The 72,089-nt window shown below is 34.1% G+C and overlaps 3 protein-coding genes across 4 annotated transcripts in view; 2 read left to right on the top strand and 1 right to left on the bottom strand.

Moving 5' to 3' along the window:
• The first annotated feature begins 14,237 nt into the window (after positions 1-14,237).
• Positions 14,238-27,518, top strand: LOC145285022 (uncharacterized). The gene is made up of 2 exons (XM_080134103.1): positions 14,238-14,403; positions 25,585-27,518. The coding sequence occupies exons 1-2, from the start codon at positions 14,373-14,375 to the stop codon at positions 26,526-26,528; spliced, it is 975 nt and encodes a 324-aa protein (XP_079990229.1). The 5' UTR covers positions 14,238-14,372; the 3' UTR covers positions 26,529-27,518.
• Positions 27,519-35,592: 8,074 nt separating this feature from the next.
• Positions 35,593-64,768, top strand: LOC145284902 (uncharacterized). Of its 2 annotated transcripts, none has more exons than XM_080133978.1 (5): positions 35,593-36,927; positions 46,740-46,911; positions 50,938-51,061; positions 52,884-52,970; positions 55,024-64,768. In XM_080133978.1, exons 1-5 carry the CDS (start codon positions 36,742-36,744, stop codon positions 55,346-55,348), a joined length of 894 nt encoding a protein of 297 aa, XP_079990104.1. In that variant the 5' UTR covers positions 35,593-36,741; the 3' UTR covers positions 55,349-64,768. The 2 variants fall into 2 exon arrangements, with proteins under 2 accessions (XP_079990104.1, XP_079990105.1); XM_080133979.1 differs by having other exon boundaries at positions 35,595-36,927; positions 57,306-64,768.
• Positions 64,769-71,454: 6,686 nt separating this feature from the next.
• LOC145284901 (alanine aminotransferase 2-like) overlaps positions 71,455-72,089 on the bottom strand; it is a 155,473-nt gene continuing 154,838 nt past the window's right edge. The window contains exon 12 of the mRNA XM_080133977.1: positions 71,455-72,089. This exon is cut by the window's right edge and continues 851 nt beyond it. The gene's annotated coding sequence lies outside the window, so the exon portion shown is untranslated.

The raw sequence follows: 72,089 nt of genomic DNA, 5'->3' as shown, positions 1-72,089 counted from the left end.
TCTCTTGCCTTGCCACCCTGGCCTAATAGCACAGTGTGGAGTGTTGAGTAGATATTCTTGGGTTCCTTTTGCTTGGCCGACTGTTAAAGGATCTCCAAAACTGATTTTCTTGACCAGATCTCATAGGAATTTCTATGTTCACTTACTACATCCACATATAGGTGTTACTTTTTGAGGATTCCATTGGTTGAAAATTGTTTGAGTTAACACCTTCATGTTAAAACTTTCTAGCTTTAGAAAGTGAAGAAATATACATATTGAAACGAACTGGAAAAAGGTAAACAATTAGCATCATTTGTGTTTTAGCATTCGATCAAATCACATCTCGATGTCTAATTTACCATATCCCTTTTGTGAATTTAGCTTGACAGGTACACTTTTGTACTCGGTACTGCTAATTTTGTTAAATGTTATATATGAGGTGCCTTCAATAAGTTTCCAGACATTTTTTGTAAAGGCATTTAAAATTGTCATAGACTTGATAATTCAGTATGTTATTGCTATACATCTTATGAGATGACTGACCCATTTTGGTGATTTCAGGTTCAAATGAACAGCTACAACAGGAATTGGAATACACCCTACAAAAGCCTGATTGTCCCAGCTGGTGAATTTCAAAAATGCAATCTGGACGTGAAGAGACTTTAGAAGAATGATATGCAATAAAATTTTGTTTTAACTTTGGACAAAATGCCGCAGAAACGTATGGAATGCTTTAGACTGCTTTTGGACCATCTTGCATGAATCAAGCATCAGTTTTGGAGTAGTATGAGAGATTCAAGGATGGAAGGAGTCTGTGAGGGATGATGATAAGTGTGGAAGAAGATAGGAAGTCACCAGAGTTGATTTGCCAAGTACAGAATTTCATGGATAAATGCACAGTTTGATATCAGTGTGGGAACTATACACACAATTATTCATGACGAATTGAAGATGCAGAAGATTTGCAGGAATCTATCAGTACACAACTCCATCTTTGTTACAAACTATTTCACCAAGGTGAGCATCAAGACAGTTCCTCACTCTCCCTATAATCCAAACCTTGCTTTCTGTGAATTTTGGTTATTTCCTAAGCTCAAGGAAAACCTTGGAAGCTGTTGTTATGAGACAATTGGGAAGATGAAAGAAGCTGTGACGAGGACCATTGATACACTCACACAAGAAGATTTCCATGGAGTCTTCCAGAAGTTGTTGGAATGGTACAAGTACATTGTAGCCGGAGGAGATTACTTCAAAGGGAACTAGAGTTTCATGTGTATACTATCAATAAAAATGTCCAAACGAAAAAAGTCTGGAAACTTATTGAAACCACCTTGTATTTAAGCCAATCAAACATACAGTTATTATTTTAATTGTATCAATTTTTTGTTTTTATTATTTTTGTTTCAGAAATGGAACCCCAAGATAATTCCAGCTCACCACACAGCCATCAATCCCCTGCTGTTTTCACAGAAGACACTCCTTTACTTATTGTGGAGTTTTGTCTTTGCGGTGTGATAATATTAGTAAATTGCCTGCTCCTCATTCCTATAATTGTATGCAGAAATCGCTTCTGGCCGAGCTATTTCTACTGTCTCCTCAGTACCATTGTATCTTCCATTTTATTTTCTTTAGTTGCCATGTCAGTTTCGCTTTTATTCGAAGGTTCGCAGAGCGTAATCTTACATCCAGTGATGTCTTGTGAAGCATGGAGTGTCGTTTCTCATCTCCTGTGGGACGCTTTCATGTTCAGCATCATCTATCTGAACGCAGATTTGATCCTGTCTTTGATGAGACCACATCTCTACCTTAAGAAACCTTATCATTTGTTCATAAAAGTTTCATTGATTTCATTCTGGATCTGGAGTTTAATAATAAATGCATGCTTGGTGTACACGACTACGTTGACGACAGACCATGTTAATTCTATCCAGCCATGTCTGCACGTTGCAAGCTATGAACATTTTTTTGTGTCATTAATATACGATCTGATTCTTTTAATATTGGCCTTTATCTTGTTTTTTGTGGTTGCCAGCAACATTGTCCCACCCTCACTGCCAATCGACCACAAGCTGACTTGCAGTATTTTCCCGCTTCTTCTGTTGGATGTGTTGATTATCTATTTTCATGTTGTCTCGGAATTTTATAATTTCAGTTGGACTGTTTCACAGAACCTCTACGACAAAAATATGTCTAATCAAATGGAAGTCATGACTTGGATAATTTTTACTTTCTTGCCGGTGTTATGGTTGACAGATTTCAATTTGAAAAACAGTTTAAAAATGACAATAACTTGCCGGAAAAGATCACCTGAGCTTGAAGATACCCATTCATTTATACCAGCAAAAGAAAATCCCTAGGAAAGGAGATTACGTCTATATATATCAACCATAGGTTATGTCTGTAGTCAACACTAAAAATAAATTACATTTTTTGTTTTACATTTTGTATAAATATGGGAAATTTTTAAAGAAAATATGGAAAGCAAAGATTAATATTCGTTTTTTGTAAAACCCTTATTTATTCCAAACAAGGTATATTGCCACTTGGCCGGACCCGACTATTATTTGCGTCCAAGTGAAGGGGTAGGATTTTGCTGCTTATTGGGTTAATCGAAGGGATTTACATGAAGGGGAAGAAATGCTACAAGTCCATCATAGCACATAGGAGAGATTAGTGGTAGATGTGTGACACCACCATGTATCCCCCACTTGATAGCATCATCGACCCAATGTTGTGTGCCGTGGATTTTTCTTTCGTCCTCTTTTGTTCTAGTTCTGATTGCATCGCCATCTTTGATGCATTGGCAACTGCCGAGTGAGGCATGCACAGGTTCACAAGTATAAAAATAAACACAACTTCAAAGGAAAACACAGACTCTGGTGCTTTCTGTACCTATTCGTTGGACTCTGGGTGCGTGTGTGACACCATCAACCCTCTTAATGCTAAAGTTTACAACTACATCTACTGCTGAGGCTGCATCTGTCAGTTGGTTGAAAATTCATCTCATCCTCTGCTCTGAACCATGATCTGCTTTTCCCTATGTCCAGCTCACAACTGTCCATTCAACTCGGACTTTCAAAATATGTCCAGCTTCCTCCTAACTGTTGTCAACCAGACAGTTGTCAACTGGACTGTCATAAAAAATGTCACCAAACACAAGAGTCTGCAAACTCCACCATCATAAAAAATCATTGACTGTTGCAAATCTATAGCCACTCCCCAACATGTCCGCAAACCAACTCTAAATATATCTACATCCATTGTTCAATCCTTTTGTTATAGTCATTGCTACACTTTGATTAAAACCTTACCTTAGCTCTCTTTTGTCTGCCTTAAGGAACAAATTCTGATCAATTGTCTATTGATAAACCTTATTTTTTTGTTACTTGATAAGCCTACTTCTTTTTCTTTTTTTGCATTTCTTTCCTCTTTTTTTTCTTTTACTTCCCAAAACTTGGGGATGAGAAGGGGGGATTACGTCGATAGTATCATAGACATACCAGCCCAGATATGGCAACAATATTCAATGCATGGGCGAATGGTGGCTTTGTAGAGGTACAGGATACTCTCAGGTGTGAGTTATTTTCTTCCTTGCTGCAACCTTGTAGTAAAACCATATAAAAAATAAAGTAGACTTAATTTTTAAGGTTTATACATGTAATCTCTACCCTCACCTTCTCTCACGCGTTTCTGTTCTTAAGTATATGTCATTTTAAAGATTATACTGATCTCTGTTGATCAAGTTTAATTGTTTCTACATTCATTAAAATTTATATGAATCTTGGATTTTCTTAATACCTTCGAACCAATAGACAATTAAAATATCGATTACACTATGATTATACTTGACACTATTGAAAAATACCATGTATTATACATATTTATATTCATTAGTGTTGTGTCTGCACAAATAATTAACAAGAACACGGAAAGTAAAGGTATAACAATAATATATTAGGCAGAAAAGTTATATACATATTTACATGTCTTCAGATATACTTCAGTTGGAGATATTCCGGCAGGTGGCGTGTTGCATGTCTTACTGGAGGCAACATAGGCATCTTGCCTATTTGGCAGTCGTTGCAGAACTCCCCCGGTATTGGTGATTGATACCTTTATATATCTCACTCACTCACCTATGTTAATTAGTGGCCGTCTCCACAACAATTAGGTACCTCCAACGCGTGCCACAAATTTAACCCTCCTATATGTAACACGTAATCTAATTTACTATTACCATCCTAACATTTTTATCATTTAAAAGAAGCTTCAAATAAATTGCTAATATTAAAAAAATTTTTTTTTTACAGCATACGAAAATAATGAAAATGCGAGATTAAAGTCGTGTTTACATTATCGACACCTTAAAACAACGTTCCTATGTAGTGATGATTTTGAAGCTGTAAACATACCAATGTTTAAAAAATATAGTAAAAATCAACTAATGGTCAGATTTTCATGAAATTTTTGATATCTATTCATTTTTAAAATAACTTACATATTAAAAGTAGATTTCGTTAAATGTATAATGGAGGAAATATATTTTTTTTTAGGTGTTTACTCCCCTATTTAATGTTACGAAAACTAAACAAAATAAATTTAGGTCCATAAAAATTCCAACATTTTTAAAGCTGAAGAGTTCAAAAATAGTTTATATATATATATATATATATATATATATATATATATATATATATATATATATATATATATATATATATATATATATATATAAACCCATTATTTATTTCATGAATTTAGGAAAACTCATACCCGGAAAACTTGTACCTGGAAAACTCGCCCCTTTTTGCTAGGTAGGAAAACTGGTCCCTTATTGAATAAATATCGATTGAAAACACTTTTTATGACCGTTCTTAAAGAAGAAATTGTCTTTAAAAGAGAATACACATTCCATAATATTTAAAAAATATTTTTACTTCTTTACTATTGTTTTTAAAAAAATATTTTTACTTCTTTACTGTTGTTTTAAAAAAATAAATTTACTTCTTTACTATTGTTTTTAAAAAAATAAATTGATTTTTATGTGTTCGTTTTCTACTTAGCTTCAAAAGGTTTTTGGGATTTAACTTATTTTAAAGAGTTAATTTAATCAAAAAATAAAACAAGTAATGTCCAGTGTTACTTTTGAACAAAAAATGTCCGACATGATATAATTACGTCTTAGGAGTCTCGATAATCGCTCAAAAATAGAAAATTAAAGAAAATACTGAGGTCGATATAGTTTTAAAACGCCCCCCCCCCCACCACCACAAAAGAAAATAAATTTGTATATTTTTAGGTAATGTCCAAGATCACTGCTTGGGAAAAAATCAAGCTACTGTAAGGGGATATGGTTGATTATGTAACGAAACGAAAGACATGAAAAACGAAACCATATATTTGTAGCAGCTGACACTCGCTACAAACAGGCAGAAGCTACTTCTCACGATTTCGATTTGAAATCCATTTATTTCCCTTTGGCTTGTCCAATCACAAGCCAGCTCTTTATCACATGACAGAGTATATAAAAGGCGAAATCCAAAACTCTCAACTCTCTTTCAACCTGACCCTGCCTGGGAGCAGACTTCGCTTGGGGCCAAAGCACCAGACAGAACGTGCGTACAACAAGCTAGCTATAGCTTTCTTCTAACCACCATTTCCACGTGCTGTGCCCACATGAACTTTATTTATCATTCTACAGGACTACTCTCGTCGATACAACTTACACTCACCCACAATAACATGCAAACACACTGAAGACTTTGTCCTTTCTTTCTCCTGTAATCGGCTTCCTTTGCCCCAGCGACTTCTAGCTATAAACACGTGTGGACGGGATTAAACTATTCTCTACATCAACAAACCGGGAATATATTAATTCTGTCTTCACACAAGAACATTTCAACCTACTAACCTGTTTCTCTTCTACTAATGCTACTAACGAGGATGACAAATAAAGTTGTTTATTAATTGTTATGTTTGACATTCATCTTCGTCATCAACTGTTATGTTTGCAGGTTGAACCAAATAACGTATAAGGCAATACAAATGAAGACTCAACAAGCAAAGGTAGATCAATAAGAAGTGTATTAGGAAAAGTATATTTACAGTATATTTACATAATGGTTGTCAGGTAAGAAAGTCTTGGCTGGAGAACATATCTGCTCTCGGCTCGGCCTTCGGTGGCTTCTGGTTAACACACCCTCAGACTAACCGAGTCTTGCTATTTATGTGTAATATTATCCACCTATGTAAATGAATGGGTGCCATCACAACATTAATACAAAATGAAACTCCATTGCGTTATCCCTTATTCAATATATTTTGGTGAACCCAATGTGATATCAACACACAACCCCATTTCATTGTTTCTCATCTCTATATTTGGAATAAAATTACGTCTGCATAGTATAGAGAGATTTCTGCAGAACAGGAGACTTCTTTGATATGGTTACACTGAAAGGATGGATAAGAATGCTTATATGATATAGGACCGTTTAATTAATTGATAGGGCAAGGTTAAATAAAACCTGGTAGGAAGTGATAAGAACAGATTTACGAGAAAGAGGGATAAATGAAGACCTGGTCAGAGATAGGTTTGGAAGTGAATTTCTAAAAGTTGTCCAGATGTCAACATATAAAACAGACATTAAAAAATTAGAAAGAAAAGAAATGAAAAATGATTTTATAATGTAAACGTAAAAACACTGAACATGATTTGTGTATTGTATTAGGTTGATAAAAAAATTATTGTGAATTTCTTTATTCCGATTTTAAATGATGTATTTTCAAATAAATTTTCGTTATAATACTGTAGCGACTGGAACAAATCTTTGGCATGAACATTTCCGTAGTAATCACCGACCTGATCACCATATTTAAACTAGCAGGCTGCCCAGCATTGCCTGGTCGTAAAATGCACATACTAATATATTTTAATTCATGCAGATTTTGTATTTATTATTATAGAATCAATTCTCTTGATTATTATATTATACCTAATATATAGTAATAATTGCAACCGTTATAAAAAAAGCATGAGTTGGATGCCATCAGCTAGAATCGAAACCAAAACATATAGCATTCCAGCCTCAGTTGTTATTTACCACTCCAGCATTGTTACCATTTGAGCTACCAACAGATGGATATGAAAAGTTAAAAACTAAGCGAGTTTAAGTTATGAGTGTTTTTTGTTGAACATGCGCAAAAGTAACAGTTTTATTCAACTTACTACTGCCAAGGACAACATATTTTTTTCAATTTTGATTCCTTAGCAGCTATTATTACCACTAAAAAACAAAATCGAAATTGTTTTACAGATCTGCACAATTATGCACAATGTAAAAAATATGTATAAATAGAACTGAGCATAATAGTTAAATGAAATCATCCAATAAAAAACTATAAAAAAAAAGTTAATTAATTAATGAATGTTTGCTTTTCAAAGAATATGTAAATCGGTTAATCTTCATGAAGTTTCTGGCATATTTATGACTGAGTATATTAAGAATAATAATTTTTAAATAGAAATAGTTACCTTTTAATATCAATGTCAGTGTGTCAAAAAAAAAAAGATTAAACTTTACAGAACAGATTACAAACCATTGAAAATTTAAATTATAGAATCCATGAAAGTCGTTTTTAATGAACGACAATGAATAAGATGGTGGAAAGCTAAGTAAAATCCTTGAATGTGGAAACCAGCAAACATGAACTACAGACGTCAACCGCTAGATGGAAGTTGCCATAGAAATTAATAGAAATATGGAAAGAACACCACGTGAACCCGTGGAAACTGAAACTGCAAGAAATCTCATAAATTTTCTCCTCCTAACAAAAACACAATGTGATAACGCACAAAACAGTCATAAGAGTTCAAAGAGAGCGGAAAGACCGAAAAGGGGGAGCATTAATCAATCCTCCATTTAAAAGGTGCATAGAGTATTGCGAATTTTGAGGAGTTTATTGCCACCTAAACCCCAGAGGAAACCAATGTTTTATATCCTGTTTCAACGGTATATAATAATATGACAAAATATGCTGATTGGTATGTGTAACAAAAGAAAGTTTATTAGTACTTCGTAATAATACAAATACAAAATGGCTACTTGCTTTTGAAGTTAGATAAATGTAAATGAAGGTAAAGAAAAAGGAACTTTGCATGTGAGAGCTAAACGCTCGTCCCTGGGAAGCTTGGTTAACCGGAGTACACTTGTAGAGTTTAAGACACAAGACTGGTAGGACGCAAGGCTGAAGGGCAAGACTGCAAGACTAAAACGTAAGACTAGACTGCAAACAAGACAAGACGCCTCTACCTTAAAATGGTAGCTCTTTTATATCCTGTTTCGAATTCGGTTCGATATGTTGTTATGTCCCTTATATGAAAAGCGGCTGTTGCAATAATGCAAAATCATTTGTAATGATGATTCAGAAACTAGTTGCTTTAAGAAATGGGAGAACCCATTGCAAAAGGGTTATGGAAAACGTGAGAGAGTTTTTGCAGTAACTAAAGTAGCTGAGCAGAGGCTTGGTTCCCATGAGTTTTGGCACATAACAAACAGGGTTCTGAACAAATGCATATCTTCCAATCAACCTCCTGTGCATTATGAGTAAGTTGCTTGAGTCTATATTAAATAGAGAAGCTGTCAGCCACCTCAGCAAGAATAACCTATTCAGCAACAAGCAATATCTTTTCCATTCTGAGAAATCAATAGCTAATGTGCTAACAGTAATATCACACAGGATCAATGAATCTATTGACAGTGATCTCTTTCTAAAGCAATAGCTCTTGACATATCAAAGGCATTTGATAGGGTTTGGCATAAAGGACTACTTCACAAAATTTTCGGTTATGAAATTGCAGGAACTCTCCTTGCAACCAATAAATCCTTTTTTTTTTTTACATGGCGGTCATCACTTATCAAGGCCCGGAAGCCACTCAGGGATAAGGGTTATTGCATGTACAGTAATCAATGGGACAGTATCTAAGTAATCATTAGTATTGGAGATTTGATATAGTGTCTTACTAAGGGGCGATTCATCAGGAATTTGTTTATGTTGGACTTGAAGACATCCAAGTTGTAGTCAGATGGGAAACAGGCAAACGGAAGAGAGTTCCACAGGTGTGCAGTTCTAAGAAAGAAGCTTTGTTCATAGAATCTACTTTTTGATTTAGGCACAGATAAAGATGGGGAAAATTACTGACAGTGGTTTCAGCTAGATGGGTGTTGTTCGAGAAAGATTGGCAAGGGGGGGGGGACCAGAGATTGGAGCTCGGACAAGCACTTGCCATGGAAATAACGATAAAACAAAGACAGGCTCGCAATGTCTCTTCTGTGGGAGAGAGGTTGCAGGGAAGGGAAAAGTCAGCTTTTTGTTATTTTTAGCAACAGCTTCTCAGAACTTAAGGTGATGTCAACCAATATCACAAGTGAACTGAGCGGACTATGGCATTTATCACACAATCCTTGGTTACTGTGGTTAGAAATAGATCAAGAAGTGAGGTTTGCTGATCTACACGATTTAGGAGGCGGTTCAGGAATGGTGACTGTCTGTGTTAGGAAATGAGCTATAGAGAGTCTATGTGTTGCTACAAGCTGCGTCTGTGTAACTTGAGAGACCTAGCGAATTACTGTGGTGGACATAGAAAATAATTATTCAGAATCGGGTTATCTATCTATCTATTTGTTTGTTTGTTTATCTAATATCTATTTTTCTCTTGCTAACGGAATGACAATAGTTGAATCGTGGGAAATTATAGTTCAGTGAGCGCTGCAGGTGCAGAAGGATTAAAGGGTCATGTTGTGACATATGTCAAACTAAATGACCGATTGGCTCCACTGAAGCTAGGTAGATGGGGGGATCTGACATATCAGGGGTTCCGGTTTTGAGAAATTTAGTTAATTTTAGTTGAGTTGATCCCTAGACATGAAAGAGACAAGATGCGAGAATCAAGACCTCAAAAAGTGGGCGACGGTTTGTCCGCATGTAAAGATCGTCGGTCCACTCTAGTCTACTAAGATAATACCTGTGAAGTGGAATAAAATGTATATGAACAACAATCATCGTCTTGTGTTCGTTTGGCATGCGTTTCTCTTTGGTTGACAGAATCAGCTCCCAAGATGATCGATGAAGAGCCCTCCACAGCTAAGCAGAGCCAGGTATGTCTTCGCGTCATGTATTATTGTATGTGTTTGTGTCATATGTAATTCACACATCCACACACTAAGAGACATTTAACTAGACGATGACGACCCTGATAAATACGGCTTGATAAGTTGATAAAAGAAATACAGACATTAGGTAGATCTGATATAAATGTACAGAAACTATCCCAGTCAGCCATAGAGTATTGATATACTGTACAATGGAGAGGTATTGGAGGACTTATTACATTTTGTTTTTATCTTAACTGAGACAACCGAGTGGTAGGAAGAAAACAGAATGGAGTATGAACATAGCTCAGGGCAAGTTGTGAAAAAGGTCTAGATGACTTGCATACTGACCATCAGTGTCAGGCACACGGGTGGGTTTGTGAACAATCTGAGTTAGGTCATAAGCAATGGAGAAATCGTGACAGAAACTCCCCTCATCATCTGTCTTGTTTGAATGGGTTAACTATTCCACATTGTGAACATTGAAGTCTCCACAGATGTGAATGTTAGCCAAAGGATGAGCAGACAGGATGTGGTCAATTTTCTCAGGTATGCTCTTAAAGATAGTAACTCCACTGTTGTATGGGCGATAGAGGGTAAATATATACACAGTGATGTGAGCAAGTGCAACCCGGAATCACATATAGGGTAATTTAAGGTATTCTCTGGAGATGTCCCTACTACATGGAAAGCCATCTTTAATTCCATGCCCATGACGATCTTGAGTGTCAGATTTTGATGTTAACTAAGGGTATCCTTTATATACGAACTCATCTAAGGAAATAGTCAGTCCAATGCCAGTTTCGCTTAGGAATAATAGGTCTGGTTTCTTTCCTTTTTTGTCCCTTTGCGACTGTCTCTGATACAATGTGTGGGTCTGAGTATTAATATGCAACAACAACATCACACATTTACTTAAATGGCATAAACATTGTTTAATGAAGTAATAATAGTAATAATGTTACACTTTCCTCGCATGTGGTCCTGTTGTTTCTCCATAGCCCTCTTTTCTGAGTTGCAACCATCTTGAAAATTTTCGTAAGGCCGTAAATGACCAAGTTCCTTCTGATTCTCTCTCTTCTGATCTTGAGCACGTGGTATAATGGGGAAAGAGCCAGTTGGTTAATTTCCATACATCTAAAAGCAAGCTTCTATCTTTACATCATCAATGCTCTGATTCCCATCTGGCATCAATTGAAATGAATGACTCTCGTCTTGTTTTGACAAGCTTCTGGGTCTAACCTTTACTCCTGATCTGAAATGGAACACATACATCAAATCCACTGCCAAGGCCGCTGGAAAATGATGGGATCATTCTACCGCTTCAGTAAATATCTCGCTGTTGATGCAATTCTTTACCTATATAAGAGCTAAGTACATCCAGGGATGGAGTACTGTTGCAGGAGCTGCTAGAAAGATCTTATCTTACCTTAAGAGAGTTCAAAATAGACTTCGTAGCCTAATGGGGGATGCCCTTTTCTCTTCCTAGCAACCTCTTTCCCACAGAAGAAATGTTGTGAGCCTATCTCTGCTTTATCGTTATTTTCATGGCAAGTGCTCGTCTGAGCTCCAATCTATATTCCCCCCTTGCCAAACTTTCATGAAAAACACTCGTACTGCTGAAACCACTATCAATAATTTTTCCCACTCTTTATCTGTGCCTAAATCTAAATGTAGATTCCACGAACAGCTTCTTTCTTAGAACTGCTCGCCTGTGGAACTCTCTACCGTTTTCCTATTTAACTGATTACAATATGGTTGTCTTCAAGTCCAATGTAAACAATTTCTTAATGAACCGTCCCTTTAAGTAATCCAATTTACCAAATTAATACTACTAACGATTACTACGATATTGTTCCATTGACTACTGTACACTTATTAACCCTAATCCTCGAGTGGCCCCTGGCCTTGATAAGTGGGGAATTCTTTTGTAAAAAAAAAAAAAAAAAAATTCAACTCAGCGATTTTTCAGTTTTCACAAAAGACAGTTATTATTGGTGCTTTCTCCCCCCTTCTCTCCCTCCATTGTGATGTCACATCACATGCCGGCTTGGTCATTAGCATATATGCGATGCAGCTGCTGCTGCTGCTGCTAAATACACTAGCGGCTCTGTTACAACTGTAATGTATAATATGTTATATGTGTATTTTTTCTTTTCTTTATTTATTTGTATTTTTCTATATGTTTTATAATTTGAATTCTCTATCATTATTTACAAGAAATGAACAAACCATTGACTTTTACAAGCATTCTATCCCCCCACCCCCACTCCCCGCCCTCCTCGAAAGATTTGGCGTCTCCAAAGAACAATTTTTACTTTGCAAAAATGCATAGCCACAAACAAACTAATGAGAAATATAATATATAAACTGCTATATGTCTGTCTGTGTGTCTGTCTCCATACTTTCAAACTCTATCTCCTCCAAAACTAATAGTCACAGAGTGGTGCTAGGGGCCTCAAATGATTAGATTTTTCCCCCGGGTCGTTCTTTTATGGATCTTTAACCGGTTAAAATTGTTTTTAAGGGGTTAAAATTGTTTTTAAGGGGTTAAAATAGTTTTTAAGGGGTTAAAATTGTTTTTAAGGGGTTAAAAATGGGTCAAAATTGAAAAAATCCTTGTGCTTTTTGTACATTCATCTTAGTTTATTTTTAATTTTTAATAAGTTCATATGTGTGTAACGTTTGTACAGTAGTAACGTCACCAGCTTTGAATGCTTCAGTTTCGATTCTAGCTGATGGCACTCAAATACTTTCTTTTTTTTACTTTTGAAATCACAACTCTATAATAATATATACGAAATCTGAACAAATTTAAATGTCATATTTAAGCATATTTTACGCCTGGACTAAGGCCAACACCCCCGGTAGTATAATATAGGATTTTATTATTTAATCTCATTTTTTTTGTTCAAGATAGGACTATAATTTTAATTTACAAGATTTGGAATTTTAAACTTAAAGGGTCTATGTGAGATGGTGATAAATGTTTGTTTAGAAACAAAGTAATAATTGTCAGGTAAAAACTGGCAATATACGGTATTATCGAATGTAAGTGAAACCAAATCATTATTTTCATGGCAAGTACTAATCTGAGCTTCAATCTACGATCCCCCATCTGCCAAACTTTCACAAAATCATCCGTCTAGCTACAACCACTATCAACAATTTCACACATTCTCTATCTGTGCCTAAATCTAAACGCAAATTCCACAAACAAACCTTATTTCCTAGAACTGCCCGCCTGTGGAACTCTATTCCACTGGCCTGCTTCTCAGATGACTAAAACATTGTTGTCTTCAAGTTCAATGTAAACAACTTCCACCCTTAACGACCACTATGTTACTGCCTCAGTAACAATTGTACACTTATCCTCGAGTGGTCTTCGGGCCTTGATAAGTGGTGACTCTCTTGTAAAAAAATCAAACCAAAGTAAAGGAAAACCTTACATTTACAATGCCTCCCTACGAGGACAGAGTTAGACAACAGGGTTGTTTTTTTAATGTGGAGAAAAGGAACAAAAATAAAATCTGTCTCAGTCGTGAAGGATTTCTCCTCCACTGACAGAGAACAAGAAATTGAAGTGTAGCGTCTGAAGAACAAATACTACACTTTAATCTTGACCAAAAGGAAAACCTAATCCGTGTTAGTTAAAAGATTAAGGAAGTATGTTTACACTCTGATATATATGTAATTGAGTTCAAGAGGTATGGATGCCAGGCGAACGGGTGCACTGACCCAACCGAGATTTGAATGATTCTGCCTTTGCAAATTTGCCATTTTCTTGCCAAATATTATATACAATAACTGGTTAAGGAAACTCAATGCTGTAGAAGAGTATATTGTGAATTGACCATGACTTTGCTAAGTGACGACGCATCAATAAAAAAAAAAAAGCAGAAAAAAATGTTGGTTATGGCGTGTTTTGCTGACATAGTTATACTTTAACAAAATGGTTTATCCGAAATAGAATTGAACATTGCACTGTCCCAAAATAAATAGTAAACATTTGATCAGACTTAAATTTACGCTCATAAATTAAACTAAACTAAACTAAATAATAATCTGGCAACATATGTGTCAATTTTTGAGTCATTTTTTTTCTTTCTGTTCAGTTTTTGGATTTATTTCATGATTTTGAAAGAAAGAAACAAAATAAAACAAGTATCACAAGTATCACATCATAATATACAGACAAAGACAAAGAATACCGCGAGACGACAAACTCACTAAGAAGGCATGTCTTCTATGAACGGTTCCGTCACTAAAGGTAAAACTATTTAAATTAATTTTTTATTATAAGCATGTTCATGGGCGACTTTCAATCTGGTTATGCTCGTATGTAAAAACTCCTTCGTCAAAACATGACCAGAGAAAAAATAGGCTTCGACAGTGTTCGCACTGATATTCATATAAACTCATAGAATTATGTCTCACATTAAATTTTTCATATATAATTATATGTTAATTTATTATTTACTCACTAGGAGTTTTCACGCAGGTTATCATCAAATATTACTCTTTGAGAACAACTTGTGGTGTTCCCTGGAGTCTGAGTGACAAGTTTTCCCAGATTTTCAGTACTCTTCACCTTTTTCAATACCATTTGCAAATTAATTTGCGTTATCATAACTACCGTTTACCATTGATTTTTTCGTTGGTAGCAGTCACACAGCTCATCATCAAAGATTTCTTATTGAGAACAGCTTGTGGTGTTCTCTGGAGTCTGAGTGACAACAAGTTTCCTTAGATTTCCAGTACTCCCCACTTATAACCTTTGCAGATGAATTTGTGTTATCGCAACGACCGCTTACCAATGATTTCTCGTTGGCAGTGACTATTAGTTTTCACTGGAATTTGGGTGGCAATAAGCCTCTCCAAGGTCCCAGTCTTCTTTGCACTTCTCCAGAGGAGGTCTGGCTTTCTCTCCTCGGTCTTTCCATCCTCCTTGACCCTCATTTATTTGGTGTGGCGCCAGTTTATGGTGACGTGCACACACAAAAAAGGAGGGCGAAAGTCAGGGGCGCATGGGGTTAACTTACAATTATACAGTTTCAGTTTTTATGATTCCATGTGATATTCCTTTGTATTTTACATCTATAGCAGTTTCTGTATGTCCGACTTGTGCCTATAACTCCTGTGTCTCTACACTCAAGGGTTTTTCTTAATATTTCAGCCGTTTTCATTATTGTTATAGGTTATATCTTCTCAGACATACCCCTGATTCCAATCTGTCCCATACTTTTTCCAAAGTTTTTCAGTATTGTTCCCAGTGTTCCTACTATTAGTGGTGTTATCTTGACTTTCTTCATCTTCCATACCCCTTTGAGCTCTCTGGCCAATTCCGTGCATTTGCTCCGTTTCTTTATCTTCTTGATCTTCACTCTGTGATCTGTTGGAACAGCAAAGTCTATATTCTGGCAAGACTTTTTCTTCTTGTTCTTGTTCTTCTTCTTGTTCTTCTTGTTCTTCTTGTTGTTCTTCTTCTTCTTTCCCTTGACACAAAAAAAGAAAACCACACGTCGTTGACTTTTTTGATACTCATGCAGAATATGGACCATGCTGAAGTAATAACGTTATTATTTAGGTATCCATTCTTAGCATAGGCAGGGGCGGGCATTTTGTAACTATTCAATGCTTTCACCTATACATGCAATAAACAAAAGATACAGTAAAGATTGAATTTAACTCCTACATAAAGTATAGCACGGTCCGTTTTCTACATAAGTACCGACTTTTTTTTTATTTAGAATCGGGAGGTTTGTTTCCAAATGTATTTCAGGTAGTGCGGATGAGCCTGAAGTGTTGTCTCACCTGCTATTTGCTTTCTTACTTCCCTTCACCACTTAAAATAGTTTCGTTTGGAAATTGGGGGGAAAAAAAGAACGCTTTTTAGTCATTAACTTTTGTGTGACGAGATGGATTTATATTCATTTATTTATCTATAGCTATATATAAAGTTGAGTTTTTCGTCACACTTACATTGATATTAACAGCCTGCATTTTCTATTTAAAAAATTATTAAAACGAACTTCTTAATATACTGAGTCATAGATATGCGAGCAACTAAATAAAGGTAAACTAATTTGCATATTCTTTGGAAAACGAACTTTCATTAATTAATTATACATTTTTTATGGATGATTGGTTTCATTTAACTATTAGACTCAATTCTATTTATGGATATTTTCTACATTGTGTATAAGTGCGTTGCATTTAGGATGATAAAGTTCTAGCATACGAACATATATATAACACGTGCCCTTGTTAGTGAATATACGGTACCTTTCTACCAAACTTATTTCTGAGTTTTTAAGCATGGAATGTAGAGAATTTAGACCTGTGGAACAATTTCGATTTGGTTTTTAGCCAGTAAAATAGTTGCTAAGGGATCAAAATTGAAAAAAAAAAAAAAAAAAAAGGTTGATTTTGGCAGGAGTAAATCGATAAAACCTGTTGTTTTTTCATATGCGAAAATGACTTCATAGCTTGGAGTCTCTTAATTTTTAACCATTTCTTATCTATCTAGCTCAAACGGTAGCAACCAATGCTGGACTATTAAATGTTTTTGTTTCGATTCTAGCTGATGGCGCTCAAGTCATTTAAAAAAATAAATTAAATCATTATTATATATTGGGTACAATATAATATTCAATAGAGAATTGGCTGTACGAAAATAAATAAGAAATCTGCATGAATTAAAATAAATTATTAAAGCATATTTTATGAGTAGGTCACACCCGGGGGAGGGCACTACTATATATTTGAGGGCTGCTGGAAAAATGATAAGATCGTTCTACCGCTCCAGTGGATATCTCACTGCTGATGCAATTATCTACCTGTATAAGAGCCAAGTATGTCCAAGGATGGAGTACTGTTGCCACATTTTGGCAGGAGCTGCTAGAAGACCTTATCCTCTCTTGACAAAATACACTTCATAGCCTTGTGAGGGATGCCCTTTTCTCTTCCCTGCAACCTCTTCTTGATGAGCCATTCCCCTAAGTAATCCAATTTACCAAATTTTACGCAAAATAATAAATAAAAACTTTGTAAAATTATCTTTCTATCGTCCAGAAACTTAACTAGCACTATATTTTTTCCATTCTTTTTTTTTTAAAGTGTCTTATTTCTTCTTTTCTTCGTAATTTTGGTTTTCCATCCATTTATTTATTTTTATCATCACTTGATGTTCTATTTTATTTTATTTATTCGCTTCGTTTCATGAGTTGATAAGGCAGGTCGGCTGTTCCATGTCTTTTTGTTTCCAAATCATCTTTTCCAAATTTTACTCACTAACTGAGTTTTCCTTTTTCAGCGTTTCTATTCGACTGCGTTTCTAATGCCCCCTTTTCTTCTTCGTAACAACAATTTATTTATTCATCCATTTACTAAGTGACTCATCATAGTATACACTTATGTTTTTCTTCCTAAAAAGGTTTTCATACTAGTAAATAAATTTATTATTATGATATTATACATTTTAAAAATCTTTAACTTTGAACTGATTGTCTTTTCGTATATGATTTTGTTTTAATTATACGTGTAAACAGTAATGTACCGGTCAGGAAGTAAGTAGAGCATGTATGAAAATTAAATGATAGCTAAACATTCAGCATAGGGTGAAATAAGGGTCAGTGAGGTGACATTTGAGCACCGGGTGACGTTTACTCTAGCTACGCCACTGCAAAGAACAACCTTCACATAGTTTCACCGAATTTCCAATGTCTGTATCCATCCTTGTCCAAGGCAAGACGTGAATCCAAATCTTATGAGATGTTTTCATTTTCGAAATGCACTAGTAACGGACATGAAATTCTTTTAGTATACATTTCTGTAATCTTGCCGCAATAACCACTCAATCGCTGTACATAACTATATCACCACAGAGTGGAACGATAAATTTGACTTCCTAAGTAAAACAACACTACAGCTTTATTTTAAAACTTTTATTGAAAAAATAAATTCAGATAACTTGATTATGTAGTAGAGCTGATATCTATTCAATGTAGCCGCCTTCAGCCTCAATCAATGCTTTGATACGAGTATAAAACTGGGAGCATACCTTTCCCACAAGCGCTGGCAGGAACTCAGCAAATACTCGGCAAATAATCAACGAATGGCGGTAATCAGGCTGGCTTTGGCGTTATGGGAGGTCATGTTTAGTGATGTTCTCAACGTATGACCAAACGAAGTAGCCCAGTGGGTCCAGGTCCGAAAGTGAAGGAAGGATACAAAGTCGTAGCACTCCTTCTGAAGCCAAGCCTGGGTCTCTTTGGATTTGTGGGTTGGCGCCGAGTCCTACTGCCACACTCAGGGTCTGCCAGTGGCCACTTGATTGTAACAGGGGGTCACGACACTCTTCAGCACATCCAGGTACACTTTGGTGTTGACTTTCAAGCCGACTTCGAAGATGTGAGGTGGTATGATGTGGTCCTCACTTGAAACCGCACCAAAGACCATAACCGTGACCGAAAACTTTGTTGAGCTGTGCCCTCAAGCGTTGAACCATCCGGATTTGCATTTTGAGGGTGCTGGCCTATTGTCATAACTTGATCGGTAGAGAGCATGAGTTGAACAATGGCGCATCTTCGATCTCGCTCATTGAACATAGTGTCACTTTCAGACATGGTAGAAGGCTCCTATTGCTCTTGGAATTTGTACACAACTGGCCAACTAGTAGATGGTCCGAAACAAAAAAAAAAAAAAGAAAGAAAACTGGTTTTCATCAAATGGAAATGAAATCATGTCTTTTTTATGGCAACAATTTTATCGTTCCACCCTGTACACTTTCGAGTTTTGCCGGTGTTTCTTCTTTTCTTTTTATGTTTTTGAAAAAACCGTTGTTTAACATCTTTTCTTTTATTTCTTCAAGCGTTACCGGAAGCTTCCTAATTGCGTTACACAACGGACTTGTTTTTATTTCCACCCTAGTTTGGAGAGAGGCAACGACTATACCTTCAAATGATTCAGTATATTTTGGAATACGTCTCGATAATAGATTAACATGACTAATGTTTGACGATGGGAGATACTCCATTTAATAATTGTGATTGAGGAAAATAGTCCTCTATCTTTGTAATCTCTTTGTAGCATGTGTTGGAATGCTTTTTTTTTATCCATAAATCGTTAGCAGTGGCTCATGGTGGTTTGGCACCTCCTAATTATATTTGACTAAATGGCGTCACTCAATAGAAATAATCAAACAAATTAAAAACTATATTTCTTCTTCTTCTTCTTCTTCTTCTTCTTCTTCTTCTTCTTCTTCTTCTTCTTCTTCTTCTTCAACAACAACAACAACAACAATTGTAGCAGCAGCAGCAGCAGCAGCAGTAGTAGCAGCAGCAGCAGCAGCAGCAAAAACTTGATTGTTTTCCATAAATTTTGATCATCGGTATTTTTAAATAATAACAAAAAAGCAGAAATCACCATATATAATTGTTTTTGTACTAATAAGTCACCACCTACCAAGGCCAAAGGCCACTCGAAGATAAAGTCTGGTTATTGGTAGTTAAACAAAAATTAATGAGAAAATTGACGATGATTAATCGAATTAGCTAAGTTTGATTACATTGACATTGGATTTGAAGATGACTACGTTGTAATCTGCAGGGAAGTCTTTCTGTGGCAATGTGTTTTCTCCAGACAGGAAGAAGATCGGTTTTAAGATATTACTTCTGACGTCAGGTGCACGGAGGAAGAAAGGAACGACTTTTCGCTATGGTAGTAAAACGAGTTCTTACTATACATTTGTTTTTTACAAGAGGGGGCCAGAGATTCGAGCTCAGTCGAACACTTTTCATGGAACTATTGATAGAGTAAGGAGTGACGAGCGACGTCTGTTCTGTGGGAAATGGGATGTAAAGAACAGAAGAGATTTTTAATTCTATAGTCACCACTTATCAACGCCTAGAGGCTATTCAAGGATAAAGATTAATGATAATGATCGGTGATACAGGAAATCGGATGAGTTAATTTATTTTAGAGGACTGTTTATCAATAACTTGTTCACGTGTAACATGAAAACGACATGTTATAGTCAGCTTTGAAGCAGCTCTGCGATATTGTGTTTCATAGATGAACAGTTCTGGGAAAAGGGCTTTGCTCATAAAATTTTCGTTCAGTTTTAGATACACAAAAAGAGTAAAGAAAATTGTTGTTAGTGTTTGTATCTAGTTGCGAATGTGTTTGTATCTAGTTGTGAATGTGTTTGTATCTAGTTGTGAATGTGTTTGTATCTAGTTGCGAATGTGTTTGTATCTAGTTGTGAATGTGTTTGTATCTAGTCGTGAATGCCTTACAGGGGGAACCATGGAGTGAGGCTCCACATGTGGCAACAATATTCCATCTTAGGATGTATTTGGCTCTTATGCGGGTAGAGGATTGCATCGGGAGTGAAATACCTTCTGGAGCGGTAGAATGATCCAACCATTTTTTCTGGTGTCCATGGCAACAACGAATTCGATGTATGTGTTCCATTTAGATCGGGAGTGAAGGTCAGTCTCAGAAGCTAGTCAAAGCATGCTGCTTCCTTAATGATCTTCACTAGAGTTCAAAGTCAATTTTTGTGCTCTATCTAAGCCACACAGAGTACTCCTCAGACATGGCATCTGAGGACGTGTCTCATATGTAGATAAATGATTACATGGGCAGTCTGATATTTCTGGATCTGTAGAATGATCCAATCGTTTTCCAACCACTTTAACAAAAGACTGTAAGTTTTAACATAATTCAATCGTTGTCCTATCCGTTTCAGTTATCAGCAAAACGATGACTGTTTTTTATCAAGAAATATTAGTCTATTCATGACACAAGTGTAATGCAAGCGGTAGTGACCTCAAACGAGTGAATCTATATATCTATAAAAGTAGGAATGTATGTGTGTGAGGACACTTTTCAACCTATATACTCAACAAATTTTTGATCTACAGACTTGAAAATTGGTATATAGTGTATTTATATACGTGGAAAACCTTTCAATCGGTTTATATCGGGGAAAAATGCCTGCCAAGAGGTCAAAATTGAAAAATGGATATTTGAGGGGGTCATCGGATTTTTATCTGTTTGTCAACGGTTTCATGACTGCGCATGCACGGTCATAAAACATGTTTCCTTATGTCAAGCATAAGCAGGTTTGAAAACACTCTTTAAAGAACATGGCAAGCTGGTCTAATGGTAATCGTAGTTGACTCACTGTTTTAGGTTTTGGTTTCGATCTCAGCTCGAGTATTTTTTTATTTACAAGAAGTGAACTTGCAGCAGTTAACAAACTATTTACTATAAGCGGATCAATGCCCGGTGCCAAAATGATTCGGCCACACTAACCAATCGGTTGACAGGGCGCATTGATTTGAGCTGTCCCCTTAAGGACTATTTTTAGCCCTTTGGGATTTCAGCTGCGATCGCCAGAGGGACGCCAGCAAGCGACCTATACAGACCTCTCTCACTCACCCCTCCCACTGCTACTTGTTGACGACTGCAGTCTGATGGCAGACGACACCTTCAAACAGACATTTACACTTTCTTTCTTTCTCTTCAGTCTGAGATACAATCTCACCTTTTCTAGATAAACCCTTTATTATTGTTTTGTTAAAAGTCGTCGTTTGGCTTTGTGTTTATTTACGTAATTATGAGGAGAGAAATGCACAATATTTCCCTCCTATAAACTCTTTAGAAAAACATAATACTCGCATACACATGTCTCAGTTTCGTTCGTTATTTTACTTCATTTTTCTTTAAGGAATTTAACGTTACGTTTAATAGCTGCAGTATTTCTGTTTATAATAAACAAGAAATCTGCATTGATTAAAATATGATACTTATTCGTATTTTACAACCGGGCAATGCCGGGTGGCCTGCTAGTACTCTATAAAACAAGTTTAATAAAGGTAAATCATGTTTACTTGTAATTTCGATTTCTTTTAAAAGAAAATTAAGATTTCGCTGTTAACTAGACATACTTACAGATTCTCTTAAATGCATTGATTAACATTTTGCAGTCACTAGACACAAGAAAATAAAACAATTACTTATAATCTGTTAACTAACATTGTATTACGGCATCTAGAAGTTTTACGCTCATTAAACAAGGTCATCGACCGTTAACATTGTAAAATAAATAAATAAATAACATAAATAATGTGACTTGTAATTTGGTTCTTTTTTAGAAGTTATAATTATCCCTTGTTTTATTTCCTTGGTTGTAGTCGCCATTTTTAATTTTGACTGAAAATGAAACTATTAAATTAATACTTATTCGTCGCCAACGTAATTTCTCTTAATCATACGTACAGGAAAAGCGTTTCATATTTATCGTTTATTTTTTGGGAGCAAGTCCACAGTTCAACTTAAATAAAATGACACGGGTACAGAAAAATCTTATTATGTACGCCAGGAAACGAAAATGTTATATTCTAAAAATTACGTAAATTGATCAAATAGATTCTTAATAAGGAAAAGCATTGTTTGAAGGATTTTAAGTAATTAATATGAAATTGTTAGCATAAAAAAGCTGATCTCGCAAGTTTTAATTATTGCTGAATTATCTGCCCTTCATTTTTCTTGATATCGGCGTGAGACAGCCCCTTTTTGTTTGTTCATAAAATAATAAAATTAGATTTTCTTAGTTAAAAATAAACCTGCTTGACCAATTTACGTTTTTTTTTGTTTTTTTTGTATACGACATCCTCGTTCTGTGACGGGTACGTACTACGAGCAAAATAAGAATGAAAAAGAGAAGAGTGTTAGCAATAGAAGTCTATGGGTATGGACCGAGACCAAAAAGCTAGGCATTTCTGTTGGAAGAGAAAATAATTCATGTACGCTTGTTGAAGTTCGGAGCTTGGTGGTAGCCATGATAGATTCTCCTTGACGAAGTTGAACACAAGGCAAAAAGCCCGGCTGGGTTGTGTGGAAGTTCTGACCACGAAAGAAGAAGTTACCATGCATTTAATCTTTTTATTAGCTCACGTGCTCATCTCGTCTGAGAAATGGCCTTTGATTGGGCAAGCCACAAGGGAAATTGAACGCTTGCATCAATCAGCACTGAGTTATAAACAAAACAAATTCAAACTAGTAAACTACTTTTGTTATAATATAAAAGTAATTATATATGTTTTAATTTAATTTAACGTTCTATTGTATTGGTTTAATATTTAATTGACACTGGATGTTTACTTAAAAAAGAATATATAATTAAATGCTAAAGATTTAATTAGAATTGAATAATTCCTCATTTTTTCGTAACTTTGAAGCAGACGCATGTGCTCATACAACTGTAACGTTGTCGTTCTCTCTAACGGGCCTAAACATTGTACGTAAAGACAGTCGCAAAGAAATTAGAACTTCGACACAAACTTTCCAGGTGCAAAAAAGTTTCTTTATTTTCTTTGTTTACCACACTAGCTGCCGATACATATTTAACACCTGTATGTTCTCTCTTTCTGACCGTCACATCGGTTGGCTGTCAATACGCGGCACCAAACACAGCTGGCTGTCAATACATAGCACCAGGCATAGCTGGATCTCAATCGAAGAGGTAAGAGAAAGAGCCGCGTGTGCTCGCCAAGCGTAACTTTCAACTTGCCACACGTCTTTTTTATTCTTTTTTTTCTCCTCCCTTTTCCCTCCGATCTCTATGCCTAAATGTGCATTCTGCTCCATGACGTCACGCCTATGCCTATACCATAGCGCAAAATGCTGATTCGGAACGTATGTCATCGCTTACTGACGGAACCAGACTGTGGTACACATCCCGCATTGTTAGTTTTTACAAAATTATTTACGCAAGTTAATCACTCGAACGGTAATATTTTTATATACTAACTGGTACAGATTATCAAAGCCCACAGGTGAAACAACATAGTGACAATTGATAATGATGTTTGAAACCGAAATTTTGATTATTAGATTATTATTTATTGGCTCAACAAGAATTTGTTAACATTGGACTTGAAAACGACCATGTTCAAATAAGCTGAGTAGCATCATCGTGGTATTGTAGACCACGGACACATAGTTCTTGCAAAGGAACTGTACTCAGGGAAGTTTCATTTAATTCTAAGAAGAAAGGAACATTATTTACAGTGTAGATAGTTGTAGATAGACAAGTTTCGTTGTGAATGTTTTACAGGTTATTTTAATCACATTAACTAGTTTATACCTGCTCCTTGAATCGTGTTGGTGTAGTATGTCATTTTAAACTTTTACTTAGCGTCTACTGTTTTATAAGTAGTCTGAAGAAAAGTGGTTCGTGGGCGAGCAGATGTTTGTGTGCCGAACAAATTATACATAGGTAGAACTTGTTACACTACAGTAAGTGAAAATTACACAGCTCGTTAGCCATGTAGTTAGTATATAAAATTACAAATTTGATTGATTTACCGTAATATTCTTTTAAGGTCTTCATACTATTGAGTGGCTTCATATTTGAAATAATTTTTTAAGCAAAACTTACTTGCTTGTAACTAATGACAACTATGCTGCCTATCTACTAGTTTGTGGATTATCAAGAAAGGTCACTTAGTTTAAAACTTGTTATGGGGTAAACTTATACATATTTCAGGAATAATAGATTTACGCAGATATTATAAATAGTTATGTCTAACATGTCGTGTGCAGCGATTCGTGGAAGTTATAGCCTTTAGAATCATGATGTATATTCCTGTAGCATAGTTTTACCACTGTGTCTTGATTATTACCGACATGCAAGTCCTAACATTGGCGAGGAATGATTGGATACTTACACCCCCCACAACACTGGTGACGAGGAATTCGAAACTTACACCACCACAATAAAATGTATTCATGTAATATTTTGATGTTACGTTAATTTCTTTTAATTCATAAAAAAATCTAATTAAAAAAAATCTTAATATGAGATTCAAACTTGAGTAAAGCAAGCGTAAATAACTAAAAGTAAAACATCTTAAAACTACTACCTTAACAAGGTGTACTCTGCCTATTCCTTTTTAGCCAACCACTCACATGTTTCTATTTGCGTGCGAACAAATAGATCCAAAAATCACCATAACTTTTTAATATCAATCTATGCCCCCCCCCTCTCCAAACTTTCAGGAAAAACACCCGTCTAGCTGAAACCATTATCAATAATTTCCCCCACTCTTTATCTGTGCCTAAACCTAAATGTAGATTCCATGAGCAAAGCTTCTTTCTTAGAAATGTACGCCTGTGGAACTCTCTTCTGTTTCCCTGCTTTCCAGTTGACTACAATTTGACTGTCTTCAAGTCCAACGTAAACAAATTCTTGATGAACCGCCATCTTAAGTAATCCAATTTACAAAATTTTCACTACTTACGATTACTAAGCTATAATCCCATTGACTACTGTACACCCCTTAACCCTTATGCTCGAGTGGCTCCCAGACCTTGATAAGTGATGATTCCTATGTAAAAAAAAAAATAGCACATATATTTTTTACTTTTTATTTTTCAGAAATGGAACCACCATGTACCCATTCACCTCCTGCTGCTCTCGTGAAAGGCGGCCAACTACTTATCTTCCAGTTTTCTTTTGTCGGCTTGATAATATTATTACATAGTGTACTCTTCATTTCCATACTTGCGTACAGAAAGCTCTTCTGGCCGAGCTACCATTACAGTCTTCTCAGCAGCATTGCATCGTCCATTTTATTTACTATAATTGCCGTGCCAGTTTCAATTATATTCGGAAATTCGCAGCGGCCGATCTTATATACGGTCATGTCTTGTAAAACATGGAGTGTCGTTTCTCATGTCCTGTGGGACGCTTCCATATTTAGCCTCATTTACCTGAACATAGATTTGATAGTTTCTCTCATGTGGCCACATATTTACCGTCTTAAGGCTTATCAATCAATTATAAAACTTACACTGATTCTTTTCTGGCTCTGCAGTTTCATAGTAAATATATTGTTGGTGGCAGCGATGCCATTGAAGACGGGTCATCTCAACCCCATTCAACCATGTCTACACATTGCAGGTCCCAAGTATTTTTTGGAGTCGTCGACATACGGTCTGATTCTTATAATACTCGCGTTTGCTTTGGCTTTCATACTTGCCAGCAATGTTCCTCCGCCACAGATTGGTCAAAAACTGACTTGCTGTATTTTCCCACTCCTTTTGCTGGATGGATTCATCATTGGACTGCGTGTAATCCCAGAGATTCTTCATTTGATCCTGATTCTTAAATCGAACCTCCTTGTCAATCCTTTCGATGAGAAATATTTGCTCGGACAACTCGACTTCATATCTTGGTCAAGTCTCTTCCTCTTACCGGTATTTTGGATACTGGATCCCAATACTAGACAAATTGTGATAATGACCTTCACCTGTCCCTTCAGATCGTGTGCGCGTGAAAACGCTCATTCATCTTCACCAGAAGACGAAAATCTTCATTAAAAGAGATTCAGTTTCTGAATTTGTGAAATGACGATTGATAATTTGTATTGTTTTTGATGATTCGGACTACTGTTCTCATTTTGAGTGTTATTTTTACAACGTTTAGATCGATGTAACCTCCGATTTTCCTCAGGTTTATCTTGTCAAACTTCGAAATCTACAGGCAATTTCGAACAGATTCCTTTATTTAACCCATGGGGATAGCATGCTCTTGTTCTGTCAGCCATGATTTTTTAGAAGTCCTAAGTGATTTGCAACTGTATTATGAGTGTTGCTCTCATTAAGGATTGAACCTTCCACCTCCAGAAGAGTGTAAATTTTACAACTGAAGATTCCCGAGTGTTTCATCTACTACAAGTTTGACAAAAAAATTACCCAGTTCAACAATATATACTTGAAAAAGGTCGGAGGTTATATCGATCGAAACATTGTTAAAATAACATTCAAGATGAGAACAGTCGTTTGAATTATCTAAAAAAAATACGAAAAATAATTAAGTTCATGTATCGACTAATTAAAGTTTTTTTCCCCCCTTAATCCACGAATTTTCAATAAATGTCTCATCTCACCAGGGGAAATGTTTTTAGCAAAATAATGTGTATGAGCTGTCATAAATTTCGCTATTTAGCATGTAGATTGAAAACTAAAAAGCTTGTATGAAAATTTAAAAGAAACCAAGATTAAAATAGAATATTCTATGGTGTAGTTAGGGCCAATGAAGAGAAATAGAAGCACAATCGTAAGATCCAAAGCAATGAAGCAAGGTATAATCCAGACCAAATGGAGAGGTTTTTAATGTTCAGATGTATGCCGATGAAGTAATCCATAAAGTGATTATCTATAATATAAAGCTGAACGTCTGTGTGGTCACGAATAGGCTCGTATATGGTTGACTATTATAGAAAACTGATCACATATAATGATAGAAGATGTATTGAGATACAGGAATGGGTATGTTTGATCTGGCATAATGATGATTCATTAAAATTGTGGGGTCTGCGTACGTGCCTGGTCCACAAAGTATGGAAATAAAAAATTAAAAAAAAACAAACGTTTACAAGTGTTTTTGATATAGATGTACATAATAATACTTTGATAAGTATGTTTTAATTTAAATAGGGATAGTATAATAAAATTGTGGTGTCTGCATTCGCGCTTGGCCTCCATAGAATGGAAATAGGCACAAACTTTAATAAAGACTTTTTATATCTATCTGCGTAAGTATACTTTGATAATTATGTTTCCGTTTGAAGAAATATGGTATAATAAAATTATGGGTGTTCGTTCGCGCCTGACCTCCATAGAATGGGAATATGTCACAAAGTTTAACAAGGTTTTTGAATATAGATCCACACAATATTGTGATAAGTGTTTCAGTGTGAACAGGCATGGTATAATAAATTATGGGGTTTATCTATTTTATTTTTACTTTCATCATATTTTGCTTTGGTTTTGATACCCCCAAATTCGAAGCTATCTCATTACAACCTTTCCTTTTCATAACCTATCATACTTTCATAAATCAGAGTCCATATTCTGTAGGCTGTTTTTGAACCCAGTCAACGACGAGTACTTTTGCTAATATATATATATATATATATATATATATATATATATATATATATATATATATATACGTGAGAATGAGGACACTTCTCAACCTATATACTCAACGGATTTTTATTTACAGACTCGAAATTTGTTATATAGAGTAGTTTTATCTGTTTGTCAACAGTTTCACGAATTTGTATGCCTGAATGGTTCACATGTCAGATTCATTATGTCAAAAATAGGTAGGTTTGGAAAAAATTTTAAAGAACGTGTCAATCTGGCCTCATGGTTATCGTACTTGAATTTAGGTTTTGGTTACAATCTAAGTTCGAGTATTTTCCTTTTTTGTTTGTACTAAACAAAACAAACCTTGTGTCCACTCTGTGAAGTTAGAACAAAAACAAAATGGTTGCCCATAAGGTCTGCACGACGACCCTTGGTCATTGTTCAAAAAACAAACATTAAACCAAATACTGGTAGAAACACATCAAATAAATGTCACCATTCGTGCGAAAATAGAAGTGTCAAACACCTGTTTAAGGCAGACGATTTGCAATCAACATTTACGATTACACAGCTCACAAACCATTAACATGCACATTTTTTCAATCCCTTGAAAAACACATAGAGAATCTCGCTACTTGTACTATTATACTACAGTTTTCTACTAAAATAGGGTACATCAAATTCGATCGAAACAGTGGCTCATGCAATTTTCCAAACTAACAAAGACTCTATTATTTAAAACTTTCTTAGTTATTACTTGCTCGTGCAGAAGCACGTATCAAACTCATTTCTACAATAGATATCAAAAAACACTTCCTCCGCAACTCACAGTTTTGTCAACTTCACTTAGCCATAAAAATGTATATTGCAACATGATAACATTCCTATCCAGTTCTTACATCCCAACTTCACTGCGGCAGAGCATTTACATTATTTTCATTTACTCTTCCATCTCAGCCAAAATGATCAGCAAAAGATTAGTATGGGTTAAGATGAACAAAATGTCCGACTTCGGACTAGCAGCTGCATAACTGCCAGCGCTAAAAAGTTCACAAGTACAGCAAATTCCTTATTGAGACATTTAGCCACCCGGCGTTAGATACTCTCATCTGCACATAGATACCATCGGATCCATACCACTTAGACAGAACTACTACTATCTGTTACGTTAATAGGTTTTTTCGTTGGCCCATTATAATCCTGTTAAAGGACATTTGAACAAACACAGTAGAATGAAACCATCCGCAGAGAGTGGATAGCCATATACGGTGTACTCACAGTCATCACGACCGACAAGAGAACACAATTTCAAAGATTTTAGACGAATTCAAGTTTCGTAATAGGTGCCAAGCACATATGAACAACAGCGCATAATCTATATTCCAACGGACTAGTTGAACGATTTCACAGACAACCAAAAGCGACTCTCTCAATACAATTCAATACAACCAACGGGGTCGATAAAGTGCCATGAATCTTACTATTGATTTGGAACGTTATCAAAGAGTACTTAGGTTGCACACAAGCTGAAGTAGTTTTCAGGATAACATTATTTTTGCCCGGACAATATTTAGTCAACAAAGATGAAACACACTCTATTTTGTGTCGTTTGTTGTTGGTTATGAAAAATAGCAAGAACGCTAAGCATTAAACTATTTATTAACAATAGAAAAATGATAACTTTACAAGAACGATTATTGTAAATTGTGTGTGTCCGCCATCTTAATTCGTGCTGTCTCCAACCTTACTCTTTTAGAGTTATTTCCCTTTATTTCCGCTTATAACACCCTACGACTACATTTAGACAGAAACTAAAACAAGAATGTTAAAGTTACAATTCACTCGAACGAAGAAAACATCGAGATAAGTTCACATGTTCAAACATTTTCGATATGTACTTGCCCGTGACAATGCAGTTAGAACACACTACAATCACACTACCAGAGCTCATACAGAGAAGTCAAAAGGAAAGAAATATTTCTAAACATCGCGAAAAATGACAGAAATTACATTGTTTTCATCAACAAGCTAAATGCCCTTTTAGTGGAAAATCACAACTAACTCATCACACATAGCACCGCTTTCGAGAATACTCCAAATGCATGCACCCCACAAAAGAAAAAAAAATTACATTTCAGATCTGGTCGAAGTGCAACATTCCCACACAAACTTAAAGCTTACATGTATTATTAAGAACATATAAAAAAAAATTCAATCTAGGTGGCAGCATAAACTTTCCACACACTCATATACGCATATATACAGCAAACGGTACTCATGCCTAATTATCCCCCTTTTTACCCCACTAGGGGACGCTAAGATCGAGAACTATAAAAGCTGAAATACAAATAGATTCTTTCTCCTTTTCATTCCTTGCCTCAAAGTCACCCGTATGCATAACGCATACACAACAGTCCAGAGACAACGCACGTAGGTGTGTCATTAAAATCTAATCTCGGCCCCTGGTCAAAGGCCCTCGACAGGAGCAACGAGAGACACACATGAACTACTTTTATCTCTCATGAAAAAGCTTACGTGATAGCTTGGTGAAACGTTGAGTTTTAGATCTGTCAATTTTTCATTTTAACTCTAGTTAATCTAGTTTATCCTTTACACATGTAAATGTGCACGGAACCGGTCGATATAACTGTATGTACCCAATTCCTTCTTACAAGTAAAACACCTTATTTCACTCAAGCGGTTTATTTTGAACTCTCGTTCATCGCCAACACCTAATTTTGCATTATCTTAACAAGTCATTGTAGTGAAAATTTTAGTGTGCATGATTAACGCGGGTGTCATTACTCATTCACTTAAGAAAAAGAGAAAAGATCTTAAACTCGAAACTTGACCGACACGAGATAAAAACGTGTCATATGCAAATTGAGATGCGGTCGGGTTTGGCAATATGAAACACCAGCATTTCTTCAGTTGGGGACGATTCTTTTTGGTCGGTTTGACGTCGGTATGGTGTACTATGCAATCTAGTGTCAGCTGAAGAAAGCTTGTTTGCGATAACGTCGAAAAGGGAACAGGACGGATTTTTGTTACGTATACTTCGACGCGGCGAACTTGGCGATCTGAAAATCATTCCTCTTTTTCTGTAACTCAAATCTTTAAATCATTAATGTTAGCCATAAAAATAAGTTGACGGTGGTTCAGTAGTTAACGACACGGACTGACGACCTGTGTGTCCCAAGTGCGAATCCAGTTCATTCCACAAAAATCACTTTCACGTAAGATGTTAGCAACCTTCATGTGGTTCCTCTCATAAGTACATGATGTATTTTATAGAAATAATTTTGACTAGAAAAATATCGGAGAAACCAATGCCAACAATAGAATCGTTGGATTCATACGACATGACGATGCCATATAAAATTATTTTCCATGGATAGACTTTGCCATTGTTTCTTTTGATAATGTATTGCCATCAACAACACAATTGTTCGCTTTAAAACTTTTTAGGAACTCTAGGAAATACATAAAACTCACTTATTCTTCATATGAACTTTCTCTTTTGTTTACTTTTTTTTTTTAAAGTTTTCTTGTGCCTCTCGTTGTGTTATAGATATTCTATTGCAAATAAATAACATTTCACCGCGAGTGTTGAATCCTAACGTTTGGCAGTGGAGAGGGAAAGTCAATATCAGAAAAAAATCAAAGAAATAAAGAAACAAACAAAATGATACAGAATCAATCCATATAAACATAATTTTATTTTATTGGCAACAGACAACGGATACGTAAAAATAACCTAATATACAGTCACTGTATACAAGTGATGATTTGTCAAACGAGTTTGTGTTGATTGGATTTGTTTTGTTTAGGTACATTTGTGTGAAATTTCCAACAAAATCAGCCCAGCCGTTTTGGAGTCCATAGGGAATGCACTCACAGACACACAAAGTTCCTTTTATATAAGACCACAGACCGTAAATACCAATAACTTTTCTTTGTATTCACTTTCTTAATACAATATATTCTTTCTACCTAAACCTGTTGTTCGCGTCTTTCTTAATGACCCTTTCCTAGGGCCACAATAGTCGCGACATTGAGGCGAAGAGCTAACCGCAGTGGAAAATTTCGGATAGACTGTGTGGAATATTTCTAGGGTTTAGCTTAAGTATTAATATATAAAATATTGTTCCCCATATATGGCGCTAATATTCCAACGTATATTTTTAAGGGGTGTGAAAATGTATATTTTCTTAGCGTTTGATTAGTTAAAATAAAATTCCTGTATTAAACCTCCTATACTTTCTAGAGTTTATATGTTTTTACAAAAATATTCATTTGTCGTTGATTATTATTGTTGTTGTTGTTAAATGAGTCGAACCTTTGCATAGATCTCACAAAGATCGTGTTGCAGAATTGGTCTGCACAAAGTCCTCGATAGTCGTAACTTTTCGTTAATCGACAAGAATGATTTTTTTTTACTCAGACACCAAAAACAATAAGACTCAACGGTTGTATGCGAAGTCAGGGAAGGTTTGATCACGAATATGCGAAGGAATGGCGCAGAAGCGACGTTGGCACACTCACTCTATTGGTTTCACGTCTTATACTCTTAGCTTGTCACATGCAGCGGCAGAGACAACCAGAGGACGAAGTGTCCTGAGCTCGACTTCCTGGATTTTTACAAGAATGCTGTTAGCTGGGTAACTCTTACACACTACTGAGGGTGCTGCTGCTGCTGCTTATAGTACAGGCTTCACAGCCGTGTAAAAACTTAATGTGTTTGCTCTAAATTTCTAAGGCTATAGTTACTTGAAAATTAAATGCATAATCTGTCACTCAATGTGCAAGGTTGCTACAAAGAAGGTGGGCTCCTTTTACCTTGCTAGAAAAATACTCACACTGACAGTATCCTATATCTCTACAAAGCTATCATTCACCCATACATGGAGCATTGTTGTTACAAAGTGCCTGCGCGCGTTCATGCAGCCATGTTTTTTACGTAATGAAATAAATTGAATTTTACGAGTTAAATTTTTTTCAATTTTTAAATTTTAAAAATCTATAAAAAATTTTCTAATGGTTCAATTTTTACGATATTTTCAAGTTTAATGTGAAATTTATGCTCTTTCCAATAAACCGAATATAATATTTTAGACTAGCGTTTTTTTTAAAATTCACCTTCCCATTTTGAAATGTCTATTCAAATGAAAATAATTAATTTTCTCACCTCAAATTTACATATCACAAATTGAAAATAAAAGATCAATAAATAGAATAAGCTAATTTAAAACAAAAACAAGAACAGTTATTTGCAAATTTACCAGTAAAGTCCAAAGTTTAAAACCTTTTTATTTTTAAAAACCACGTTGATTTTTTTTAAGTGAAATGTTATAATCTAGTTATATTGTCCAGAAAATTTCGTAGAATTAAGACATTTTTTTTTCTATTTCATTCAATGTTTTTTTTCTTTTTTAGATATTTATAAAAAAAAATTCACTCCATAAAGAAGAAATAAAATATATTAAATCAAAAGCTCATGCATTTCTTTGAGAAAAGAAAAAAAATCAAAAAATTATCGAGTGCTTTTTTAAGGCAAAAACTGATAAGTAAAATGTGATTATTTTTTATCTACGGTGACACATATTTCTTCACGCACAAGGCTTCACGGCTTACGTGCATGTGTTGATTTTACGTCCTTTTGTCCATCCGTATTTCAAAACAGGAAGAAGCACCACTTCGCTAACACCGGCTAATGCTTACGTAATGGCCGTCTTTTCAAATAGTTGTTTAAAAAATTATTTTATTTAAAATATACATGGAATATTAAATATAAATTTAGATAACGTTAAAATTCATTGAATTTCGTGAAATCTTTTTTAAAGAAAACTGATTAAAAATAATATTGTATATTTTTCGATAAAACCTTTTATTATTTTAAAGTTTGGTCTTTGCTCCTTTTATTGAAAAAAAAATAGGGTTTATATTACATTATTCATATTGTTATAAGCTTCGATAGCGAATCTCCTTTTTTAATGACGAATTCTGACACTCCTAGTGTATCGACACGTTGAAAATGAAACAAATCAATTAACACTTAACATTTCTTAGCACACAAAGACACGCAGAGAGACACGTCCGTTTATTTTTACATCTATACACGAAAAAGAAAGATACATACTGCATACGTGTCTTTCATATAAAAATAGTCAATAAAAGGGAGACAACTCTAGGTTGTTTATATCATTGAGAAATAAAGGTCAAAGAGAGACAAATCTTCAGTATTTAAAAATTCAACAACATTGATAGATTTTCAATAAGATATCACACACAATAGTTTTATGGCGGCTATTGCAGTTTGGTGGTTTTGTTTTACGGTATAGTAACCCTTTTCGGATTATTTAATGCCGAATTTTGGAAAAAAAGGTTTTATGCTTCAAGTTCTTTATATCTTCGAATATTTATTCATTGTGTTTGGTTTGGTTGTTTTGTAGAAGAAAATTGTTGTCTTTAGCAGAACATAATTGAGTTTTGCAAAGGAAAAGGAAAAAAAAACCCCAAAAAACCAAAACAATCCAAAACAATAACATCAATGTTTGGCCCACTTCAGGCCAGGAAGTCCGATTTTGCAGGATCAGTAACCGTTGAAAAATATCACAATGTCAGATTAGAAGATTACTTCATGTTGATGAATTCAATTATGTTTAATGTAAATAAAGTGCTAGTGTTAACTTTTCATTATAATACTTATAGTCTTCGCGATAAGCTATTAAATAGGTGCTCCAGGTAGTGTGTGTGTGTGGGTGTATATATATATATAATTCGGGGTTGTTATTTTCCAGAGGTAAAGTAAACAATGAAGTATAACGAGGTTAATACAAAAGTGCTCAATACTGAACCAGAGCAAGGTATGCGCACACATACATACACCGTTTCTTTCCAGTCTTTCACTATCTTTATCTCGGCTTTTTACCCCCCCCTCCTCATCCTTTCCACTTTATTCCTATATCTCAACACAGACCCTAATCCACACACCTTTTTGTATTCTTTACATACAACCAAACCTTATCCCTTGTGCCTATTTTTAACAACATTTACCGGAACTTCCTGATATTAACTCCCGGTGATGTAGATGACCTGATATTTTCATTGCAAACTTTGCTTTCGCATAAGGTCTCTCGCTACTAAAAACTAGTTGGCCGAAACATATTCTTGCCTGTGTAGCAACACATTACTGCTTATATAAAAACAAATACAAAGTATATATATATATATATATATATATATATATATATATATATATATATATATATATTACACACACACACACATATATATGTATATGTATATATATATATATGTGTGTGTGTGTGCGTGCGCGCGCGTAATTGTTTGACAAGTCAGTTCTTGCTTTTTTTTGCTCTTCTGACTGGTTGGAGAATCCCCTTCTCGTCCTTCACCCGTCACCGTAGACTAACAGTTAACAAAAACGAATTAGAATATTGAATCGCAATATAAGTAAAGTGGTTGCTCAGGGCAACATCATGACACCCCTCCCACTACACACAGAAACAACAATCTAAAACAAAAAAGAAACTCTTTCATTGAATCCATTTAACAAAAAGACGAAAAGAGATATGCATGTGGACGAATATCTAATTTAACGCACGCGTTGACGATGCTAAGGACTTATAATCTCCCCCATACACATCCATAACACTGCAAGACTGTTCTTTGTAAGCATACGAATATGTTAATTTAAAAAAAAAATATGAATTCTCGACTGAGCTCCTTTCTGTGGTTAATCCTTGTAAAACATTCACAGTAGAACTCGTTTTGCTATTACAACAGAAAAAGTTTCCTTTCTTCCTCCGTGTGCACAGTGTCAGACGGAATTTTCAAAAGCAGAGTTTCTTCGCAAGGAACGACCCTGGTGTCTAACTCTGTCCCGTGGGGAGGCATAGTAAATAGGTACAATACAGTCGTCTTCAAATCAAATGTCAATAGGTTCTTGTTATGACCCCTTCCCCCAAGTAATTGAAGCTTGATCCACCCAATTATTCTTTTTTGAATTTTCTCGTAAGTTTATCAACAATCATTGCATCTCATTAACCCTTACTTTCGAGTGGCTTTTTGGCCTTACTAAGTGATGGCCCTTCAGTAAACAATCGAGTCAGACTAACGCACATGCGCAGTAACGTTTTGTGAAGCTATGTTACTGTTAAAAGCGGCTCTATATATTCCATTTTTAACTGAAAAGTAAAATATAAAACAAGAATGAAATTTTATTAGACGCTGCTGAAACCACACTGGCAGTTACCTCTACTCCCGTAGGAAAGACGTAGATAGCGCCTGTCCTCCCCCCCCCACACGCACACTTTTATATCGGAATATGGGTGCGTGTAAGACGACAGTTTTAGTGAACGATAGCAACGAACGCGAATATTTGAAGGGTAATTAATTTGACATCAATGCTCGTCAGTCGACGTCAGACTTTCTTAAATAATTATATCGATCTGTAAGGTGGGTTCCCTACAGATACTGTTTTTTTTTTTTTAAGTATAAAGACAAACAAAATTATATTGAAGATAAAAATAATAGGATTCATCTAACAAATTATGTAATTATTCAGACTTACTTAGACAAAAAAAATAAATAAATAAATAAAATAAATAACATAAAAGACCAACAATAGCTGATGGCGACTGCTGGAAAAAGTCTTCAAGGCGTTTTACAGAACGACCTCGAGCCGGAAATTATTTCTCATGATCCCGAAACAGGCAATGAGAAAAGCAAACCCAAGGACAACGATAAAAGTATCAAGACGAAAAAGAAAAAGAAAAAGAAGAAACGGAAACGAAAAACGAAAGCACAGAAAGAACAGGTAAGAAATCTTCATATTTGGGAAATGTCAATTATCTTATTTACAGAGCAAAGTGATTATTTTAGAGAGGATTGATTAACCGGACCAACACTAATGCATTCTGGGAGTTGTCCCTGACCTTGGTAGAGGCTATTTGGGACGACGATATCGTCTTTGGTTATTGCGGAGAACCACATCAACAATTTAGTATAAATTGTCAATAAATATTACGTTTTTAACGAATAAAGGAAATAAACGACATATATACGGGAATGCTTGCATAGAAAATAGAAACAAATGAAACATTAAAAGAATAAAAAGTTCACCAGTTCGCAAGTGCTAACTAAAACATAAACAGTTTTGTATAAGAGAAATTGAGAAATCTTATATCAAAACATTTTTATACAAGAAATAAGAAAATATAAAAGTTACTTTCAGTCATGAAAATGTTCATTGTGCAAACATATGTTTAGATAACGAAAGTTAAGTTCGTAGTCACAAGTTAAAATGTTACCAGTGTGAATGATATCTGTACGCAAGTAATATACGTAGGTTAGTATTTAGCAGCGTAGCATTGGATATGTGTGTGCGTCGGGATCTGAATAATTTTCATTACGGACTAAGCTTTGGTATAAGCAATATCGCCTGAAAAGGTCTCTAGTTACTTATAACTGGGTGCCTGAAACATGCTCATGGATGTGTAGCGACATATATGTATATTTATGTAAAACAAACAAGAAGTATATCTTGCCCGACTTCGGTATTGAGCACTCTTGTATTGAGCTCGTTAAAACTTCATTAGTTGCTTTACCTCTGGAAAATATTAACCTGGAATTATTTAAGTATTTATACGTATAATAAAGAATTTCAGGAGTATTGGTAACACGAAATAAATACTTTATGAAACGCACTCAGTACATGTGTAAAGCTATTATAAATACAATTATATAATGATGGTAAGGTCTCTATGATTTGACATTTCCATGTGAAAATAAAAAAGATGTCATATTTCTTCACACATTTTTATCAGAGAATTCTCACACATTCAGACAAGCACCGGATTTAAGACATACGAGCTGCCTTCAATAAGTTTCCAGATTTTTATTTTCATATAGGCACTTTTATTGATGGTATACACGTGAAAATCTTGTCCACTTCGAAGTAATCTCCTCCGGCTGAAATGCATTTGCTGTACCGTTCCAACAACTTCTGAAAGACCCCATGGAAGTCCTTTTGTGTGAGTGTGTCAGTTATCCTTGTCACAGCCTCTTTCATCTCCCCAATTGCCTCATAACAACAGCCTTTAAGGTTTTTCTTGAGCTTAGGGAATTACCAAAAGTCACAGGTAGCAAGGCTTGGACTATAGGAAGATTAAGGAACTGTCTTGATGCCCATCTTGGTCAAATAGTCTGTGACATGGATGGTATTGTGGACTGCACCCTTGGGATAAACTTTGCACAAATCTTCTGCATCTTCAGTTCCTCGCGAATAATTGTGTGTACAGTTCCCACACTGACATCAAACTGTGCACTTATTGTCTCTATCGACACATGACGGTCCTTACCATTGAAATTTTTTATTTGGCCAATCAACTCTAGTGTTCTGTCTTCTTTACTCCTCTCACACCTCTCATCACCCCTCACACACTCCCCGCCTTCTTTGAATCTCTTATGCCACTCAAAAACTGATGTTCGATTCATGCAAGATACTCCAAAAGCAGTCTAAAACTCTCCATACGTTTCTGTGGCATTTTTTCCCAAGATTAAAACAGAATCTTATTGCATTTTATTTTTTTTTTTTACATGAAGGTCACCACTTATCAAGGCCCGGAAGCCACTCTGGGATAAGGGTTATTGTGTGTACAGTAATCAATGAGATAGTATCGTAGTAATCGTTATTTGGAGATTTGATAAAGTGGCTTACTTAAGGGGGCAGTTCATCAGGAATTTGTTTATGTTGGACTTGAAGACATCCAAGTTGTAGTCAGGTGGAAAACAGGCAAGCGGAAGAGAGTTCCACAGTCGTGCACTTATAAGAAAGAAGCTTTGCATATCGTTCTTCTAAAGTATCTCATGTCCAGATTGCACTTTTGAAATTCGCCAGCTGTGACAATACTGAATTTTCAAGAGTCTACGACAATTTTAAATGTCTGTACAAAGAAATGTCTGGAAACTTATTGAAGCACCTCGTACAACTAACGCTTGGAGACAACCATTAATAGTTGTAAATAAATTTGAGATACTCCATGTAACAAGTAATAAACAATTTAATTACACACACATATACGCATGCTATACACAAATGCACACACACATATCCGCATTCAACTTTATTTTTAGTAGAGTAAAATAACATAATATTAGGTACGGGCAAAAATAGGGGACCTAGTTTTGAAAGCCGATTTATCATAATTTTTTTGTAGGTTTCCGACTACTTTTTGATTGTATTTGAAAGATTAAAGACTAAAGTTGATTTCCAAAGGAAAAAAATATTTGTACGCATGAAAAAAAAAAAGTTATGAAAAATATTTTCACGGCGAGCTAACTAATTCAGCTAAATTTTGAAGTTATATAAATTCATTGTAAAAATCCTTTAAAAGATAAATATTAGTTTTCTATTTCAAAAATATTTAGTAAAGTAAAGTCCTTCTTAAGATATTGAATTAAATAATAAAAAAAAACACCTTGTTTGTGCAAAAATAACTTAATAAGCCCTCAAAAAGCAACATAATATATAAAGCAAATATGACGAGACATAGGAATATCCCCCCTTTCCCCACACACACGTCCCCAGTTGCGTTATTTTTAAATACATTTTTCTTTATTTATTTTAATCACTATTCTTTTTTCTTTCTTTCACTCTGCCCCCCCTCTCTCTCTCTCTCTCTCTCTCTCTCTCTCTCTCTCTCTCTCGAGCGATGGGTTCAATATAATAGAAAGAAAGACAAACAAAGCACTTAATAAAAATTTATCAACAACTGACTGATATAATTTCAGTGTTGGTTTCGGAATAGTAAGTATGAAAAACCATAAAAGTTGTGATTCTAAGAAACGATTTGCCTGTTAAAAGTCTTTCGTAATGTCTATAGACATATTTATTGTGGTGTCATTTTCGGGAAAGGGTGCGTGATTGACCTAATGTGTACCATCACGGACAATGGAGTTGCGACGTTGTTTCTAGTACGCTTTCGTTTCTCATTTTCTGTACAAGGCGTGTCAACTCATAGCACGATCATTTAAGGGCTTTGACTTCTAATGGGCCATCCAAAAATCAGCGACTCATTTCTCGACACCCAGTAGTAACACGTTTTACTTTCTCTAAAACATCTGATAACTGGACGCATAGTCTGACACAAGCCCATTCAATGTTTTTTTTCTTTTTTTTTTACACAGTGGTCACCACTTATCAAGGCCCTGAAGCCACTCAAGGATAAGGGTTATGTTTTAGAATATAACACTCACTGAAAGACTTATTCTGGATTTGACTTATGTGTATACCCCAAAGAGCCTCACCATATGCTTGAGAACAAAATTCTGGCACATTACGATGCTAGACAGACTTTCAGCTGTTAGGAACAGCATGTCACTTTCAACTCTTATTTAGTCAGCCCATCTCTTTGATTGCCGCCATATTGACCTTTTTTAATTCAATCTTTTTAATATGGCTTTCTTTATTACATATTGTTAGCCATGAAAAAATATAAACTATATTAATTTCTTTTTTTTTTTTTTAATAACGTTGTTGGTTAATCTGTTAATATTTTCTTTCTGGTATTTACAATTTCTTTTTGTCTTGAGGCACCGTTGTTTGTGTAAGTTGTAAATAGTTGCTGTTATCTCATATGAATAAGACACAACACAGATACTAACTTGAATGATTATTTTATTTTTAAGTTAAACACTGCGAAGCATTGGTAAGATACATTATGTAGCAGTTTTTATAAACGCGTGCGTACTGGACTTAGTCGCATGAACTCTCTGACTGTAGTCGTTATAAAGGACACCCACACCTACCCTCGTCTCTCTGGACGATAGCAGGCGGTGGGGGACGAGTCAGCAAGCAGGACCACCCGGCGAGAGGAAGGCCAAAGAATCAGAATTGTCTCTTTTTCATTGTAGGGAAAGGAAGGTTTAATATAATGCAAAAGGGAATGGTAGTATTAATTTTGCTTTTGTGGCCTAAATCTTTGGTCAGTACAAAGTCATGTTTTACATGTTACCAATGCAAGTGCTCGTCTGAGCTCCAATCTCTGGTCCCCCCCTCGCCAATCTTTCACGAAAAACATCCACCTAGCTGAAACCACTGTCAATAAGTTTCCCTATTCTTTATTTGTGCCTAAATCAAAACGTAGATTCCATGAACAAAGCTTCTTTCTTAGAAGTCTATGCCTGTGGAACTCTCTTCCGTTTGCCTGTTTCTCACCCGACTACAACTTGAATGTTTTCAAGTCCAACATAAACAAATTCCTGATAAACCGCCCCCTTAAGTAAGACACTTTATCAAATCTCCATTACTAACGATTACTACGATATTATCCCATTGATTACTGTACACGCAATAATTCTTATCCCTGAGTGGCTTCCGGCCCTTGATAAGTGGTGACTTCCATGTAAAAAAAATAAAAATAAAGTCTTACCCACCCCGGCCTGTCTGATCTTGGAGTTTGACAAGAAGCATCATCCACTCAACATGGCTACTATATCCGCATTATATTGAACTAGCGGTTGGGGGGGGGGGCACCCGACTTTGCCCCGTCGTAAAATACGCTTAAATATGATATCTTAATTTGTCAAAATTTCGTTAATTTTATTATAGAGTCGTGATTTCAAAAGTAAAAAAAAAAAAAAAGGATTTGTCGTCTCATCGGCTAGAATCGAAACCGAAAGCAAAACTGCAGCATTCAAAGCTGGTGACGTTACCACTGTACCAACGTGACACACATATGAACTGATTAAAAATGAATTTAAATAAATATACAAAATGTATAACGATTTTTTCATTTTTTTACTACTTTTTGTTCCCTTAAAAACTATTTTAACCGGCTAAAGACCTATAAAACAACGATCCATAAAAAAATCCAATCATTTGATGTCCCTTACCACCGCTCTGCGACTTTTAGTTTCGCAAGAGATAGAGTTTGAAAATATGGTGACAGACAGACGGACAGACATAGTGAATTTTATAAATTAGATTACTATAATACACACACACATAGACACACATACCTGCATGGCCCTGACTTCAACAACGGCACGCATACTTCAACTTTTCTTACAAACAAGACATTCATTCTTCTATCATAAAAGAACAGTCATTCCAATATTAACACTCTTTTCTCTTCCACTCCTTTTTTATTAATGCATTTAACAAAGATGATTCAATAAAGTTGTTTTAAGTGTTAGAATGCGACTTTGTCTTCCTATCGTGTATAAATAAAACAGTAGGTGTGTGTGTGTGTGTGTGTGTGTGTGTGTGTGTGTGTGTGTGTGTGTGTGTGAAAATATTTTACCGATAAACTCTTAAACTTCTGGTCGCATAACACTGAAATTAACAGGAAATAGTAATCAAACACAAAGGAAGGTTTATAACGAATAAAATATTTGCTTCGATGGATGAATAACGCGTACAGAGATATATCGGCAAGTTGAAATGCAAGATGTTCATTTCAACTTGTTGATATAATTCTATTACTTTTGCGCATTCATAGCTTGAATTGATTTAATTTGAAATCTTTCTTATCTAACTGTCGATAGCTCAAATAGTAGGGAAATGTTTTGGATTCGATTCTAGCTGATGGCAATCAAGCTATTTTAAAAATATATATTTGAAATCAATTATATATATATATATTTTTTTTTATATAGTCATCACCACTTATCAAGGCCAAGAGGCCACTCGAGGATATGGGTTACTGAGTGTACAGTAGAAATTGGACAATTGTTAGTAATGGAAATTAGGTTAATGTGTTAACTTATATGGAGCGGCTCATCAAAAACTTGTTTACATTAGACTTGAACACAACCATATTGTAGTCAGCTGGAGAGCAGGAAAACGGAAGACAATTCCATAGGCGTGCAGTTCTAAGAAAGAAGCTTTGTTCATGGAATCTACGTTTAGCTTTAGGCACAGATAAAGAGTGGAGGAAATTAGTGATGGTGTTTTCTGCTAGACGGGTGTTTCTTGTGAAAGTTTGGCGAGGGGGACCATAGATTGGAGCTCAGCTGAGCACTTGCCATGAAAATAACGATAAAGCAGAGGCAAACTCGCAACATCTCTTCTGTGATATATATATATATATATATATATATATATATATATATATATATATATATATATATATATATACACATGTCATAAACCTAACCAATCTCTACGATATATATATATATATATATATATATATATATATATATATATATATATATATATATATATATATCCCATTTCTTCTGCCCCTATGTCTCTACTCTCTATCCTTATCTCCTATGTTTCATTTTCTATTCCTTATTTTCCCAAGCTATAATCTGCACACTTTTCTCTTATTAAATAATCCCGGTACTCAATGCACCTCCTACTAAATACTCCTCCTCTTTCGCTTTTAGGATTACTCATATGATCCCACCTCTTCCCTTTCATTACTTCTACCCCTAAACTTTCCCATGACTAACTTTAAATGCATTTAAAATCGGTGTTATCGTCCTTACCCTCATCCTTGTATAATGCTGATTTTTTCTCCTCGTCTGGTGAGAAACATTTAACTTTGAAATGCCATGGCCTAAAGAGTTTTCCCCGCTAATTCCCCTTTCACTCATTCTAATCACCCCCATCTTTATTGACATGAAAATGTAATAAAGTTCTAATCAAACTTTAATTATTATCTCCCTATCTTTTTTTAATTGCCCCTTTTAATCAGATAAAGTTTCATTTTTGAAATGAAACTTTATCTGATTAAAAGGGGCAATTAAATATATATGTAACACCAAAGAGGGGCCACATCAGTAGATCAGTAGGGTCGATGTGACGTTTTTTTTGTGTTGAATGTAATATTCAATCCCGGGCGAACACCGGTTACAGAAAAAAAAATTTTTTTTTTTTTAGTTAATATTTTTATGTGTCAAAATCTTGTTGTTGAGATACCATACGGTCGGGGGATAAAAATAGAAATCGCATGCTAAACTTCAAAGTGAAAGATTACTTAAAACATTTTTTAACCAAAATACGCTCGCGTTTGAACTAAACGAGCCAACACAAAATATTCCGAAACAGAGATTGGAAATGTCGGTCGGCTTGAAATGTGTTGTTTGACAGGTGAAATGTCGGATCGTTTTTGATCTGAGAAACACACACACACACGAAACAGATCAGGCCTGATAAAAGAATTAATGACGTCAGCCCAAGGTTCGACATGAATTGTTTTTCAATATGAATTATCTAAAAATGTCTTTTGGCAAATTGTTTTGGGCGCTAAAGCGAATTCTGACATGTAAAGAATATTTCTTTTAAAAATCACACGGATGTTTTTACAAAACAAATAATTCAAAGGAGAAAGAAGATCAAACGGATATTTTTAAATAGATGAAAGTTGGTGATCTATTACAAGCTAAAAAATAATATTTCCTCTGATTATCAGTTGATAATATGGAAAAAACCATTATCGAGAAGGTGGGGTCAGGCAAGTTGGGGAGGAGTCAATTTGATTTTGGAAATTGGGGGCGGAAAAATAATACCTGCCACAGGCCAAATTGACCAATGAGAAGGAATCAGGTGGATTGTTATCAATCAATTTGATTGGTCGAAGACGAACGTAGGCGTCGTCATTATTCAAGGGTTTTACTATATAAGATCTGTAAAACTCGATTTAATCAGATAGAAGGAGATAGAAGGAGATAGAAGGAGATAGAAGAAGAGAGAAGACAGAGAGAGGTCTTTGGAGAGACAGAGAAAAAGGTCTCGGTAGAGGAATCCAGTCACCCAACTTCTCTTTCCCCCTCGCTGGTCACCAGAGAGCTCAATTTGCAACTTAATAGAATTCAGAGGACCTAGGAAGAGACCAGCCAGAACACCTTAACGATAATTACAACGGTCCGCGACTCCGACCGAGTATTTCAACAACAAGAAGCTAATTCACCAATCTAATTGCTTGCTTCCATTTAATCTTCAGTTGTACATACGTCTGTAGATAATCATTTATGAATTTCCTAAATACATTATATATCAACCAACCTCCGGAGTTTGTTTGCTGATGTGCTGTTGTTCCATGTAACTTTATTTCTTTTACTTGCCACTTGTGACCCCGTTCCCGTCAACGAACACCCAGTCAACAGGACGACCAACTAGACGATCAAGAAGAACAGGCCTTGAGGACCGTGCAACCGAGAAGAGTCCTCCAACGCCTTGACGAGGACTCACTGGGTGACGCGACGTACCAACGGTTGGCAGACCTGGTTGCCCAGTCGACATAATTAATTACCCGGTGACTAGGATAGTCATAATTGGGCATCGACCCAGGGTTAAGATCATAACTGGGCCGCGATCAGAGGTTTAAGGTCGTGTAAGGTCACATACAAGGTCACATATATATATATATATATATATATATATATATATATATATATATAGAGAGAGAGAGAGAGAGAGAGTTGGAACTATAATAATTAATACGAAGTTGTTGTGGAGGGACGGCCCTCTGAATGTACTCAACCACCGTCCATATATACCGTAACTCTTAATGATCCCAGGTAGGGCTCTAGTTCCAGAGTTAACCTCGCGTGTGCTCGACGGAACGTAAAAAATTTCATTCTGTAACCCTTTGTTTGTCTTTTATTACACATCTTGACTTACACCGTTGTTCTGTTTTTATTGTGACTAATAACAGAAATCTACATGGACTAAAATATATTTAAGCGTATTTTACGACCGGGCAGCCCCCCCCCCCCCGCTAGTCTACACTATTCTTCTGCTAATGTTAGATGAGGATCCTGAAACCACTGAGTCTTTGTTTTTTTTTTTTTTAACTCTTTTGTTGCACATTGAGATTTTATAGCCAAAGGTTGAAATTATTTTCCATTTTCCTTGCTTTCCATTTCCTATTTCTCGCAAGAGGCTCATAAATAAAAAAAGTTCCAACCTAACAAAAACTGCAGAATAAAACAATATAAAGTGTTATTTTCATCAAATTGTTTACAATTGATTGAACATTTTTTGTTATTTTTAGCCATAGTTGTGGAAAATGTATTATGGGTTCATAACATTTCTGGTCCATATGTGAATATAACGGATGCTGTAGGATTTGAACTCGATGCATCTGATTCCATAGTTAGCGTTTAGTTAACATTGTAGGGAAATACGGGAAAACAACACCAGTTACCCTGCACATTAGTAGATGACTTCTGCTTAGCAGAGAGGCCAAAGTGGACGTGAAATCGTTTCCCCACACAGCGAGTCAAAACCCGTGTGAGGGAATAGAAGAGACGTTGCGAGCCTGTCTTTGTTTTATCGTTACTTCCATGGCAAGTGCTTGTCTGAACTCCAATCCCTGGTCCCCCCTCGTTACTTCCATGGCAAGTGCTTGTCTGAACTCCAATCCCTGGTCCCCCATCGTCTAGCTGAAACCACTGTAAAAAATTTTCACCACTCTTTAACTGTGTCAAAACCAAAACGTAGATTGCATGAACAAAGTTTCTTTCTTAGAAGTGCACGAATTTTCACAGATTGGTGAGCAGAAATCCACATGACTATGGCATTGTGATTAAAATGTGTGGTACGCCATTTTGGGAAGTCAATTTTAGTTAATCCGATAATTTGCACTAAACTTATTTTGTTTTTTGTTCCAGGAAAAACTAGAAAAGGGTGCAAAGAAAATCCAGCAAGATGAAGATGCTATGGACAAGTTTATTAACAAAATTAACATGTGGCTAGCCAAACATTTATCCGAAGTTTTTCTACTTTTTGACACATTTGATACAAATGGGACTGGATTCCTTTCTTACATGCAGTTTAAAACAGGTAAGTATTTGTATGTTTTGAATTAGCAACGAACTTCAACAATTACAGTTATGGAGGAGATTCGAACTGATGTTACAGACGTTGATGGCTTTAGTTGCAGACGAAGTTAAGGCGATTGTTAGAGATGAAGCTAAGACTTATTACAGACGAAGCTAAGGCGGTATTTACCGACGAATGTAAGGCTTTTGCTGTAGACAAAGTTAATGATGTGTTAGAGACAAGGTTAAGACTGTTGTTACACCAATGTTAAGGTGGTTTCATGGACTAAATTAAGTCTTTTTTGCAGACGAAGTCAAGACTGTTGTTATGAATGCAGTGAAGATGTTTTTTGTTTTTTTTTGCGAACACAGTTAAGGCTTTAGTTGCAGACGAAGTTAAGGCTTTTGTTATAGACGACTGTAAAACGGTTTTTATGGACGAAGTTAAGGCGGTTTTTACCGACGACGTTAAGACTGTTGTTACAAACGAAGTTAGGCGTTTTTGCAGTCGATGTTAAGGTTTTTGTGGTAGATGAAGTTAAGACGTTTTTTACGGGCGCTTTTGTTGCAGACGAAGTTTATGCTGTTGTTACTGACGAAATTAAGGTTGTTTTTGCAGCCGAAGACAAAGTTAAGGCTGTTGTCATAGAATTTAAGGCTGTGGTTAAAGATGAAATTTTTACCAACCAAGTTAAGATGATAGCACAGACGAAGTTAAGGCTGTTGTTACAGACAAAGTTATATATATATATATATATATATATATATATATATATATATATATATATATATATATATATATATATATATATATATGTTTAAAGAAAAATAGAAAAAACCGAATGAAATTATTAAAAAATCAACGTTTCGTCCCTGTTTCAGAGGACATCTTCAGGATAATTGAAATAAAAATGTGATAAAAGAAAAAGTCATAGATCGTGCGAAAGAAAACAGTTTTTTAAAATCCAACCCATGTCGGGAAAGGACGAATATGTGTGCGTATGGGAAGGTTGTTTGATGTCTATATATACAACTTTTAAAATGCATTAAAATAAATATGTACATTTTTTTTTTTCTTTCCTCTGCGAAACTACTCATTTTCCTGAAACATTCAAAGAAAAAAAAAAGGGTTGTGTTAGTGGTTATTTTCGAATGCTTGCCGGTAGCGAATTTAAGACCGAAACTGAGAGCTTCAGTTTCAATGTCCGAGAGTGGTTTAGAAGTAAGGTTTAGAATAAGGTCTGGACGTCCCAAAATAACCACTAACACAACCCTAAAAAATTATAGACAAGAGGACTCTGATTTTACTAAAGGCTTCATACAAGGGATAATAGCTTTAACAACTACCCAACCTCAAGAATTAGCACTACCAAAAAGATACATTGATGCCTTAGAACTTTTAACAAAAAATAAAGACATTATTATTTCACAAGCCGATAAAGGAGGTGGTATAGTTATAATAGATAAAGACCTATATCTAAAGAAAATGCATACACTATTGGCAGACGGAGATATATACACTCCGATAGATTTAAAATCAATAGAAAAAGATTTCGATACTTTTAATAAATCCGTAAAGAAACTTATCGGAAATGATAAAAAATGGATAAATAACATAGAATACCACCCCACTATTCCTATATTATACGGCCTCCCAAAAATACATAAAGAGAACGTCCCTATGAGACCTATAATATCAAACATTGGAAGCGTCACCCATAAATTAGCACGAGCTATTGCCCAAATTTTAACTCCACTAATGGGCACCATCAGCACTTCACATATCAAAAACTCTGGTGACCTCCTAAATAGAATAAAAAATATGGACATGCAAAATAAAACCATGCATAGTTTAGACATAATTTCCCTGTACACCAATATTCCAATCAAAAAATGCCTTAATCTACTCCACAAGCACTTAATCAAAATTAAAGCCGACCTACCTTTTTCCTCAGATACACTAATACAAATTATAAAACTCATCACTGATAGAACCTACTTTCAATTTAATAATTCTTACTATAGACAGAAATTTGGACTCCCTATGGGTAACCCCCTTAGTGGTGTACTAGCCTGCTTATTCTTAGAATTCTTAGAAACCAACTCTTTTAAACACAGACTTCCTAAAAACTCCACATATTTTAGATATATAGATGACATTCTTATTTTTCTCCCTAAAAACACACAAATAGAACAAATTAGAAATAAATTAAATTCAGTGGAACCATCTATAAATTTTACACATGAATCCGAACAAGACCACTCCCTAGCTTTTCTAGACATATTCCTCATCAGATCAGAAACCGACCTGAGTTTCAAAGTACATAGAAAGACCACACACAAAAACGACTATATTCATTACTACTCACACCACAATGATAAAATAAAGACGGGCATGATTATAGGTTTTTTCTTACGTGCCTTTAGAATATGCAGTCCCCAATATCTTAATGATGAATTTCAATATATTACGAATGTTTTAAGAAAACTACAGTATCCATCCTATTTCATTTCTTACGCAAAGAAAAAAGCTACGAAAATACACTATAACATAAACACACAGAAAAATAAAACAGATACCTCACTATTAAACAGACATCTTTTCATTCCCACCCACACCAAAAATACAAAAATCTACGACACTCTTAATAGACTTGGTTTTCACCTGATACAAACAACTTCCTCAACCATAAAACAGACATTAAAAACTACCAAGCACTCTCCCAAAACCCTCACATCCGATGCCGGTATATATTCCATCCCATGTAACAACTGTCAACAAGCGTACATAGGTGAAACACAACGAAAATTGAAATTAAGACTTAACGAGCACAGAAGAGATATAAGGAATGGTAACGCCCTAAATGCACTCTTTTGCCATTGTGCAGAACACGATCACTCATTTAATTTAGATCAAGCGAAAATTATTAAATACGTGATAGATAGAGCTAAAAGAAGACTTTTAGAATCAGCACTAATTTTGAATACTAATACTATTACGCAAAGAAAAGGCTTCTACCATTTAACCCCTAGCATAGGGAAAATAATAATCAAAGAGCAAGGTATAAGGGTGGATCCTGGCTAGCCTATTTTTTTTTTTTTTTTTTTTTTTCTTTGAATGTTTCAGGAAAATGAGTAGTTTCGCAGAGGAAAGAAAAAAAAAAGAATGTACATATTTATTTTAATGCATTTTAAAAGTTGTATATATAGACATCAAACAACCTTCCCATACGCACACATATTCGTCCTTTCCCGACATGGGTTGGATTTTAAAAAACTGTTCTCTTTCGCACGATCTATGACTTTTTCTTTTATCACATTTTTATTTCAATTATCCTGAAGATGTCCTCTGAAACAGGGACGAAACGTTGATTTTTTAATAATTTCATTCGGTTTTTTCTATTTTTCTTTAAACATAACGTCAACCACCGCTGGTATATTTTTTCATTCCTTATACATATATATATATATATATATGCCAACAGAACTCACCCTAGGTAGGTTGAACATAATTCAACAGGGTAACTAATTTTTGCTTCACAACTTGTAAACTCTACAGATGCTCAAATATTTAATAATCATTCTCATTTTTTACAGAAAGGTTTAGTATTTAACGTATTTTCACATAACTGGTAGGCAGGTTATTGGTCTGTAATTAATTGAGATTGTTCTTTTCTCACTGCATTTTTTAATCAATGCAAGTCTCCCTTTATTCATCAGGTGCATTAGTCGAATCCGTAAACCTTCGTCATTTCATATGAAACATTGATAATGTTTTGAACGAGTTTACTTGATCCCCGATGCAGCAAAATATGGCAAAAGGTCAGCATGTGGGGAAAATCAGCATCACTTTGATCCGGTACATAAATAGTTGAGAACAAATTCGCTGAAATTCCTTGATAACAGTGTATCAGGCGATTGCCAATAAGTCCCTTCCCAAAGGAGGAGGAGGAGGTAATGCCTGGGAGGATTCACCTCCTAAGATGAAGCAGAATCATACTACATTTCAAGAAAGAAGAAATGCCAATTGACTTGAACTCTTTTGCAGGTTTGGTAGAAGTAAAAATACCTTGTAACAAAGTGGAACTTCACCTGTTTACGCAACTGATGGACGATGAAAAGACAAACTTGATTGACTACCAGAAACTCAGCCATGGCATCATAAAAAACAGGTGAGCAGCATTTTTTTTAAGCAACGGAAGAGTCAACAACAACAACACACACACACATAATATTTTAAAATAAATATTAATAATTATTTTTATACCTACACTAGTGTTTATGCAATCATCAGTGTAGGAAGTGATATTTACTGCTGATCAGGAAATACGAACCCAGTCACAAAGTTATCTTTGACTTCATAGGCTAGCACCTTACCTCAAGGCCACCGGCAATTAACACAAGAATTGAAGGAAATTAAGTGCCTATAAGTACCAAGTCAGTGGGCATGCATAGTAAACTGTCAGAGAGTATTCTATGACAGGAAGTCATAATATTGCATTTGCGCTAAAGTTGAGCACTTTTTAAAAAATTTCTAAAATTTCTAAAGAGGGCTCAACTTTAATTTCTTAAAGGAGCTCTATAACTATACAGACTTTAGTGTTTCATATTTATGCAGTTATTAATATCGGAAATGATAACTACGGCTGGTTGGGAGATTTGAAACCAGTCCCACATTTGATAAGATACACTTGAAGAAGTTTGAGGTTTACCTCAACTGAAACGTTGCGCAAATGAGAACAGGTGTCTGAATAGTTCAAATTGTTTTACTACTTTTTAAGCATAACATAAAATTCTGTTGTATATTTTCCAAATTAATGCTTACCAATAATTAGCAAATTATTCTTTTTTCCTTCCAATTATAAAATACGTTCTTTGCATAAAACTAAATGAAACTAAATATAGCCTGCATTTGAACCCCTTGTGCCGTGCTACAAAATTGATAGTGAGTAATTAGTTTAGTAACGAATTCTATACAAATAAGTGAACATATACACATATCTAACTTTAGATAAATAATGATGATGAGTAATATTAGAATGGATGGCTGAAAAAATCCAACCGTTTGTAAAAATAATTAAAAAGGAAGTCAAAATTTGTTAACTTGTTTTTAATAGCTCATATAATCGACGTCCTCTTAATGTATTTTGTATGTTGATATGTTTGAATCAATTTATAAAAAAGTGAAAAGTATTATTTTGGAATTTTGGAGATTAGGATTGGTTATTTGTATTATTTGGATTCTTTAGACTACTGTTCTCATCTTGAGTGTCATTTTCACAATGTTTCGGTTGATGTAACCTCCGACCTTCTTCAGGTTCATCTTGTCGAAATCAGGAATGTTTCTGTCAAACTCGAAAACCTGGACGGAATTTCAAATGGAACCCTTTATTTACTTCACAGAGGCAGCATGCTCTCGTTTCGTTAGCCATGATTGGCTAGAGGTCCTAAGTAATTTGCAATTGTATTTTTCGGTCGCCCACACTGAGAATTGAACCTTCAATCTTCAGGAGAATATCACTTTTACACAGCAGTTAGTGTATTTGGAAAAAATCAATTGAACGTGATCCATAGCAAGACTGATAGAGGTCATTGTTTCCCATTGTTGAGGTCAATTAACTAGTTTATAACTAATTGTGTTTTATGGAAGTATTTTTACTTTTATGTTTATTTTGCCTTTTTTAATTGATTCCATTTTTTTCTTTTTTTACTGAATCATTATCATTATTATTATTATCATTATCATTATTATCATTATTATTATTATTATTATTTGAATAAGATTTTGAAAGTGAAATGCAATCATTACAATATCGTTCTCATTAAATCATTAATTGAACTAATTTTTCATAAAAATAATGACTTTGTTGTTAAAATAATGTTTTTTTTTTTTTTTTTTTTTTTTACCTGTATTAAAAATTATCATCATTATTATTTTCTATTAAAAGTTTCGGTAAATTGTATTTTTAAATTTCGGATACCTTCTGTTTGTAGGATGGTCGAATTTGCTGAAGAATTGGAATATTGTGAGGTTTGTGGAATGGGTGAAACAGATGCGACATTCAATCCCAAAATCAAAAGGTGAATTTCTCTTGTACTAGCAGGCCACCCAGGATTGCCCGGTCATAAAAATATGCTTAAATATGATATTTTGATGAATACATATTTCGTATTTATTGTTATATTATATTGGACGCAATCAAAACCAAAACGTTTAGCTTTCGATTTACTTTTTCCTTTGACACGATTTACGATTTACACTTTTGCATTGATTTTCCCCAAATATAATGTTTCACATAGGTTCGAATACCCTATATATTAAGTTTCATGTCTGTAGGCCAAAAACCGACAGAGGAGTTTAATAGGCAAGTATAAATCATGTAGAATATCTGCATGAATATAATTACATGTAATAGTTTACTAAAAATGATCACCCCATAAGAAAACCGAAAAAAACTAATAGGGAATTAATTAAAATGAATATTTAAAAGAATATGCAAATAAGCAAGATCTTTTGCAGATGAATGCAATTCCGCGACTCATATATAAGAAAGTTGTACTTTCTTTTTAAATAAATAGAAAAAAAAAGTTTTTTAATATATAAATACACAAAAAAACAAAAAACACAAATTTATAGGAGTAGAGATAGATAGAAGAAAGAAGAAGAAGATTTATGGTTAGTTCCTCTCTCATTTAAATATTGTATAATGGGTAGAGAATCTAGTGGTTGATTATGGATTAGGATTGTTCGTTTATTTCTCCAAACATTTTACTGTTTCTACCTTGAACCTTGTTTGTCGGATGTATATTTATTGTTTACGTTCTTCCATCACAACAAGTGACTACATTTGTATTTTAAATAAGATATAGCTTTCATTTTAACTTGTCACATACTTTTTTTTTAATTACTTATAAGATCAGCTGTTAATTTCTCAACCCATAGAGGTCAAATCTTCAACTTGCTCGAAAAATCTGGCAGTCAATTTAGCCCAGTTTGGCACAAGCTCATTCGATGTTTTACATTCATTTCTATTTTTAGAAAAACCCAAGAATCAACCATAAAATGATGAAGAATAACAAACCAAAAAAATCCGAAGTTGTTAGAAAATGTTTTGACATTATTTTTAAATTGCAATGAAATATGTAAGAAATCTCATTTCGTCTTCCAATTTAAGAATTTTTTAAAGAAATATAATCATGTCTGTTAACAGAAATCATATCTCCATAAACATTATTCGGTTTTTATCATTTTTATGCTCCACCTGATCTCTTTTTTCCTTTTTATACATTTAAAAAAATTATTTTGTTTATAAAATTCTCCTAATTTTTAATAACAAAAAGTCAAATCTATCTGCTTTCCGAATGGTTCAGTAAGCTAAGTCTAACATCACAATATGAATAGGCATCTTCTCAACCTTATGTCCTTAAAAAATCCAAGCGATTTATTAATATATTACAATGATTCATCTTATATATTAGATTTTGTTGAAAGCCTTGAGACTGCAGATCTAAAAAATAATATAAAATAAATCAAATGTTAATTGTTATATATTTTTATTCATAATTTTTAGACTTGATTGTTATTATCACAAGCTATCGACCGCTTTACTCTCCGACCTTTTTCAAGTTCTTTCTTTAGCATTTTAGAGCTCATTAAATTTTGAACTCCACCGAAAGAATTAAATACAGTGTACCCCAAGCTTTTTTTTTTTTTTTTAAATAGTGTTTTTTGTAAACATTAACTAGCAACTTGGGATTTTTTTTTGTTATATATAAAGTAATTTATTACATCGAACACTACTCTTCTATCAACACTACTCTTCTATCAAAATGCAAGATCAATAACTGACGTGCTGACTGTAATACCACACATGATCTGTAAATCTATTAATGACGCCTTTGTTCCTAAAGTAATAGCTTTTGATACATCAAAGGTCATTGATAGAGTGTCTTTCAGTGCTAATTGACAATCTAATTAACTTTTATCCTTGAGTAGTCTTTGGGGCTTGATTAGTGGCGACTCATTAGTAAAAGCAGAAAACGTCATCCATGTAGTAGAAGATAGTCTCAACATCAAGAGATGAGCCATTTACATGTGCCTTTTATTTGTTTTTATTTTTCTTCTGATTTTCAGATATGTCCAGCTCGAACTTCGAATGTCTACTTTCAACCAAATCAGGAACCATCATTCTCATTTTTTCATTGTCGTCTTGTCGGACACGTTGATCCAGTTCCTCATCAATCAGATCTTCCTCTTCACGCAGATATCAACTACCCGGATGGCACTCTTCACGGACAGAGCATGCACAGCCGATTCTATGCTTCCCGACAACAATTCTCTTGAAGAATGTGGTTTCTTTGGATACTGCAAGAGTCACCCGCAGGAAGTAGTTTTGTTTTATGATTTTAGGGTTGATTTCACTGAGTGCTCTTTATTAATGGCTGATCATTATTTTTAAATATGAACAACAGAATAACAGTCCTTATCAAAGTATTAGAATACATACGCCAATGAAGTGCAGAGCAACAGGCGATGCGGTGGTGGCCCAAATTGTGGAGGGTTACCCAATCATATTCAAACTATTTTGCTATCTCGTAACGTTTCTCAGTACTATGACTTATACTTGAATCTCTGGAACATACAATCAAGGAGTTGGCCCCGAGTGTCTTTGTGTGTGTACATAAAGCATCATCAGCCATCCCATCCATGTACTCCAACAATCCACACTTATTTGTGGACTTCTTTGTAGATCATTGGCTGGACTCAAATGTCACCTGCAACTCAAACACAAGGTTAAATAGACGAGGTTGTAAGAACCTCATACATCAAAATCGACAAGAGAGTCTATGATATATATATTTCTTTTTTTTTACTGGGGAGTCACCACTTATCAAAACCTGAAGGCCACTCGAAGATAAGGGTTAATGAATGTAAGGTGGTAGTATAGTAATCGTTAATGATGTAAATAACACACACACACACACACACACATATATATAAAAGTGAAAATTGTGTGTGTTTGTAAGGACATTTCTATTTCTCAACCTATATACTCAACGAATTTTTGATCTACAGACTTGAAATTTGGTATATATGGTATTCAGACATGTGGAAAACTTTTTAATCAGTTTTAATCCGGAAAAAAGGGCTGCTAAGAGGTCAAAATTGAGAAATTGGTATATGGGGGTCATCGGATTTATATCTGTTTGTAAACTGTTTCATGAATGCGCATGTGTAAATCGTTCACATGACATTACTTATGTTAAGAATAAGTCGGTTTGGAAACATTTTTTTAAAGATCGTGTCAAGTTGGCCTAATATCGTACTTGGCCCACTATCTTTAGGTTTTGGTTTCGATCTCAACTCGAATATCTTTTTACTTACAAGAAGTAAGAAAACCATAATACTCACATGCACATGTCTCAGTTTCTGTATGAATTAAAATATAATATTTATGCATATTTTATGACTTTGCAATGCCGGGTGACCTGTTAGTATATTATATATATATGATATATATATATATATACATATACACACAAGGAAGTTTGAAAATTGAAATAAAATTACAGACATAGGAATAGACTCTTGTGATAAATGTTTGAGATTTTATTACCATCTTCATAAATTTAATGCATTTAAATATAAAGTTTTATCTTTTAGAAAATACCTTGGAACAAAAGGAAGGAAGACAATAGTTCAAGAATATATTTGCTAATAAACCTGCTTGCAAAACACTAGGCAATTATTTTAGATGATTTTTTTATGTTTAGTATTAGCAAATTTAGTGTGTAATTCCTTTTAATTGACCAATAAAAATAAAAAAAAAGTACCATAAATTACTCAAAGCTCTAATATTGGAAAAGGACATTATCAGCACAGCTTAATAAAGCGACCATCTTGCATTCTAGATTAATATTTGTCATAACTCGATCGTTAATCATAGGATTATCTATTAATGATTTAGTTAAAAAATCTATAATTAAAAATCATACAACAGCCATTAGCGTGCAACTATGTGCTTTATCTCTACAACAATCGCCAAATCCAATGCTGTTTCCGTAGTATCCTTTGTCATTTCTTCTGGTTCAGACAGATTCGGTATATATCATTTGTACTGTGTGTGTGTGTGTGTGTGTGTGGCACCATCGACCCTCCAAACGTATCCTAGTCATCTGTCAAGACCATGTCTGTCCATTAGTTGATCAATTCATCTAAAGTTTTCTCAATCTGGTCCAAGCTGCAGCCTGTCTTAGACTTTCCCTAAATAGAAAGTTAAGATCATCTATAAACTGTCCCTGTGTATAAAGTGTTGCAAAATTATACAAAATGAAACGATAAAATTGTCACTCTAGAAAAGATTACATGATTCCATTTCCGTTTGATGAAAACCAGTTTTCTTTTTTTTGCTGCAGATCATCTATTAGTTTATCAGTTGTGTACAAATCCCAAGAGTGTTAGAAGCCTTCTATCCTATCTGAAAGTGACACAATATTCAACAAGCGAGATCAGAGATGCACCGCTGTACAATTTATGATCTCTACCGATCTAAGTTATAACAACAGGACCATTGCTAGCACTCTCAAAATGCAAATCTGGACGGTTCAACACTTGAGAGCACAACTCAACAGTTTTCGGCCACGGTTATGGTCTTTGGTGTGGTTTCAAGTGAGGGCCGCATCATGCCACCTCACATCTTTGAAATCAGCTTGAAAGTCAACACTAAAGCGTACATGGATGTACTAGAGTTTGGTGATCCCCTGGTGCAATCAGGTGGCCACTGGCAGACTCTGGGCATGGCAGCAGGACTTGACGCCAGCCCACAAATTCAAGGAGATCCAAGCTTAGCTTCAGAAGAAGTGCTACGACTTTGTACCCCTCTTTAACTAACCCCTACTCCTCCCCCGACCTAAACTCGCAAGACTACTTTGTTTGGTCATAGAACATCACCAACATGACCTACCAAAACACTAAAGTAAGCCTGATTGTCACCATCTGCCGAATATTCGCCAAGCTCCTGCCAGAGCTTGTGGAAAAGGCATACTCCTAGTTCTAGACCCGTATTGAGACGGTGATTAAGGCTGAAGGCGGCTACATTAAATAGATATCAGCTCTACTACATAATCAAGTTACCTGAATTCATTTTTTCAATAAAAGTTTTAAAATAAAGCTGTAATGTTGTTTTCTTCAGTGCGGCAAATTTATCGTTCTACCCTGTATTTAAGTTTCTGCATGTTGGTATAACCAGAGAAATAAGGAACAGGAAAGGAATTCCAAAAGAAAGACGTCCGAAGAAAAACACTATTAGAATATAAAGTTTTCTAGTATCTGGGGACGTCTATGACGAAGGGGTGGGATTTTGCTGCTAGTTGATTGAGGATATTTACATTGTGGGGCTACACGTGAAGCAAGTTCATCAGAGCACATTCTAGGGAAGTATTCGTAAAATAAGCACAGAGATTCCACATTATGGTGATGGGACAGAGGCTGAAGCTTTGTAGATAGTGCAGGACCTATTAGATTGATTACAAACAAACAAATCGATTATGAATCTCACTGCGTGCCATAAATGCAAAAGAAAATGAAATTATCTGAAAATAAAGTGAATTTAAATAAAATCATTTTCAGAAAAGAAAACAGGAAAATAAACAAAAAAACATGTTTTTAATTATAAAAATAAAAAATAAAATTTTAATTCGAAAAAAAAAAAAAAAAAAAAAAAAAAAGAAATCAATAATCAGTAACACATTATTTAAAAGTATATTTTTATTTCAACAAATTTGAATATAGAGTTTCATCTTTTAAAAATACCTTGTTTAGAGGAAGGAAGACAATAGTGCAAGAATATATTTGCTAATAAACCTGTTTCTTCCCAAAAAGACTTTAGCCAATTTTTGTTTTATTTTAAGTAAATTCAGTTTTTGCTTTCCGCTTGATTAGCAAAAAAAAAAAAAAAAGGTGTCATAAATATTACACAAAACCTTTAACATTGGAAAAGGGCATTATCAGTACGGCTTAATGGAGAGCCTGCCTTGCTTGCGAGACCAATATCTATTACAAATCCTATTCAATCTTTGTTTCTCTCTCTCTCAGACTTGTGACATCACAAGCATAATTCTTATCAAAGAGTTTCCAACAAAAGGGGAGACAACTTCAAACCAAGTGAACTACTACTAAATCAATTATTGAAAGAGTTATAGAGTTCGTGAATAAAGGCTGCATATAAATGTATGTATGGTACGTCTGTCTTGCATTCCTTACACAGGCTGTTTGGAAAATCGATGGCATAACTTGGAGATTACGTCCTCTATGTGTAAAGTAACCCCCTTTGTGTTTAAGATTGTGTTTCTAATGACACTATTACTAGTCTTTTGTGGTCCATTTCTTATTCTACATAATCTTTGGTTTATGCTAATCCTATTTATTTATCTGCATTTGAATTTTTGTATTATAAGTTCAAAAAAAAAAAAAAAAGAAAAAGGTCAATATTTGCAGGATTCTGACCGAGTTCCCCCACCCCCATGTTGACTATCAAAAGAGACTTTACCCATCACGACTCCCAAGTTTTTTTCTGAGCCAAATAACATTTAAATAAATTTTTTATTTGGTAACAATTTTTACCTGTGTTTTTCATGGTTTAACACCAGACCCAAGCTTAGTTTATCTGTAACCCTGTCACAGAGACAGTGTTTATCTATCCCATACAGTGCACCCTAACACACATTGTACATGTTAAGTGTCCACAATAACTAATGTTGATTAGTATTTAATTCAATGGCCAACAACTCAAACTGAGCAATTCCAGACCTACATACACGTATAGAACATAGTCAAAATTATGTCATTGATTCTTCAAAACACCTGTATTTAAAGCACAGTAAACTCAGCACTTTCAGATAGGATGTATGATATGTTTTTATTGTGTTCCAACCCACAAAATAGAATAAACTTTAATTCACATGGACATGAGGTGCAATGGATGAAAATGTTAAATAAAAATTCACTTCTAAGTCTTATAGAGGTTGAAGGTTCAATCCTCACCCAAGTGATACTAAAAATAAAATAAAAATTCACTTCTAAGTCTTATAGAGGTTGAAGGTTCAATCCTCACCACAAGTGATACTAAAAATAAAATAAAAATTACTTAAGTATTATATCCGGTCATGGTTGACAGAATGAGAACACTCTACACTATGGATTAAAAAAAGGATTCAGTTCGAAATTCTGTATAGATTCATGAGTCTGACATAAAAAATCCCAAGTTCGACAAGAAGCACCCAAAGAAAGTCACAGGTTACAATGGCTGAAGCATTGTGAGAATAACATACAAGTAAAATTGCAGTTTGCATAATCTAATTAATGCATTTTATCCTCTTTTAAAAATAAAATAAAGAATAGACATCTATTATCTGATTGGAACTTTTAACAGCAATCCAAGGTTTTTAAAGTGTTTTTGGCTTGAATCTGATTTTAAAGAAAATTTTTTTATGAGATCAAATTGGAAAAATGGATGAAAAAAATAATAAAGAAATAAAAAAAAATAAAAAAATACAATAAAAATAAAAAAATAAATAAAAAAAATATAAAAAAGAGGGCAAATTTAGGGATAGTCGTTTTGACTAACTTAAGTAATGGCATATAGTTTTGAAATTCTTTAAAATTATTTCTGTGGAGAAGGATTCGCCAGTTTGCAAGGGAATTAGAGGAATTGATTTTTACATCCGTTCCAACTTGATAATGAGAAGAGTGTATGTGATGAAATGGATATTGGCATTGACTTCAGTATTGCAATTGTAATAAAATAAAAAGAATGCAAAGTCTAAGTTTTAAAAGCTGTTTAAGGGATGAAAAAATTCTATTTATAACACTATATTCGATTTTGGAACAATTCATTTTAAAATGTATAAAATTGTGACATCAGATATTTCTCAATTATTTGGTGATCAATCTTACTTTTTTTTTTCTTCAATTTGTGTGCACAAACAAACATATGCTGTAGATACAAAAAAAAAAAAAAAAAAATTATCACTCCAAAGACATTTCTTATATTCACTGAGGAACAAACATTTTGCAATCATGTCCAGTCCAACCTGCTTTCACATTTGGTTTTACAAGTGAAAATTCTTTTATTCAGAAGAGAATAATAAATTCTGTTGTCTTCAAAATAAGAGAAAAAAAAAGTAATTAAAAAATCAAAATTTATTGTTTTGATTTTTTTTATAATTTGATAAAACCGAATTTTTGGAAAGATCTCTCCATTTTGATAGGAAATCCTTTTAAAATGGAGAAATTATTTACAAATATCTTTGACTGTTAATTTACTTGCTTCCGAACAAAAACAAGTATGACACAAGGTCAGTTTAGGGCAAGGGAAATACATCGTTGCGATATAAACATGCCAAATAAGATAATTAGCTCACTTGCATGAGGACCGACAATATTGAAAGCAAATTCTGGAATTGGGCTTTTTTGGTATTTTTTTACGACCTGCTCCAGCGTAGTATAAACACCCCCAACCACCCCATGTTAAGAACGGCTTTTGAGGTTGGGGGTGTTTATACTATGCTGGGGCATATCGTAAAAATTTACCCCCCCCCCTTTTTTTTTTTTAATGGCAAAACATTTTTTAAAGAAGTTTAAATTCTCCCAAACAGTTCAAACAATTTTATTTGAAGGTCTTCACATTTGGAAGGCTGTTCAGTTGATTGCTTTTTTTTTTTTTTTTGTACTTCAGCGACTTTTATGAAATGTTATTTTAGATGACATTTTTGTAAAGAAAAATGTATGATGTATACAAACATCAGAGACTGTCTGTTAATCTCTCTTAGATTATTAAACAAAGAAACATGAATTTTAGTAGGAATGATCCTTTATTCTTACAGATTATTCTCAAGAAGAACCACAAACTAGGGCTTCATGACTTTTGGGTACATTTATCCCCTAGAATGATATATTATATAATTTTTTGCCTTTATATAAATATTTTAACTACATATTTGTAAACATGTTGAAGTTATAACGTTGTAAAGCCTTAGCTTTTTTAGGCCAAGTTAGGTTGGAAGCAAAAAAGACAACTGAATCCATTAAAACCATAGTTATTAAATTTGGAACTGATATTGTATAGTGTGCAAGTAATTGTGATGCAAAGGTTGTAGATTTTGCCAAATCACACTTTCCCTCAACCAAAACTGCTTGATTTCAGTGGCAAGGAGAAGGGCAGGTTGACTAAAACAATCCCAAGATAAACGCACAGCACATCCAGCACCTGATATTCCCAAATGGTTAGCCATTTTGTACTGGCCGAGTTCAACGTTGCTTAACTTCAGTGATCTAATGGAAATCAATGTCTCAATATGATTATGTTGTACACAATGTTCATCAGTTCCATGTTAATCAGGTAGTTCTGACGATACCACGTTGGCATTGTCTTTACTTTGATAAGGACGCATTGGAATTCATTAGTGTTTGCTGAGTCATATTTTGAAACACAGCTTTCGAACATTTTACTTATATGCATAGAATACTTGTTGGTAGTTATAACTAGGGCTATGACAACAGCATATTCTTTTCATTGTTTTGAATTTCGAGTATATATCAGACAAAGTTAGAGACAATCAACCGATAATCACATCACTCTACATAAAAACATGATATCAATAGATATCTACCTATATATCTAGCTATTATATTGTTACTGGTTGGGTAATATAGCTTTCATATATATATATAGTTCAGTGTTTAGATACAATAGATAACCCCTGTAATGGTAGTTGCATGTGTAATAATGAAGCAAAAGTTGTGTAATATGTAACCCCACATCTCCAGTGGTAAGGAGAAATCCTGCAATGTTACATCCCTGTGCTTATTGTGCATTTATGGCTTCTCAATGTAAATACCCTTGATAAGCCTGACAAGCAGCAAGATCAAATGCTACCAGTATTAAAGTCCCTGCTTCCTGAATGTACCAACAAGCAGAAATTTAAATGTAATGTGAACAGACATCTTGCTGCACAACTCCCCACTTAGGATGCTCCTTATAAATATTACTCCCTAATCCATAGCAGTCCCATCCGTCTCAGTGGCAGCATGCCTTGTTTGTGGTAAAGTGAAGAAAAAACTTTAACACTCTGATCTTTGCTTCTACTGATATGAGACATTTCCCGTATATACCCCTTTACCAGGCCAAAATATTTGTCAAAGAAAACCGGAATAACAAGAAATATTATGTAGGAATGACCTCCTTATAATTTAGAAGCAGATATTACGATCACAGAAATACATTAAAAACAAACAACCAAACAACACTGAATAAAAACAACATTAGCAAACCACTCCTGAGAGCTCAACAAAAGGTGGGTGCTCACTGATAATCGAATGGAAAATAGTACGGCAAGCCAGCACATGTAGAAACTTAAACCACCCGTGTAGACTATGCCTGAAGGAGAAATTAGCTATCCTAAGTTAAAAATATTTTTTATTAAACTGCAGGAATGAAATAGCAAGCGCATATATACACAAAATAAATTTTACCTTAAAAACACAGAAAAAATAATGAATAAATAAATAATAACAACGATAATTATAATCAATAAATAAACTAGCATAAAATAAAAGGTAATCAAAAAACAGCCAGATTAAAATAGGTCACTTTCCAACACCACATCCTGCCAAAAATGAACAAAGACCAATCAGAGATCAAGTAAACCTGTCTGATAGATGCATACCCACTAGCTACAATAAATGAGTGTGTAAATAAAAAAGAATCTAGTTGGCTTACCAGCAACCCAGTAGCACGAGAATATATAAAAGATGAAGTAACACTGATTCCATGCAATAGCCTAACGAATTCTCACGAGGATTAAATGCAGAAAATTCTATGTAGCTTAATTGCTATATATATTTTCAAAACCTACTAATACACACACATCAATGGTAGGTTCTCTACAGTGCAATATAAACTACAATGAAATGTGGACCAAGTCACTATGGGGAGGTATGTGAAGCTTCCTCCCAGTGCACTGTAGTGGGTCCCCGACTAGAGCAGGCAATCAATCGATTTGATTGAAAAAAAAAAAATGGGTCATTTCACAAATTTCAATGACAGTAAAAGTACTGGAAGTGTGGAACATTTGTTGATATTTATTTAATTCCGGGCAATGTCGGGTTTCCCTGCCAGTTTTTGATAAGTATTAATGACAACGCATTGAAGACGATAGTGTGTTAAATATTCTTTATTGCAAAGAAAAAATAGAATTAAAAAAACATTAAAAAAAGAATTTAATTTGGATGAGGATATAAAAAAAATCTCTTAAAAAAAGTAGAAAATAAATTTTGCTTCTTGTGAATTGCGGATTTCAGGCTTTGAATGATAAGAGGAGAGTGATATGCTTAAAACGCATTGTGGTAAAGAGGAAATAAAACAACTTTAGAAGTATTTAGCTCTTCATGGGTATTTAGGACAGTGGTTACTAAATAGGTTGAGATAATGGTGAGCTGATTTATTTCATGGTTTTTATAACTCTCTAAGTCAGTGGTTCCCAACAACTGTGCTGTGGCATATTAGTATGCCACAGAATGATTATTGGTGTGCTGCGAAGAGAGAAAAGCTAGAAGCCATTTTATTTCATTTTGTTTAATAAAGACATTTAATTTCTTAATCATGATGACGTTACTCAAGTTTCTGGAATCTAAACATTTTGCGCATACTAATCAGCTTTTTTTATGGTTTATATTAGTGGTGGGACAATTAATCTTTAATCTGAATATCATTTTTTTTCAAATGTATCAGCAATTGACGTCTTGAGCTGATAATTCAAACCTGATTTCAAAATACACAGGTTGTAAAACAAAATATATCTTTTATGTGAATAAAGATTCTCCTTATATAACCTTCTTTGTTTTTTTATTATTTCATAGCAAAAACAATCTTTGAGTAGAAAATATTTTTTTGTGATAAGTGTGGTGCAAAAATTAAAAACAAATAGTCTGCCGTCATGTAACATAAAAAGGTTGGAAAACACTACTCTAAATGGTTTCAAGGTAAATCCTTTTCTCAGATCGCAACCACATATCTAGAAGATGTTCCCTTGTTAATCACTTGGAAGAATGTTAAAGGAATTGAGAAAGACTTAAATCAAGCAGCAGATTAAAACTCGAGGATCAAAGTTGTAAGATTTTTAGGGTTTCCATACGTCACATTTATTTGAATTGATTTTAAATAAATGATGTTTAAACTGGTGCATCACAGAAGAATGAAACTGACACTATGGAAATTTAAACCTATGTCCATAATGCTTATATATATAAGGAATTCATTAAATTATCTGAATAAATAAAATATAATAAAATTTAAGGAAAGTGTTGGAACGCTATTACAATCCAATAAATGGAAAATTGTTGATATTGAGAAGGAAAGACAAAAACAAGTGATTTTCTATACATTTACATTTTTTTTGACAATAGTAAATCTCACTTGAAAAGTCCAAACTTCTACACAATGATCGAATGCATAGGACGGTGTTCCATCACATATTATTGAACATGGCCGTACACATTAAAAGTTTTAATTTTCCAAGTAAGATTTACTATTGAAATGATATATAATATCACTTGCTTTTTGCCCTCGATTCTTAACACCAACAATTTGGTAGAGGCAACTAATTTAAGAGATAGAAAACTCTGAACTCAGCTGTCCTCTTTTTAAATCTCCAAAGCAGCTACATGGTAAACAGCTGAGGACCCTATTTTGTATTTAACAATTTAAATTAAAGCTTCTTTCTTTTTTCAACATTATATAGCTGAATTCCCTTTTTTAATTGTGAAATTTCTAGGGGAAAGTCGGCTTGTGCAAGTGCTAATCTACAATATGTTGAACTTAGTAATCCTAAGAATTTAAACTGCATTTGAAAAATGTTACATTTTTTATAAAATAACCAAATGTTTCTTATATATATATATATATATATATATATATATATGCACATGTATTTAATTAGGAAAAAGTGCATGCCACAGGTGCATATTATAATATTTGCTATCATAAAAAAAAAAAAAAACTTCCATAGATATTTATATATCCCCCTCCCAGATTAAATTTATCCCCACAGTGATGTCTGCAAGGCTGAAATAAGCCGAATAAAACCACACTAAAAATATTAAAATAAAAGCTAAAAAGAAAAAATGTTTGTGTACCTTTAATGAATATTTGTGAAACTATACAAAATAAAATAATTGTTCTACTACAATTTCATGTCACAACAATCCTCAGAGGTTGTAAGTCGATCTAAAATTGTATGACGCACAGTCAATGGCACATCTGGAGGATCATTGCAACTAAACCCAAAAATACAGACAGAAAGTTTCTGATTATTTGATTTTGAATATACAGATGTAACCCCCCCCCCCCCCCCAAAAAAAAACCCCTTTCTCTACAAAACAAAATAAAACAAAATCATATTTATATGTACGATCATTTTGGAAACAATATCCTTTTATTCATTCGATATTTACAAATAAGTAAAAATGTTTCCGGATATCGTCTCCTCATCAGCATAAATGGAGTGGAAGGAAGAGAGAGAAGACACCAAATTTAAACCAACTTATTGAAGTAAATATAGTTTGTGAACTTAGAATAAAAAAATAAACATTTTTAAGTGGAATTTAATTCTTTTGATTATATGATTAATATTAGATATGTGCCTATGTGATACAATTAAACCATTGTGCAATGATTATTAATTAGTTGCATAGTAAATAGTAGGAAAAATAGTATTTTTGATTTTATACTTGGATAGGGTTTTTATAAGGGAGAAATGCACAGCACCTTTAAATATATTTTACTGAGACTTTGCTCATTTAGACCCTGTCTATCACACACTCTCTCTCTCTCTATATATATATACACACAAACACACACAAGGTGGGGAAGAGCAACTTGCTTTTTTGTTTTAATTGATATTCTAAATAAGCAAGTTAGTCTGCTCCATCTTGTATAAAGTGAGAGATGTAGAGCTATCTAAGTTTATTTGAAAAAATATTATTTGTATCTTTGCCAATTTATATATATATATATATATATATATATATATGCACACACTTTTTTTTTTTTTACTCAAAGCTTCTTTAGACTATATATTGGATTTTTACGTTTTTATGGCTAGGTTTCCTTTCTCTTATCTATTTGCCTGTCTGGTATCTAATGTTCTTAAACTTTTATGCATTTTATTCTCATAAAATTTATATGCTAATTAACATGAGCTGAATAGACCTTTAATCTTATTATTAAATTTATTATATATATTATTAATATTTCATTTTTTTTTATATATTAGTATAAATAGTAACTGTATTGTATCTACATTTTGTTATTGGAGAAGTGGGATTTTGCACTGGAGAACCATGTATTTTACAGATGCTCTGTTTTTAAATATACAAAACAGCTACATGGTATGCAACTGATGATCTCCGTTTTCCATTTAACAATTTTAGTTAAGGTTTTTTTCTTTTTTTCATCCTTATATAGTTGAATTCTGTTTTCTAATGGTAGACTTTTTAAAAGTCGGCTTATGCAAGTGCTAAGTCTGCGATAGGTTAAATTATGTATGAAGCATATGCACACACATTTAATTAAGAAAAAGCGCATGTTGCAGATGAATATAACATTATTTTATGCTGCAGATGAAGATAACATTATTTTATATCATAAAATGTTTGATTATTTGGCTTTGAATATACAGATAAAAAAAGTGAAAAATCACTCTAAAAATGCAAAACATTTTTGTGGGGTGAATTTTCAGGTGGAAACACTTGCAAATGCAGTGATTGGAGTCATGGTTAGAAAAAGGCAAAACTTTTAGGGCATATCGTACCTTCATGATTTCTGTAATCAAAAGGGTTCAATGTTAAAATGCTGTATTTGAGGATTTCTTCATCTACTAACCCAAGATTTCTCATCCATTCTTTCAACATGGCTATACAATCAAAGTTTATTCTTTTGCTAACATCTTTATATACTGTTCAGATTTCATCTTCCTCTTCAGTCATCAGAACTAAGTTGTTTTTAAAACTCATATTCACATTTTCCTCGTTCCATTCTCATATCATGCCTCTTCGTGCAACGTCATCAATCTTTTTTCAAAAAGGATGATATGCCTTTGTGTTTATATAAATGCAGTGTTGGTATAAAGGGAGTGGTGGGAGCTCAACAGGAACATTGAAGACGTGCAAAAACAACATTTCATCTCCGTCAATTTTATTTTTTTGTCCAGAAAGCATAAAACCGATGAACAAGGTTTACTATTTCATGAATGTATTAGCTATATCATTTAGAAAAATTTAACCCGTAACCTAGAGTTGCATTTGGCCTTGATAAATGACAACTCCCTAAAAATAAAAAAGTGTCATTTTTTAATAGTAAGTAGAAGTCCACAGCAATTTACTGGGATAAGCAGATAAAAACCTATTACTTTGGAGTTTTCCTTCTCTTAGGTTAGTTACTCCACCATGATTTGATATTCTAGTCTACCCTACTATTTAATATTGATGGAGAGAGGGTATGAATTCATACCTTTGCGTAGAGTATTAGTAAAAATGAAACAGTAACCATGACAGAACTCGAACCTGGTATGCTGATTCACAGTTTGTGTCGAGAACGATAACACCATGTCACTATCAAATCAAATCTAAAAGATACCTATAGATATCTTTAACATAGAAAATATAAAGTTATTTAAAAACACATTAAATTTAGTTATAAGTTAAAAAAAAACTATTCTAGGATGACTAATAAAATTAACAAAAAAGATAATTTCAGTTATCATCATCATCATCTAATGTTTAATGTCTATTTGACATGCTAGCTTGTGTTAGATGAATTTTAGAAATTGATTTCCAAACTAACCTATCTTAGCCAGATCTTTATCTCTTTCTCTCATATTTTCCTTGACCTTCTCTTGTTGGCTAACGTTTCCATCTCTATCATTCTACATTTACAACCCAAGGACTTTCATCCTTTCTTTCAACATGACCATACCACCAGAGCTTCCTGGTCTGCATGCATCTCTCTCTATACTGTTCAAATTTAATTTTTCTGAGTTCATCAGATCTGAGTTTGTTTTTAAGAGTTGCATTGAATATCCAACGTATCATTCTTATATCATTTCTCTCCATGCAACACATGTCCTCAACCCTCACTGGCCAAGTTTCACTTCCATACATTATCACACATGCCTGGTAGTATAATAATAAAAATCAAACAGTGTGAATGTCAAAAAAGGTAAAGTGACAAAGTTGAAATTTCAAATAAAAAAATAATTTGGCACAAACGGGTTTATTAGCTGCCTGTGATAGTTTAACAATAAAGAAATAATCAACTTTATGAAAAAAACAGAGTTACCTCTCCTGTAATTGAATTATCTCCCCTTTGTGTTGAGTTGACAATAAAAAACAAACAGTAAGTGCACATGGGTAAATTAATCATACAACGGGCATGAAAGACTTTTGAAATAAACAAAGAACTGCCACTAGAGAGGAAACCACAACCAGATATATCAACATCTACAGTATTAAGCAATTATCACAGTAATGTTATTTGAATACCTGGACCCAATTCATTTAAACATGATTTTCCCTCACACAGGTTAGGTGACAAATCGACGCTGATTTACTGTCTGTGGGATTCTCAATGATAGAGAATCAGAAATTTGAGGATAAGGGGAAGGAGGTAGAGTGTGAGAAGAAATTAGTTATTTATTCAAGTATTAAGGTTTGAGAATCCTAAAAGAATTAATTTTTTTCAAAACAACTCATTGCATAAAACTATTAGCTTTAATTTCTTTTTGCTTTTTCTGCAAAACAAACGCCAATGTTATAAATCGTTGAATAGCGAATAACACCCTTCTCCCCAAAAAACAAAAAAAAAAAAACAAAACAATTTCTTTACTTTTTAACTTGGTTGATATAAATCGAACAAGATTGAAAGGGTGCTAAATCTGCAGTGCAAGTCCAGATTCAACCTAATAAAAAAAAAAAAAAAAATACAGAAAAATCTTTAATGCATATACCTGTCATAAGATGAAAATGTCATATTCTAAAAATTATGTAAATTGATCAAATTTTTTATATAGTAAGTAATTTTCTTAATGATTTTAGCAATTAGTAAATCGTAGCCATTACAAGGCTAATTTTAATCTCAGTAGTTCGAATTGAGTTATCTCTTTATTAAGCATAGTGGATCAAAACACATTCGACTTCCTCAAAATTTGATTTTTGTAATTATAAAAAGAAAGCTACTTGATCAACTTACGTAAATTTTGGAGTTCATTTTCGTTCAGTGATGAGTACGTACAGCAAAGACTTTTCTGTTTTTTTTTTTTAATTAGGCTGAAAACGCTAGTCTTACACATAATCTGCTTGTATTAAATCACAAGGGAGATAATTGCCGCTGTCTAATATTCCTTATGAAATAGAAAAATAAAAACATTTGCATTTTCATTTACTATAGTTTGTCTGCCTTGTGGTATGATATGAACAGATTTATTTCCCTTTGGATCTTGTTTGATTTGTTTATATCGGCCATATTAAAAATTTAACATTTTACCAAAAAAAGCTATATATATATATATATATATATATATATATAATATATTCTATGCAATGAGTTCTTTTTGAAAAAAAATAAGCAGCATTTTTTTGCATTCTTATAAAGTTAATGTTAATTGTTTACTTTAGTTACTAGTTTCAAATGACAATTTAGAAAAATAAGAAAATTTTGTACTCATTTCTTCAAATTTGGTATAAAAGAGAAATGTGCAATTAAACATTTACAAGTTTGTTTGCTTTGTCTTCTTTTTTTGTTGGTTGTATTTGTTTTACGGGTTTTTCATGTTATTTAATGCCGAATCCAGTGATTTTGAAGAAATTTTTTTAATAGAATATTTTTTTTTTTTTTTTTTTAAGTTGGTTTCTATTTAACCCATAATTGGGGTCCTAACAGGTACTACCATCCGGGTCAGAGTGGACCTGGGAGCAATGGCAATTAAGGGGTGGCTCCATACTCCCCAAATCCCGCAGCTGAGGCCTCACCATCGGATATAGTTTAAGGTCATATCCAGGACCTTTTTTTTGTATTAGGGCTGTTGTGCTTTACGTGACCTAAGGAAAGAAAAAGATTTGTTCCCGTTAATGCAAGTATAGTTTCTTTTTTCGTTTGTTTTTCCTCAATTTTTACTTTTTTTTTTTACAAATTTTTTTACAAATTTTTACTTTTGATTAGTTAAAAGGAAGACCATTGGAAAAGACACCCTTCTCCCCCAAACAATATTTCACATCTGACATTTTCGTGCCTTTAGTCTAATTTTGCAGGAAAGTTTATTTTATATTTTGGTTTCATATTTGATAATACGAGAGATTTGTCTTTTTCAATACAAGAAAGATTGTTACAATTTGATGTTAATGTTACAAATTTTTTTCTCCTAGGAAATATAATAACTTAAAAAGTTTTTTTTTTTTTTTTTTTACAAATCATTTTCCTTTGCAGAAATCGTTTAAGAAATAAACAGCTTTACATTTTTAAGCTTCAGAATTTTTAGATGAGAATTGATAACTAGTATTATTCAGACTACTGCTCTCATTTTAGACGTTCTTGCAACATTTCAGTTAATGTAACCTCCGATCATCTTCAGAATTACCCTATATTCAAAAACAAAAAAAAAAAAAGTCTATGATTTATGTGCCCATAATGAAATGAAAATATCAAATTCCCAAAATCACGAAATTGATCAATTAGTTTTATTTTGACAAAGAAAATCATTTTTAAGTGATTAATGGGAATTTATAGGCAATACAACATAAATCTTACAAGTTTGAATTATTGTTGAGTTATTGCCTATTTTTTTTTAAAAGATTTTTTTTCAAAATGGCAGGCAAGACAGTCATTCCTCTGATACCTGTAAAATTTGATTTTCTTATTTAAAAACAAACCTACCTGATCAAGTTATGCGATTTCTTTGGAATGTGATATATTTTTATTTTAATATAGGGGAATTCTGATAGATAATTATAAATGGCAGTCTTTTTGGAGTTTGAAGTTTGTCATCTCTTCAAACTCAGTACAAACAATCTAAAGAATAAAATTACAAATTATTAAAGATTCCAGAACGCGACAAGACACACTCTAAGAAGGTCAAAGGTTACATCAGCCT

This window comes from Euprymna scolopes, chromosome 9 (assembly GCF_053919585.1).
Source record: "Euprymna scolopes isolate OS-2025 chromosome 9, ASM5391958v1, whole genome shotgun sequence".
NCBI classification, from domain to species: domain Eukaryota; kingdom Metazoa; phylum Mollusca; class Cephalopoda; order Sepiida; family Sepiolidae; genus Euprymna; species Euprymna scolopes.
Note: the sequence above shows the minus strand (reverse complement) of the source record. Positions and strands in the feature narration are given on the sequence as shown.

Coding starts and splice junctions, on each gene's coding strand:
- LOC145285022 (XM_080134103.1), top strand. CDS start 14,373: ATGTCTTCTATGAACGGTTCCGTCACTAAAG. Junction 14,404..25,584: donor GAACGGTTCCGTCACTAAAG/GTAAAACTATTT, acceptor TTTATTTTTCAG/AAATGGAACCACCATGTACC.
- LOC145284902 (XM_080133978.1), top strand. CDS start 36,742: ATGGCGACTGCTGGAAAAAGTCTTCAAGGCGTTTTACAGAACGACCTC. Junction 51,062..52,883: donor CATGGCATCATAAAAAACAG/GTGAGCAGCATT, acceptor TTCTGTTTGTAG/GATGGTCGAATTTGCTGAAG. Junction 52,971..55,023: donor TTCAATCCCAAAATCAAAAG/GTGAATTTCTCT, acceptor TCTGATTTTCAG/ATATGTCCAGCTCGAACTTC.